Here is a 72,089-nt window from a genome sequence, read left to right on the forward strand (position 1 = left end):
TGAATCCCAATTTGGATTTTAGCTACATCCTATAACAAAGAGTCAATTTTATATTTAAACTAGACCCAATATGTAAGACACATAATTTTTCAGTAAAAATTCTGAATAAAACTAAGCGGTATTTTATATAAAATTATCATATTAACCCAGAATGCAAAACAAATGAATTTCATCAAGCCAATTATACTTAGGACATATATACCCTCAGAGATATATGCTCAAATAGTCAAGGAGCCATAACTCTCTCCCTAAACAAAATTTGGAGATTTCATAGAGTCAATCTGTTTCATCTCATCGAGACGAAGAAAATGGTGTACTTACATCTTTTCACAAAAAGCATAGGTGAAACCCCAAAAATATGTGGGCCTTACAAAAATACCTGGCTACAAAAATATTATGTGGGCCCCATATAAATATCTCATGAAAATATCAAGTGGGCCCCATAAGAACATGGATGCCATTTAGTTACTTTACCCTTGAGTTTGGATCTTGGATCAGGTGGGCTAACTGGATCGAATCTAGACCATATATAGATCCAAGATCCACTTTTTGTTTCTATAAATAAAAGGAGATCCCTTATAGAAAAATCACCCCCCTCACTCCATATTTTCTTTCCCCTTTGTCCTCTCTCTTGGTTCTAGCCTAGACCAATCCCACTTGCAGTAAGCTTTGACCAACCTAGCCTAGTTGAGTCGAGTTGGGTAAAGTCAACTTGACCTACCAAGTTAGCCTTTCTCTTTCTTCCTTTATTTTGGTCTTAGCCTAAGTCAAGCCCACTTGACCTAGACTGATCCTACTTGAGGTGAGCTTGGACCCACCTGACCTAGACCAAACCCAGTTGAGACGAAACCCTTAACCCCTGACTGCTTGACCTATTCTACCATTTTCTTGACTAGGTCCAACCCATCTGACCCAGCCTAGCCCACTTGAGGTAGGTTCAAACCTAGTTGAACCTAAACTAGGTCAAATCCGATTTATGTTCAAACCTCGTCGTTTTACCGCGTTGTCATCGTTTGCAAGAGACACTATTGGTTGTGACCATATCGGACATAAAGGACGTGTTGGCCACAACCTAGGAGTGCCTTAAACGCCGCATTTAGCCATCACCGTCCATTCTTGATAGGTTTGCACACTGATCTCTCTCTTTCAAGTTATTTGGTGAAATAACTATCGTGTACTGTGAGATTTTTCTTCCCGTACACCTTTGTAAAATTATATTCAGTCCTAATCTTGGGTTCACACACTCTAGGGCACCGCAAGCTTGCTTCGGTGTCCACGTGGGTAGCCTTGCGATTATCGCTCGATATTTACGGTGAACTAAGTGGCATAGAGTCTTAGTCCTTGAAATACTCTCTCTAGGGCATCACAAACTTGCTTCGGTGTCCAGGTGCGTATCCTTGCGACTAATCCGCTATTTACTATATATATACTTTGCTTATGTATTTTGTCTTGCCGTCGCAGTGTATAGCACCAAGGCTTCTACTTTCTGCAATATATATGTACTTTGTTATGCATTTCATCTTGTCATCATGTCGAATGATGTCAAGACTCCTGCTTTCCAATATTTACTTACCCTGATGTTTGGTTTCACCCACCAGCCTTGCTTATGCATTTTACATTGCTGATGCACTGTTATGTATACAAGCTTCTACTTATAATAAATATAAATGTGTTGTAATAAGCATACAAATGGTGACTACTCCCTATCGCCAAAGTGATTCCAAATGCCATCTCTCGTTCAAGATGTTGTTTGGCGAAAAAAAACTCTATTGGAAAGGTTTTTCAATTTACACAAAATCGCTTTTACATAAATATCTAAGTCACTAGCATATGGATTAACTAAAGCCTAGGTTTCTAATAAACCATGGAAGATGCAAAGTATACACAATGGTGCACATCTATCCTAGAACGGACACAGTGATATTTCTGTTGAACAGGGGACATGCTGCCAAAATTTTTGACAAGATGCTCACCAATTTTAAAGAGCGTAGAGCTTTTTCCCTCAAATAGAGAAGGTGCTACCAAATTTTTTGACAAGATACCCTACATAGTAGAAAGGAACGTCATGCTTTCTTTGTCAAATAGAGAAAGTACTGTCGAAATTTCTGGCAAATTACTTACTTGGGCTGGTATGAATGGCAAGATAATGCCCGCTTTGTTAGAACCCTACCTGGATGGCTCATTCCACTTTTGCCTTCAAGGGCACCGTACTTGTAAGGGTTGATGTGCAAGAGTAGTCGTTGTGTCTTGTTAGGCCAGTGTTCAATGTGGCTATATATGTCGAGCAGTTGATCGAAAATGATCATTGTCTATGCATGCCCATATGAAACATTGTATTACAATAACACTCGTAAGGGCCGTTGTGCCAGAGTTGGTTGTCCACCCGGAAGAGGTAAAGCGCTCGTGAAGGCTATAGATGCCAAGAGCAAGGTCTTGCATGCATATGAATAAAACATAATGATAGTTCCTGACCACACAAAAATCGGCCAATGCTTCAAAAAAATGAGTGGGGTTTGGGGTACATAGTGCAGAATGCATTGGATTGTCTATGTGGCACTCGACGTCATAATGAGAAAGATTATGTCATCGAACCCCTTCATGACTTGTGCTCAGTGTGGCATGGCGATGATGGTATTACCTTGAGTATGTTATATGATGTTATGGACCAAAGAGTTCAAGTGACCTCCCGTCACTTGGAGGCTAGGAGGTCGGGTTTTTCTTAAGATCTAGGGATTGAAGGATGCATCCAAATCAGCCTGGTGAGGGTTACCCAGCATAAAAACTGCCATTTCACCATGGATAGGGTCATCAGGCCTTTGGGGTATAAAAAATCAGAGCATAATAAACCCCTAGAAAGTTGCATTGTTGTTGAAGTTATGCTTTTTTCGCGTACTAATGGGTGAATGGTTAATATCAAAATAATGCATTAGCTATAGGTATAACGATGAAATAATTAATGAATGTGTGTTAGTATTAATCATGCATTACATGAACGGTATTGATATCGATACATTGCTAGACCGATCAGGTAAAGGACCCAAGTTGTACCCGCACGATAAAGCTAAGCTCGATAAGCTCTTGCTTTGATTCGTGGGATACCAATATGCGAAATTGTGGAGACTTGAGCTACGTTGTTTTCAATTACAGCCTCAAGAGACTCCTCGTGTTTTCAAGTTTTATACTTGTTGGAATTGAAATGTTTTTCTGCCAAACCAGTAATGTTTCTGACCTCGTTTTATGGGGGATACAAGTACTAAAACTATAGTGTGATATGAGAAACAGAGCGTCATCAAGTTCTAGGGTTTCTCCATACTGTGTTGGATATTTTATTTATAAAACCAGTTTTATAGAATATTGTTTTATCAAGCAATTCTGTTTGTAATAAATAACTCATTTTGGTTTGTGTAAATAGAATACTTTGGTGATCAATGAGTGCCTAGCCATATACCTATAACTTGCTTGGCATTTTCTAACATCCATGACTAACTATCATCTATTTCCACTGCTAAAATCTTTTCTAAATTTCATTGCAAAGAAAAAAAATTATGAATTTTTAACTAAGTTTTGTTTTTGAAATTTAGGGTGTTACAGAATTGGTATTAGAGCCTAAGTCTGAGAAATCTGGTTTGAGATCTGTCATGTTCGTAATATCGTCCCAAACAATAGAAATATCCAATTAATACAACAAAACTGAAGACATTCAACTACTTAAACTGCCTCCATTTAGTTAACCCTCGAAGCCATAAATCATATGATGCAAGCACAAGCTAGCATACATTTCAAAGTCGAAACTATGCTTTAGACAGAGGTAGGGGTAGTGGCTTACCAAAATAGGGGCATTTGGATAGGGGTAGTGGCTTACCAAAAATCCCGGCATCGGTGGTGGATACGCAGGGAAACACAATGGCAGAAGTGGCCAACACAGTGACCGGCCGCAATGGGTGGTGGCTACCTTCGGTCGATGCTGAGACAAAGGAGAATGTGGTGACATATCAGAGAGGGGAGAAGAAGAAAGAAGGGGAAGAAGAAAAAGAAGGCGAGGAAGATGGAAAGAGGAGGGGCGTCAGTGATGGCTGGCGTTCAGACGAATGGGAAAGAGAAGAAGGTGAGGAGAGGGGTCGACTGGGGGTGTCAGCGACAATGCTGCTTCAGCGAGGCCACAAACGAGGAAAGGAAAAAGAGAAGGGGTGGCACCGCAGACGAGGTTCACGACAGCGTCACAGGGTGGCGATAGAGATGGAGTGAGGGAAGAAGGAAGGAAGGAGGGAGAGATAGCGTCGGCCAACGGTGGTCGACGATGGCCCGACTCGAGCGAGAATGCAGATGGGGAAGGGAAAGAGGCTCTGACGATGGCTCCGACGGATAAAACATAGTGTTAGGGTTAGTAAGATTTTATTTTTTGATTCAGGGTCTTTTAGTAATATGGGGCGGGGCGGGGCAGGAGAAAGTGTTGGTCCATCCCCGTCTCCATCCCCGCATGGGGATGAATTTTAACCTTCATCCCCATTTCATGCCCTCCATCCCTAGTCCAAACGGGGCGAGGCGGGGCAGGGCCCCGCTTTCCTCCGGTCCACTGCCATCCCTACAATAGAGAGAGTGAGAGGTGGGGTCGGGGGAAAGATATACATCTTGCCGTGGCCTTTGGTCAGGCTCGAGTGGTGCCCACCCTAACCGAGGACACTTCTAATGTGTACTCCGAGTCAGGGTGGGTACTGTCCACCAGACCATATACCCCTTGGGGGACTTTCCCAGGTTAGGATGGGCACGTGCCCACCCTGGCCATAACGTGGCTCTGCCACTGGACCGCGGTAAACTTGATGTCAGCCTAACAAGACTATTTTAGTGTCACAAAAATGAGGATCAATTTGCAAAATCTCATAAGACAGGGATTATTTAGTAAATTCCAGTAAGGCAGGGTCTCTCTTGCAAAAAACCCGTAAAAAAAAACAAGACGTTCGATTCGGATCGTAATTCAATCGAACCCAATCCGTTTTAACCCCATATTAGGCATTTATTAACGGCACAAATTTTAGTCTCTTCTAGGTCCTAGCTCCACTGTTTCAAAGTGGCTTCTATCCCCAGAGAGAGAGAGAGAGAGAGAGAATGGAGGGAATAGGCGTGGGGCCTGCAGCTGGACTTCACTTCTTCAAAGGCTCAGCCATTAGGTCTCTTGGAGTCCTCAATCAGAAGCGGCTTCTTTCTATAGGTTTGGTGGTGACAGATTTCCAGAAGCCGTCCCTCTCGTGTGTACGGGCTCAGCAGGTGAACAGATTGGGTTTCTTATCGGTTTATTATACGATTTTTTTTATGTTGGTGGTAAAATTTGCTTTAGATTGGTTGGAATTTTCCTCGTTTTTTTTATGTTGGTGGCGTCGTTGTTGTGGGGTATTTGCTTAAGATTGCTGTATTTTTCGGGATTTGGCCAAAAAAGCGGGGTTTTCCCTCCTGCATGTGTTCTTTTTTGGTGTTCTGGTTGAACATGGATTGGTTTAGGTGTATGTTTGTAAATTGAATTTATGTGGAGTCTTTTTTGGTGATAATTAGACTTTTTTTAATATTTGGAGCATATTCATGGATGGATTTTGTATTTTTGCAATTTGTTATGGATTTTGCATTGTTTAGTTTGTATTGGGGAAATTTGGTTATCATTTTTTAATATCTTCTGTGGCTTGATATTTATGTGGGTAGTTTTGTTTTTAATAATAACAATGAGATTCGTTGTATACTTGTTTTTTGTATGTTTTCAGAGCTAAATTTTGTTATATGTGAGCTGAAACCTATACTCAATGAAAGGATGATTATCTCATAAAAGAATCCTAGTATATATAAGCATAGATTCAATGGTAAAGAATAAATGTCAAACTGTCACAAATAAATGTTCAAACGATCACAAATAAATGTGTAACTGTTGGCTAACATCCGAAAACAGCTAACTCATTTAAGTGTCTAGCAGTCAACAATCAATTCCTTTAACATCCAATTTGGAAAAGTGTAGAAAGTCAAAGTCAAAGTCAAATCAAGCATCACTATGAGCATAGCCTATCTAGGTGGCTTTGTCAAAGTCAAGTCAAGAGTTTCAGCTAGGTCAATGCATACTTTTGATACATAAATCCAACAATCTTCCACTTGGATCAAAACTATGAAAAGAATAAAGCTACTCATGAAGCTCCTATGCATAAATGAAGCTACTTTTTGGATTTGAACCTTTACTTAGTGTTACTTTGTCATTATAAGTCTAGAACCTTAGTAGCTTAGCTTTGAACTAAAGAACCTAATGGACTTTTTAAACTCTATAACACACACATTCACTTCAGGTGATAATATGTGTCTACCATATATGAAGCTGCACATTAAGAGTCCTCTGCAGTATCCCAAATTCATGAGTGCTTTAGAGTCAAGCCTAAGTCTCATAAAAGGTGACCTCACTTTCACACTTATATAGGGGACGTCAAAGATGATAACCCTATTTGAAATACCTCAATCATAAGGCATACAGATCTCATTAAGAGTTCTATATAAACTCATCCTAAAGATCACAAATTTTGAGCACTTGACATCATGAATGGGATAAATATCTATCATTATATTTATATAAGTGTTCATCCAATTACTCTGGTGACTTGTTCTTCCTGTTGAACCACGACACTTGGTTTGATCCATATCATGTGGTTGGGTTTCAATCATAGGTAATTATTTTTACTAGGCTTTAGGCCCATTCCCTTCGATGTACATATATTATCTCTCAAGGGCCCTTTGAATGAGAGTGCTATTAACAAGAAAAAATTAATTACTTAATTTTTTTCTCAAGAAATATACCCGGGTATTTTTCATCATTAGACAAAAAATTGTCTAGATACTTCCCTTTTTGTTGTATCAATATGTATTTATAGGGGGCACAAATACTAAATCACCATATTGATATCATTTTCTCACAACATTGAGATATATGGTCAAAAATTTCAATCATATATCAATATCTAAATTCTTGTTTGATAGGATATTCTATCAATTGGAATCACTATTAAATATAGTGGTTTCTCCCAATAGTACTTTTCATCAAGGCTTGAAACAAGTTCTTGTCTTGGATATTCATACTAGTCATTCTTTCACAAACATTTTCATCAAGGTTGTAGATAGTTTCTGTAAAGATATGTCCATATCCAGATTAGGTAAATGGTAGTCTTAGTTTCTCATGGTCCACACGTCAAAGTAGACTTTTATGTTGGCCCCACATGATAGGATAAATTCATATGAGAGATTCAATGAGGCTGCACAACAAGGAAACCCTCCTCACAAGGGAGTCTAAACAATATGTTTTTGGAAACCCAGAACATAGAAAGGAAGAGTTCTGTTGGAATTGTATCAAAGCAATTTTATAATCGAAAGGAGTCTAAACAAAATATGAACTCCTTGTGGAATATTTGGATCATGTTAAATTTCTTGCAGACTCTTTTTGCGCAGTTGATGAACCTGTCTCTGATGGAGACCTGGTTCAATACACTTTAAATGGTCTGAATCAAGACTATGAAAGTTTTATTACAACAATTACTACCTCGTCTCTTAATAAGCTCCCTAAGTTTTATGAGATTTTTTATTTTCTGCTAAATTAAAAAAAGAGACTTCAAATGTGAAATCAAGGTTTTAAAACCCGTGACTCGGGACTCGACTCGTTCTTTATTGACTCGTGACTCGGCGGGTCAACTCGGTGACTCGGACCGGGTTTTGTTAACTTTTGATTTTAAAAGAAAAACAATTTATAATTTGTCTCAAACTATGTTTTTCAGTAAACAAGAGATCCTTGGGTTGTGTTAAGGCATGTAATCACTGAAACTGGGAGAGAGATGTGACTCTTTCTTAGGTTGCTTTTGAACTGATAACAATTGGCATCAACTAAATTAGCTTGGTTTTTGCTTATATTACTTCCTGGGTTTGTCATTTTCTAGTTAAACCATTCATAGAGAGCAGTAGCATTGAAAAATGCATAGGCTGATCTCTGCCAGACTATCTCACAGGAATATTCCCAACTTACCAGTTACCCTTGTGTCATGCCCCCTTATACTGTATTCTTAATGAAAAATTGAACAATGGCATGCCATGTATCCTTTTTGTTGTCCATGTGACCATATATAAATGTAGATCCTTGACAAATGAACAAAGGTCATTAAAAGCAACTAACGCTGTAGCAAAAAACTCTAGGATAACCTGCTAAATAGCCTTCAAATTTCTTTTTTAGACAAAGGACTATGGAGTAAGTTGAAGAATAACTATAGTGTAAGTTGAAAAATATGAAATTAAGTGGCATGACAAAAATTCTCGAAAGAGATGCAACATATAAAATCCTGATTGTTCACTCCCAAATAGAGCTAAAACTCTTTTCCCTATGAACACTGGCTCCTAATGTTGTTTCTTATGAATTAGCGTGATTTTTGTATTTTGATGGTTCTGTGCATTGTCAAGCAATCAAGAACTTATGTGAAGCTCTGTTGACATTTCTGTTGAGAATAAGTGGTTTTAAGTCGAGTCTTTTTATATTAGAGGTTATTTGAAATTATTTTTTTTCATAAAGGGCTTAGATGGACATTGTTTTTCTCTGTGCAGCCGTCTCTCCCTCTCTCTTTCTCTCTCTTCTATCTTTCCCTCTCTCTCTCTCTCTTCTATCTTTCCCTCTCTCTCTCTCTCTACCTAGGGTTTGGTGCTTCTTTCAACATGGTATCAGAGCCACATGCGATCTTGGGTGCCTGAGCTCCAATCTCAGTTTCCTTCAAGCAATAAAACCTCTTGGTGGATATCGCTCCTCTGCTGATCAACGATCAACGCCTCTTGGTGAAGATCAGATTTGGCGACATATTTGTAGTCAGACCTAGTCACGACAATGAAGATCTGACTGGAGGTCATGACTCACATCTGAAGCCAGATCTGGAAGGTGGATGAAAGCCCAATGGTCGTGGGTGCCAGAACTCGTCGTGTACTGGGTGAAGATCTGAAAAAAAGGGGGAGGAATCAGATCTTAGATCTGGGTATGTTTGTTAGGAAGGCTTGGGAAAGAAAATCAAGTCTTCGATTTTCTGTCATGGTTAAGTCGCCAGCTGCTACCCATCAAGTGGAGATCGGGTCTGCTGAAGATTGACGTGGAAGTTGACCGTGGCGTGTGGATCGTGGTTTTCTGCCCTGATTTTCGGCTGTGATGCCGTGATCCCCTGCCGTGATTCCTTGCTGTGTTTATCTCTGCCGTGATGCTGTAATTTCCTGCACTGTATTGTTGCCGAGTTCTTTGAAGGCCTATGTTTCTGCGTGCTCAAGTTATCGCTAGTTGTGAATCTGGATGGTGAGTTTATCTCAGATTCTATTTTGTTGGTAGATTTCAGAAGATAAATATTAGCAGCTGTGTTCCCTGCTGTGTCGTGATCTGTTTGGCTGGAAAGTATGTGCTGTGAAAGCAACATGTTAACTTATTGTAGAATTTTTTTTTAAGCAGCAGGCGTGATTCCCTGCAGTGTGGGAAAATATTTTGTTTGTGGGAATTTTTTTTGTCGAGGGATTCTGTGTTGAGTTCTGCTACTGGTTGTTTTAGTGGCTGATGCGTGATGATAACACATGCTATTCCTTGTGTCACTTGAAGCCTGTCCAGATTTTATCTCTGGTGTGGAAAACTGTGTAGTCACGGAAAACTGATGTGTGATAGTCTGAAAACCAGACACAACTTTATCGTGTTGGATGTGTGATCTTGATTTGCAACCAATAGCCATCCGCGGTTGAGGTGGAAGGTGCTGGTCAAGGTTCTTTAAAATTTTTAAGTTTGGATCTGAATAGTAGCAAGTCGTTTTTCTCAGATTTCATTGGTGAAATCAAAACTTGATATAGTCGGGTTCGTAGTTGATTGTGGGTGTGCGCGTGTGGTTGCTCCTTGATTTTGTGAATCTAGCCAATTGTTTATATTATGGCTCAAGTGGTTAAATCAGATGCAGATTCCTCCAATGATTATGTAACACTTGGCAGGGCTTAATATGACGAGCTCCTTGCTTTATGATCATCCACTTCGAAGTCTTCTGTTGCGAAGGTTGTGTGCTCGGCAGGTGATGGCCTATCTGGTCAAGGTGATAGGTGGATCATTGATTCTGGAGCCTCTGGTCACTTGTGCGGAAATTCGAGTAATTTTTTGGGTTTAAAACCTGTGACTGGTCAAAAAGGGCTATGTCTTGCTGATGGTAGTTCTTTCCCAATTGTAGGGCAGGGAAGCATGTCTATTACTCCTACTCTTCAATTGTCGCATGTTCTTCATGCTCCTTCGTTTCCACAGAATTTACTATCTATCAGTCGAATGACAAAAGATTTGAATTGTAGAGTGATTTTTGATCCTATGGGGTGCACCTTTCAGGACTTCTTGACGGGGAGAAAGATTGGTGGCGGCTATGAGGAAGGTGGTCTGTATTACCTACACCAACCAGAAGTTTCAGCCTATTCTGCTGGTACATCATCCTCAAGTCCTTTATTGTGGCATCATCGTTTGGGTCACCTTCCAGTGACAAAACTTCGTCGTGTCATTCCTCATATACCTCCCTCAGTTTCTTTTCAGTGTGAAACATGTCAATTGGGAAAAATTGTCGAAGCTCTTTCCCCACTAGTTAGAGTCCGTCAAGTCAATGATTGTTTGATCTTCTTCATGTCGATGTGTGGGGTCCGAGTAGGATTCCGAATAGGTCTCAATGTCGTTATTATCTAGTTATTGTTGATGACTTCTCAAGGTTATCGTGGGTGTTCCTGTTAAAAGATCGGTCTCAAGGTTCTGTCATTCTTAAATCTTTAATTGCCGAGATAAAAACTCAATTTGATGTATGTGTTAAAATTGTTCGCACTGATAATGCTCTTGAGTTCAAATCCAAAGACTTACTTCAATTCTATTCTGGTAATGGGATTCAACCTCAATTTACATGCCCCCATACCTCCCAGCAAAATGGGGTGGCTGAGAGGAAACATAGACAAATCCTTAATGTTGCTCGGTGCCTTATGATTCAATCCAATATACCTGCTTCATACTGGGGCGATGCGGTTCTGACAGTTGGTTTTCTGATAAATCGCATGTCGTCAAGCTCTGTAGAAGACCAAATCTCTATTCAAATTCTCCATCCAGAGGCTCCTCTTTTCCCTATCCCCCCTAAAGTGTTTGGATGTGTGTGTTTTGTGCATAAGCTGGGTCCAGATCGAGATAAACTTGCTGCGCAGTCTATTAAATGTGTTTTCCTTGGGTATCCTAAGAACCAAAAAAGATATCGTTGCTACGACCCTATATCTCATAAAGAGTATGTTAGTGCGGACGTTACCTTCTTTGAGTCTATTCCTTATTTTTCAAGTACTACTCCCAGACTACAGGAGAGCCTTGGTGATATCCTTCCTCTGCCGATTCCTCCCTTTCCGTTAGAGTCGCTTCCTCCTCAGTCCTTGGTTCCAGTGTCAGGTGTGTCTCGCTTCCGAAACCCTCCCATAGTATACACGCACAGGGTGCCTCCTACCTCCATGCCGCCATCACCTCCTTCTCCTCAGGTAAGTATTTCTGAGCAAACTGTTGCCCCTACATCTGATGTTGATCTTCCCATTGCTCTGCGCAAGGGAAAGAGACAGTGCACTCTTTACCCCATCACATAATTTGTATCAGAAGCTAATCTTGGGGCTTCTATGAAGAATTTTATTTTTGCTCTGTCTGCCTCTTCTGTTCCGCTTCATCACAGTCAAGCTCTAGTCGACTCCAACTGGATGCAGGCTATGCGTGATGAGATGGATGCCCTATGGTCTCGAGGCACTTGGGACTTGGTTGATCCTCCCACAGATGCAGATATTGTAGGCTGCAAATGGGTATATAGCATTAAGTATAACTCAGATGGGTCGATTGAACGGTACAAAGCCCGGTTGGTTGCAAAAGGCTACACTCAGACTTATGGGGTTGACTTTTTTGAAACTTTCTCCCCAGTTGCTCGTCTTGGCACTATTCGTCTCGTTCTTTCTGTTGCTGTGCACCATGGATGACCCTTGTTTCAGTTGGATTTCAAGAATGCCTTTTTGTATGGGGATTTGCATGAAACTGTCTACATGCAACAACCTCCAGGGTTCGAGGTTCAGGGGGAGTGTCAGAAGGTGTGCAAGTTGAAGAAGGCTATTTATGGCCTGAAGCAGAGTCCGCGGGCATGGTTTCACAAATTATTTGAGGTAATGTCGAGCTTTGGATTTATCAGGTCAGCTTCAGATCATTCCATGTTTATCAAGAAAACCAGTACTGGAATTGTTGTTATGGTGGTATATGTCGATGACATCATATTAACAGGGAGCAGTGCCCAAGATATTTCTGGGTATCGAGGTTGCAAGAAACAAAGAGGGTTTAGTGTTGTCTCAAAGAAAGTATGTGTTGGACTTATTAAAAGAGACTGGAATGCTAGGAGCTAAGCCAACTAATATTCCAATGGATCCCAAAACTCACATGTTCGATGAGAAGTCTGACTATGTGGATAGTGCCAGCTTTAGATCCTTGGTGGGTAAGTTGCTATATGTGACTGTTACTAGACCTGCCATTTCATTAGCCATGAGTAAAATCAGTTAGTTCATGGACAAACCTACAAAAGTTCACTGGGATGCAGCTATGATGGTTCTTCGGTATTTAAAGTCATCTCCTGGTAAAGGTCTGTTGTTTAAACGAAATCCATCGTTGGATGTGGTTGCCTACACTAACGCAGATTACGCAGGATCTGTCGAAGATAGGAAGTCAACATTTGGATTTTGTGTGTTTGTGGGAGAAAATCTTGTTACCTGGAGGAGTAAGAAACAAACCGTTGTAGCCAGGTCGAGTGCTGAATCTGAATACCGAGCAATGGCCCAGACTGCAACTGAGATTATGTGGGTAAAATCAGTCTTGACTGAGCTTCAGGAGAAAGTATCCATTCCTATGTTGATGATGTGTGACAATAGGGCTGCAACATATATTGCCAACAACAAAGTGTTTCATGAAAGGACTAAACATATTGAAGTTGACTGTCACTATGTTCGTGACCTGGTTCAAGCTGGGTTTATCTGCACCGATCATGTATCTTCCGAAGATCAAGTAGCAGATGTTTTTACCAAAGCCCTGGCGAGACCTAATTTTTCAAAATGTTGTGACAAGCTGAGCATGATTGATATCTATGCTCCAGCTTGAGGGGGAGTGTTGAGAATAGGTGGTTTTAAGTTAAGTCTTTTTATATTAGAGGTTATTTGAAATTATTTTTTTTCATAAAGGGCTTAGATGTAATTAGTCTTTTTAGCCTCTCTATTTAACATAGAGAGATGCCCTAATGAAAGGGTGAAGTGTTTTTCTCTGTGCAGCCGTCTCTCCCTCTCTCTCTCTCTCTTCTATCTTTTCCTCTATCTCTCTCTCTACCTAGGGTTTGGTGCTTCTTTCAACAGTCTTATTGGTAGAAATTTATGGAAACGTTACGAATCCTCTCTTGAGTGACTTCTAGCTACTGGCTACCACAAGGCCAATTACTAGTTTCCAACATATACTTAGTTCCTTAATTTTATGCTTGCGATAATACATGATGAATATTATAGTTGATTATGCTATGATAGTGATACCTAGTACCTGTTATGAAGTTAACACACACAAACAAGGAAGATCCAAGAGCACACATACCACAAATCCAATGAGCACATCAGTCCACCAAATCAGCCAACACAAGGACCACTAAGGACACACTCACAAGAGACCCTAAGGGTGTGTCTGATTGCTTGTCCAAGATTGGACAGACCCTTAGATGTTCTGTCTGTAACAATCGTACTTCATCCCATGTTTGTTTCAACTCAAATAAAAAATCAAATTTCAAACATCCCAGAACTCGCCCGAGTCAGGCTGAGTCAAGCTGAGTCAAGCCGAGTCAGGCTCGAGTCAAGCCCGAGTCTTGGCAAGCCGAGTTTGCCTTGCCGGGTTGACTCGTTGGAGGGCCGAGCCGAGTCAACGAGTTTTAAAACCATGGTACACACAGCTGGCCAGTTTCAATATGCTCTCGCTTCTGTTCACATGAGAGCAATTTTACGTATTATTAGATATTTAAAGAGTTCTCTCTCACGAGGACTCTTCTTGTCTGCATCGTCATCATTAAATTTAATTGCTTATACTGATGCTGACTGGGGAGGTGATCCTAATAATAGGCACTCAACCACTGGTTTCTGTGTATTTTTAGGTGAATCTCTAATATTATGGAGGTACAAGAAGCAGCAGAAAGTTTCTCTTTCCTCCACTGAAGCTGAATATAGAGCCATGGCGACCACCACAATGGAAGTTGTTTGGCTCAGGCGACTTCTCGCTGATATGGGAGCTGAAGCAACACAGGCCTCACGAATGTGTTGTGACAACAAGAGTGCAATCTACATAGCAAGCAACCGGACTTTCCATGAGCGCACCAAACACATTAAGATGGATTGTCACTATGTCAGAGAGGAGTACTTGCATGAAACCATTGATTTGCCATATGTGACGTTAGAATACCAATTAACAGACTTCTTCACCAATTAGTAGACTTCTTCACCAAGCCTCTCGCGGCTCCCAGGTTTCACTTCCTCTTAGACAAACTTTCACTCATTGTACCGTAAGTTTGAGGGGGAGTGTTAAAATGTAAACAACACATATATAATGATAATATTATTATTATTATATATTTTTGTATTTATACTTTTTAAATTTGTTATAATTTTTCTTTTTGTTTTTGGTATCTAGTTCTATTAGAACTAGATACATCTAGTTTGGTCAAATTCCAGTTGAAACTTGACCAACTTTCTAGCTGTTGGAACTAGTCCAACGGCTAGAATTCTAGGTGTTGGAAGTTCCAACAGCTAGAAAGGGAGAACTCCTTATGAGCTCTCCTTAATACTCTTGTATAAATAGGGGTGCATCCCTTTGTGTAAATACAACAACAACAACTACACCTTCATCCCAAAACAATTGGGGTCGGCGATATGAACCAAAAAAGAAAATCATTTTGGGTCTTCCACATGAATCCTTCTCCTCCAATCATTTCTAACCAATGCCATGTCCTCGGTGAGGTTCAAAGCATTCATATCCTTTCCTATCACCTCCATCCATGTCTTCCTAGGCCTACCCCGACCTCTTTTAACTAATATATTTTCCCATTTCTCCATCCTTCTAACTGGAGCATCATTAGGCCTTCGCCGAATATGTCTAAACCACCGTAAACGATTCTCTCTCATCTTATTTTCAATGGGTGCAACGCCTACCTTCTTACGTATCTCCTCGTTCCGAATCCATAATATGTTGCTTGGATGAAGAGGGATCAATCGCTAGTGGCATACATCACTTCAACTCTCTCACAGGAGGTCCTTATTGCCCTTCCTGATGATTGTTCGGCCAAGGAATTGTGGGATAAGTTAGTTCAAACATATTCTCAAATTTCTGAAGCAAGAATCATGTTTCTTAAGCGAGAGTTTCAAATGCTGAGGAAAGATTCCATGTCTATTATGGAATACCTGAACAAAATGAAAGGCATCACAGACCAGCTGGCTATTGTTGGGTGTCTTGTCAATGAAAAAGATAAGGTGCAACAAACCTTGAGCGGATTGGGGCCAGACTATCATGTTATGACGACAACCTTACTATGCTTACCAGAACTGCCAAAGTTTGAAGATCTTCGCGCGAAATTATTGCAATATGAAATGACTCTGAAAGGATCTTCTGAAGATTCTCATGGACATTCAGGAACCAAAGATGTGCTAGCTATGAGAATGAGTTATGGTCGAGGAAGAGGAAGTTCTTTTCGAGGAAAGGGAGGACAAGGGAGAAATACTTATGGAGGTCATGGTATACTTCCAACACCCAATATACAAGGACAAAGATCCATTCCCACCTGTTTTCTATGCAAGACAAAAGGGCACATTAAAGCAAATTGTTGGTTTAATCCTCAAAACAAAGGATGGAGAAGTAAAGGAGTTGCTGTTGGCAGCCTTGGCAGGATTGAATATGAAGCAAAATGACAAAGGCATTTGGTATGTCGACTCCGAAGCAGCTACTCATGTCACGGGTGATGTAGGTAAGCTCTTGACTCTTACACCTTATGTTGGTAAGAATAACAGTCACAGGAGATGGATCTCATCACTCAATCTCACATATTGGAAATGCCATTATACCCATGTCAAAGTCCTCTCTTAAACTTCCAAGTGTCATTCATGCACCTAATATTCAAAAGAACATTGTTTCTGTCTCAAAACTCGTTGATGATGCTAATGCTTCAGTTGAATTTACTCCTTCTGTTTATGTCAAGGATCTTTGCACGAGGAAGACATTCACTGAAGGAAAACGATGGGGCAACATGTACATCTTTCAAGAAGATCCTTCCTCCATTCATTCCGACTATTCATCCTTGAAGCCTCACCAACGTCAATTTTTTTATCCTGATTTTATATTTACTATTTTTGAATGTAATAAGCCAAGACTTTGGCATAGTCGTCTTGGCCATTGTGGTCGTCATTTTATTGAAAAACTTGTCTTAAATAATCTCGTTCCTAAGTCCAGTCTGAGTTCAAAGATTGTTGATACAAAGTGTTCTAGCTGTCATTTATGTAAGAGTCATATTTTACCATTCGCTTCCATTAATAAAAGAGCTTCAAGGCTATTTGAGGTCATTTGTTCAGATGTCTGGGGTCTTGCCCCAATTACTTCTCTTTCTGGCAGTAAATACTATCTTATTTTCATTGATAGTTACTCGCTTTATACTTGGCTATTTTTTATGAAGCACAAATCAGAAGTCTTTGGATTGTTCCAGAGATTTCATTCTTTTGTTCAAAATCATTTCTCTACCAACATTCTCAATTTCCAATGTGATGGAGGAGGTGAATTCTCCTCGAGTGATTTTGTTAGTTTCCTTTAACATAATGGGATAAAGAGAAGAGTGTCTTGCTCGCATACGCCTCAACAAAATGGGATTGCTGAGAGGAAGCATCAACATATTGTTGAGACTGCAATGAGCATGATGCACGAGAGCAATCTCCCTGTATCATTATGGACTGAGGCTTTTCACTTCATAGTTCATGTGATAAATCGACTGCCCATGAGTATCTTAGAGAATAAGTCACCTTATTTCTCTCTATTTGGCATACAACCTGATTATCATGAATTGCATGTGTTTGGGTTTGTTTGCTATGTTCACATTGACAACTCACTAAGGCACAAGTTCCAAGATAAAGCCTTAAAATGCAGGTTTATAGGATATGCAAAAGACTACAAAGGGTACAGGTGCTATGATCCCCTGAGTAAGCGTGTCAAAATATCAAGGAATGTAGTTTTCGATGAAATGAACTTTGATGATCAGACTAATAATTCAACCCTTCATCTTGATAACTCAAGCCCCAGCGTTGAGGTATACTACCCATGGTTAAATTCAGAACTCTTTTCTAATGGTAAAGTAGATTGTCCAGCAAATTGCAGTCAGAAGGAGACCCATGAGGAATCAACCAATGAAACTCAAACGGAAGAGACTGTTACACATGACTTGGAGCCAACAAGGTATAAGGGTGTTGTGTACACCCGGCGAGAGAAAGAGCCCTCATTCATTCCGTGTACAAGTACACACCCATCTGATCCCGCTTCACAGATGATGGATATCAGAAGATCCTCACGGATTCGACATCCGCTTGACAGGTGGGTAAGTTATAAAAATTTTTCATTGGATTTTCAATTGTTTTTGACATCCATAAGTAAAGAGGATGAGCCCCTCATGTTTTATCAAGCTGCGAGCTCTAGAAGATGGGTAGAAGCAATGAATGAAGAAATGGAGGCCTTACATGAATGTGGAACATGGGAAATTGTACCTAGACCACTAAACAGAAATGTTGTTGGGTCAAAATGGGTGTACAAGATAAAGTATAAACCAGATGGGAGCATCGAAAGGTACAAGGCTAGACTTGTAGCCAAGGGATTCACACAAGAGGAAGGACAAGATTTCGATGAAACTTTTAGTCCTGTAGTTAAAATGGGGACCATTCACATTGTGTTAAGTCTAGCCATTAAACACATGGATGGACATTGAGCCAGCTGGATGTAAAAAATACTTTTCTGCATAGGGATTTAAAAGAGGAGGTCTACATGGAACAACTCACTGGATATGCAGAACGAGACGCCAAAAAATATGTATGCAGGTTAAAGAGGGCACTCTATGGTTTGAAACAAGCTTTTCGTTCCTGGTTCGACAATTTTTCTCTAGAGATACAAAGGCATGACTTCTCTCGGTCCCTTCTAGATCACTCATTATTTATTCACGATGAACAAGGTATCACTACTCTTCTATTGATATATGTAAATGACATCATCATCACAGGGAACTGTAAAAGTCACATTGAGCGGGTGAAGAAGTTATTAAATCAGAGATTTAAGATGAAAGATTTGGGAGAGCTGCGATATTTTCTTGGGGTAGAAGTTGATAAAAGAAGTGATTCACTCACCCTTACTCAACACAAATACACGTTGAACATTCTCAGCAGAGCGGGCATGACAGATTGTAAGCCGTTAACAACTTCAAGTGTCATCCATCAGAAACTGAGTTCAAAGGAAGGGGACATATATGAAGATCCCACTAAGTATCACAACTTAGTTGGCATGTTGCAATACCTGACTTTTACTAGACCTGACATGGTATACACGGTTAATCAGGTATCCCAGTTTATGCATGAACCTTGTATGTCACATATGGAGGCAGTCAAGCGTATACTTCGTTACCTGAAGGGTACAGTTGGTGATGGGCTGGTATACAACAAAAGAGAATTAGATCCAGGCAGGGGCCATGAGATCATCATTTATGCTGATGCTGATTGGGCAGGTGATCCAGATGAACGACGATCAATATCCGGTTATTGCAGCTTCATAGGACCAAACTTGGTATCCTGGAGCAGTAGAAAACAAAAGGCGGTTGCTAAGTCAAGCACTGAGGCAGAATACAGATCGATGGCTGCTGCCACGACTGAGGCTACATGGATAAGACATCTCCTGACAGAAATGGGAGAACCGATTGCTTGGTCACTGCTACTGTGTGACAATCAAAGTGCCATCAACATGTCCTTCAATCCCATCCACCATAGTCGAGCAAAGCATATTGAAATAGATCAACATTTTATTAGGAAAAAGGTTGAAGATAAAGAGATTGAGCTCATGTATGTGCCAACTGAAGAACAAGTTGCTGACATTCTCACTAAAGGGTTGACAAAGGACAAATTTTGGTTTCTGAAGGGCAAGTTCATGGTTCAGGACCATGTACAACTTGAGGGAGGCTGAAAAGAAGTCGTCGTTATGTATATGCAGGACCCGACCCGATTCATATACTGGATCGGGTCTAGACCCAATCAATGTATAATGTATATTAGCATGTTGTAAAGGGGTATTTCAGTACCCTAGTATTATATACTCATCATATAAATAGAATGAAGGGCACAACTACAGATGACTGACGCACTTTGTCTCTCTCTCTCTCTCTCTCCATGACAGGTCTGTAGACAGATCAAGGACTCCCTTCTTTCAGGTTCTTGGTTTTAAAATTATTGTTTTCAAAATTGCATCATGCCTTTTTCTCTCAGAGTGGGAGTAGTCGAGGCCATGGTGGCCGTAATGGTTGAGGAAGAGGGGCTTGGTCGTTTTAATACCTTAAAAATTTTTCAAAATTTTGGTGCTAGAGATAATCAAGGGCATCCCAACGTGATAAAAGCGATAGTCAGGTGGTCTGTCAATTTTGTGGTTGCAAGAATCACACAACTCGTATGTGTTATGATATTTCTATGGCATTTTCAGCTATAGCCCTAAATAGTATGCACGATAGTTCTTGGTACCCAAATACAAGTTCTACCCATCACGACAACTATAGCCCTAAATAGTGTGACAATCAAAATATTCTTAGCAAGTCTGGGTACCATGGAAGAGAGGGAGTCGTCATTGGCAATGGTGCAAACTTGCCAATAACAAGCATAGGTAACATTTCTCTGCCCTCTAATGGAAATCAATTTGATCTTTTGGGTGTTTTACATGTTCTTAGCATTAGGAAAAATTTATTATCTATTGCCAAATTTACTCGAGATAATAATTGCATTTTGGAGTTCAATGTTTACAGTTTTTCTGTTAAAGATTAGAGGAACGAGACTACTCTCCTAAGAGGAGGACTGTACCCATGGTCGTCCCATCATTAAGACGAAAAGAAGAATAATTTAGGAGCTGTTTTGGGTGAAGCTAGTTTTCCAGGTTTTCTCGTAAGTTTTATAAGGATGTTTGGCACTGTCGTTTGGGGCATGTTAATTCAAGAACCTTAAACTTGCTTGAACAAAATAAATTAATTGCATGTGGCAGTGATTTTTTAAATTCATGTGATGATCAATTATGTTCTAGTAGTGTTGTGAACACGATTCACAAGCTTCCTTTTGAAAAAGCAAATTTCTCTGCCTGTTCTCCTTTAGAAGTTGTCCATGCTGACCTATGGGGGCCGACCTCTCCTTCACGAGAATATGTTTATTATTTACTATTGGTTGACAATTATTCCAGGTTCTCTTAGGTCTTTTCTTTGCATAGAAAGTCTGATGCTTTGTCATGCTTTGAAAATTTCCAAACCATAGCTGAGAATCAACTTGAAAGAAAAATAAAAAAATTTCATAGTGATGGTGGTGGAGAATTTGTTAGTGGTGCCTTTTTAGAATTTTTGAATAAGCATGAAATAAAAAGGTGCTTGACTTGTTTGCACACACCTCAGCAAAATGGGATTGTTGAGAGAAAACATCGACATGTTCGAGAGACATGTATTAGTCTTTTGATATATGCTTTCTTAAATCATAAGTTTTGGGTTGATGCTTTTCACACTGCTGTTTACTTGATAAATCGTCTCCATGGTCCAAACTTGAGTGAAAAATCTCCATATGAACGGTTGTTGAATCGTGTCCCTGGTGATCATCTTAAAATTTTTAGATGGGCATGCTACCCTTATTTAAAACCTTATGCAAATTCAAAATTGCTGCCAATATCCAAAGCCTGCATTTTTATAGGACATGACATCAATTATAAAGGCTATGTTTGCTATAACCTTGTGACATGTAAAATCTCTATTTCCAGACATGTTATATTTGATGAGTCAAAATACCCTGTTGTAGACAATTTTTCTTGGATCCAGGAACAAAACACAACCCAATTACCATTAGAAAGTCATATCAGTGTCCTACATGAAATTCTCACAAGTGTCGAACTTCCTATTGCCTTATCACCGAACCCTAGTCATGTTCTATCGCAAGAACTTGAGTTCTAAGATGAAGTCCAAGAAAACTGTGAGTCCTCATCCCAGTTCTCTAAGAGAGTCTCATGTCATTCCCAGTCCTGTCCCTAGCACTGAACTTCTTTTGTGGTCGATATCTCTAACCAAGGTCCTGTTTGTAATGACCTCAACTGACCCTCGTAAAAATATTGGATTTTTTTTAAACAATTGCAGAAATAAACCCAAGGATTTGGGGCCTCACAGATTTAATATACCAACCACAATCTAAACTGGGCATTGAATCAACAAAGAATAAATCAAACATTATTAATAAATAAATAATGTTAAATAAACTGAGACAGTAAAATTGTCTATGACATAAATGAGCCACTCTGTCAGAGAACCCAAAAACCAGTCACACAAGGCTCGTAGTCTCCCGTCAGCCAATCGAAACATCATTGAGCATCTGAGTCTATAAAACAATTTTATGAAAATGGGTAAGAACCAAAGTTCTTTGTACGAATTCTTCTAAAATTCCATACAGTAAAGAAATAACATAAACCAAATTCATGCATAAATTTTAGAGAAATATCACAATAACAATTACCATAACCAACTTATTACTCAAGCATTAACAATATATCATGCAATAACAAATATCATGCGAAACAGAATAAGCATGAACACATGAACTATTGTTGAATAGTAAATATGCAATAATTCAATACATATGCATGAATAACTTATTAAGTTATTTATCAGAGTTGTTTTTACATCCATGTCCCTATTAAATACACACAAATTTAGTTTTCACTTTTCTTTAAACCTGCGGATACTCAAAACTGACACAAATTCCTGAAGTCCAAGTTAGTTTCTCAACTGTATCTTAACACACAATTTGTATTTTATTACTGGATTTTACACTTGTTCCTCGACCGATATCAATAATCTTCACCTTTCATCGGAACATTAGGAATCCTCACCTAATGCCGGGACATCAATAAAAATCCTGAACCATTGACGCCACTTTTTTGGTATACCAAAACTACAGTTGAGTCAACAACACTACCCCCAGACAAAATGACTGAAATCTTCTTAAAACCGTGGCCGAGAGGTGAACCACCACATCAGGTTCAGGGGCACAATCGCACACAGAGTTTTAGTATCTTCATGGTCCCCCATGACCGCTATCCAAGACTTCCACACTATAAAAGAGAGATATTAAGGAAAAAATTAATTACATTGTTTGGTCTCTTTTACCTTTTAAACAAATTTCAAGTTTTTTATACAAGAATCGTTTTGCAAATCCATATGCAAAACTAACTTTGGGCCCTGACCCACACAATTTAACAATGCAATTAATTTTGGAAAACTAATAATTTTCAGAAATAATTTTGTAATGCATAAATAAAATCAACAATAAGTGGAACAACACATGCTCTTGGCTTACACGACCTGTAGTGGTTCACATCTGACCACCAATACATCTCAAAAGTGATTTATGCATTTTTTGCTAAATTTTAGTGAACATGCAACACACACCTTGTTTCAGAATATGTTCACAATACACATTCATTATCATGATCAATTTCATAAACACCCAAACATGCATATGATCATATTTATGCAAACATCAAAATAAACTTCAGATTCATGAGTATGATATACATATTTGCAACATGTCATTCGACTGTATAAGCAAGCATAACCAAATCAAAACATATAATCAGATACATAATCCTGCAGTCAACATGAACGTGGGCTTGAACATGACAAAACTGTTCAAATTTACATAGCATGAGACTTGGCAAAACAGGCTAGCTTTACGTATCTCTAGGACTTAGCAAATCTGAGTAGATTCACACACAAGTGAAATTCTGCAAGTTTGATCGGATTGCATGCACTCTATCCATCGACAAATCTGGTCAGATTGCACGTACACGACACAATTAGCAAATTTGATCGGATTGCTCACACACAACACATTGGCAAATCTGATCAGATTGCGCACACATTTGTTAAATCTGATCAGATTGCTCACTCGCAACACACTAGCGAATCTGATTAGATTGCAAACAGAACACTGCCAATATAATCAAATTGCTCACACCCAACATAACAGCAGTCTGATCAGATTGCACTTGCTCAACATATTGACAGTCTGATAAGATTACACATGCAATACACATCGGCAGTCTGATAAGATTACGCATGCAATACACATCGACAATTTGATCAGATTGCACATGGAATACACATCGGCAATCTGATAAGATTGTACATGCAATTCACATATCCGACAGTCTGATCAGATTGCATATGTACACACATTAGTAGTTTGATCAGATTGCACATGCAATTCGCATATTGTTAGTCTAATTAGATTTAGGGGTGGCAATCGTGTCGGGTTGGCGGGTCAGCATACCTCAACCCGAACCCGACCCGTTTATTAAACGGGTCGGCTGTGGCAAACACGAACCCGACCCGTTTAATAAACGGGTAACCCGACACGACCCGCCAACCCATTTAATAAATGGGTTGGGTCGGGTAAACGGGTTCTCAGGTTGGCGGGTCGACGGGTCGGGTTGGCGGGTTGACCCACCCGCCTAACCTGTTTATTAAACGGGTCAGCCGGGTTGGCGGGTTGGCATACCCCTAACACGAACCTGACTCGTTTAATAAACGGGTTAGGCGGGTCGACCCGTTTATTAAACAGGTTTGTTTTTTCCAAACCCGAACCCGCCTAAGAGGCGGGTTGGCGGGTCGTGTCAGGTTTTGCCACCCCTAATTAGATTGCACATGTACACACATCAGCATTTTGATCAAAATGCACAGGTACACGCATCACATAGTGCAGATCTGATCAGATTGCACACATGCAACCTAGTGGCAGATCTGATCAGATTGCACTCACGTAACATAGTGCAGATCTGATCACAACATCGAAAATAATATATCGGCAAATCTAAAAACAACATAAAAAATAACATATCGGCAGATCTAAAAATAAGAGTATAAAAAATAATATATTGGTAGATCTAAAAAAAACACCATAAAAGATAACATATCAGTAGCTCTAAAACGCACATCGACAGTCTGATAAAAATGCACAGGTACACACATCACATAGTGCAGATCTGATCAGATTGCACACATGCAACCCAGTGGCAGATCTGATCATATTGCACTCACGTAACATAGTGCAGATCTGATCACAACATCGAAAATAATATATCGGCAAATCTAAAAACAACATAAAAAATAACATATTGACAGATCTAAAAATAACAGTATAAAAAATAACATATTGGTAGATCTAAAAAAAACACCATAAAAGATAGCATATCAGTAGATCTAAAACACACATCGATAGTCTGATCAAAATGCACAAGTACACACATCACATAGTGCAGATCTGATCAGATTGCACACATGCAACCCAGTGGTATCATATTGGCAGATTTGTTAAGACTGCTCATAAAAACACATCGGCAGATCTGATCAGACTGCATCAAACACATATCGACAGATCTGTTTAAACTAAACAAACATAATATATTGGCAGATCTGACCAGGTTTGCTTATATGCCGAAATTGACAACTCTGATCATATCAAATATGATCCAATCAAATTTTTTTTTCGAACATGAACAAAAATCATCAAATCAAGAAAAATCGATATTTATGAGAACCAAAAACCATGATATTTCAGAGCTTAATATTCTAGGGAAATCGAGACCTCAAGAAATACTCATATATATATATATATATTAATCAGATTTCCCTTCTCCATCTAAACTTATACATAAAATTTAGTTTACACGTATTTCTTCCAATACAAACTTAGAGAGAAACCCGTACCTTAATCGTAGCATAGAAAAGATTGCAAAATCAATAGATGTGTGGTGAAAACAAATTTTTCTTCTTCCATTTTCCTTTCTTTCTTCTCTTCTCTTTTCTCTCTCTTTTTTTTTAACTAGATCTTATCTAGAAGGGGGTGACGTCCCCTCTAGATGGCATAGCATAAGTAGAGTTCTACATCATGTAGAACTCTACATTATCCTTTTTATTAATTATTTTATTTTATTTATTTATTATTTTAATTATTAATATAATATTCTGGAAATATTCCAGAGGGTGTCGCCCCCCTTTGGAAGTCTCCCTATAGTAGAGTTCTACTCCAGGTAGAACTCTGCCTACCCAATTTAAATTTTAAATTGACTACGGATGGATTTTGGATCCAAATTGAGATCCAAGATCCAGATCCATATGAATCTTACCTAGACCAGATCCTAGTTAATATGGGTCCTTGACTGGGTCCAGATCCATATTAACTTGGATCAAACAGAGCGGATCCAATCTAATCTAATCTAGAAAAAGGTAAAAATAGAGGCGGGTCATTTTTGAAAATGCGATTTTCGGGCCAATTGTAACCCGATTTCAGAAAAACAAGTTACCAACGTGCTTCGAATTTCGCTTGAATTTAACTTGAATTTCACTCGAATTTAAAGGTTAAAAATGATTTTTTTTTCAAATAATAATTGGCTCATCTTGGTCAGTGGGCTCTAGGCCACGCCCAGACCCAACTGACATCACCTATTTTTAAATATATTTTTCATGATTTTATCATTTTAATTAAATATATAATTAAAAATTCATTTTTTTCGAATGTAAAAATCATGGAAAAGAATACGCAATATTACACTGTTAGAACCCACAATATGATAATCAGATCTCAAGATGGGACGTTGAAACCATGGTTGCCAGTTGAGGAAGCGGGAGCGGGAAGCGATACGGGAAGCGGGAGCGGAAAGCGAGGCACTTTCAAAATTTTAGGAAGCGGGGAAGCGTGGGACCACTTAGGAGCGATTCGGGAAGTGTCTCGGAAGCGACATAGGAAGCGTCTCGGAAGCGAGGGGGAAGCGAAAAAAATAAAAATAAAAAATAAAAAAAATTTGAAAAAAACAGGGGAAGCGTGGGGGAAGCGAGGGGGAAGCGTGGGGGAAGCGAGGGGGGAGCGCGCTTCCCATTAAAGGGAAGTGCGTCCCCCATTAAAGAGAAACACGTCCCCCATTAAAGGGAAGCGCGCTTCCCAAAAAAGGGGGACGCGCTTCCCAAAAAAGGGGGACGCGCTTCCCAAAAAAGGGGGACGCTTCCCCCCACGCTTCGGAAGCGCGACGTTCCGCGCTTCCGAAGCGCGCTTCGGGGAAGCGCGCTTCCCCTTTTAGCTAGGCGCTTCCGGTAACTTTGGTTGAAACCAAGAATGTTCACACCCATGAAATATCCCATTCACCGCAGTCTTTTGAGTGAGGTGTTATAAGAACTTGAGTTCCAAGCTGAAGTCCAAGAAAACATGAGTTCTGATCCCAGTTTTCTAAGAGTCTCATGCCATTCTTAGTCCTATCCCTAGTTCTGAACTGTGGTCGATGTCTCTAACCAAGGTCATGTTAGAACCCACCATATGATAGTCAGATCTCAAGATGGGATGTTGAAACCAAGACTGTTCACAACCATGAAATATCCCATTCATCTTGGTCTTTTGAGTGAGGTGTTACAAGAAGAGAATGAACCATATGACTTTAGTCAAGCAATACAATATCTAAAATGGCAGTGCGCTATCAAAGAAGAAATTGGAGCTTTACATAAAAATTACATTTGGACTTTAGTACATCATTTGTCTGCCCATAACCTAGTTGGTTGTAAATAGATCTATAAAATAAAACGCCATGTTGATGGATCTATTGCTAGGTATAAAGTTTGACTAGTGGCCAAGGGGTACAATCAATAAGAGGGTATAAATTATTTTGAAACTTTTAGTCCTTTAATCAAACTTACTTCTGTTAGAACGGTCCTCTCCATTGTTGTGAGTTGTGGGTGTTAGATACATCAATTGAATGTTAACAATGCCTTCCTACATGGTTTTCTAAAAGAAGAGGTTTTTATGATACAACCACTAGGATTTGAGGACAAGCATCACCTTGAGTATGTGTGTAAGCTCAATTGAGCACTATTAAGTTTAAAACAGGCCCCCACGTGCATGGTTTGAACGGTTGAAGGTGTATCTAGAGAAACTGAAATTTATGGAGTTCGACATATGAATAGGATAAAAATATTCATCTTGATATATGTTGACATTATTGTTACAAAGAGTTCCTATCAAGAAGTCAAAAATATTATTAAAACTTTTGTTCAAGAATTCTCAATCAAAGATTTGGGTCAGTTGCACTATTTTTTGGGCATTGAAGTTATCCAAGAGTCATCAAGATTCGTCCTAACTCAAAAGAAGTATATTATGAACCTTCTAATAAAATCGAGTATGGTTGATTGTAAATCAGTTGCCACTCTTGCTGCTGCAAATATTTCTCTTTCGAAATACTCTGGGGAACCTATGGATAATTCTATGCAGTACAAAAGCATAGTGGGTGCCCTGCAATATGCCATATTTACTCGGCCTGATATTGCTTACTCAGTCAACGAGGCATGCCAGTTTATGCATGAGCCCAAGATGGACAATTGGACTCATGTCAAACGTATATTGATATATCTTAAAGGGTCTCTTAACTATGATCTGCACATTAAATAATCTAACAATCTTGGACTTTCATGATTCTCTAATGCTGATTGGGCAGGATGCCCAGATGATCGAAAATCTACTAGTGGATATCTTACTTGGGCCAAATTTGCTTTCTTGGAGTTTATCTAAAGAACACATTGTTGCTCGTTCAAAAACAAAAGCTGCATATAAAGCTATAACAAGGGCAATTTCTAAGGTAATGTGGCTTAAACAACTCTTGAAAGACCTAGGATGTGACTCGCCTGAGGTCCATGTTTGAAGCCCTTTCGTTATGCAAGGTTGAGGGAAAGACTTGGTTGGGAGTATGCAAACGTTAAATATTCGTTTTTGCTTTTCGAAACAACAAATATTATGAGTTTTAAAATTTTGCATGTGAAATTCCCTTTTTCTTTAAAGACTTGGCGCATATGCGCAAATCTGTGTCTTTAAATGCAAGCGTAATGCAAAGTAGGCAAGAGTATGTAAAACTGCGTACCTTACGAAGTCATATATATGTATATATGATACATATATATCAAAGCATAAGCCTGTGCACATTTCAGCGTGGCGACAATGTAAATGACATAAAGTTAGACTCGATGTGCGAAACCACACATCGAGCTAAATAAATTGTGTAAGCAATGCACGATGTACGAAACCATATATCGGCTAAATAAATTGCGTAAACAGTGCATGATGTACGAAATCGTACATCAGCAAAGTAAATTGCGTAAGCAGTAGCCTGTGCACGTAACAGCGTGATGACAAAGTTGTAAAGCCCATTAAAAAAATATGAACCTGGGTCGGATCCGAATCTGACATGGATCCAAACCCGGGTCGTTTTCACCCTCACGTGCCTTTAAATAGGCATGCGGGGGGGGGGGGAGGGTTTCCTCATTCACAGAAACCCTCCCCCGCCTCTTCTCTCTCCCCGACGTTCGAAACCCCACCTCTCCCACATCTCTCTCTCTCTCTCTCCCTCTCACCCTCGCCCGACCCTCTCTGTCCCTCTCTCTCACCTCACCCGACTCCTCTCCTGCGACCCTTTCCTTTTTCGGCAAGTCTCCAGCGAGCTCCCGTCCGGCAGACCCCCTTTCGCAGGTAACACCTTTCTCCCTTTGCATTTTTTTTTTCTTCTTCTTCTTTGTTTTCTTCTCTTTTAACAGTAGGACGACACGGGTTTTGCCCCTACCGCCTGCTACTTCTGGCCGGCAGGGGCAAAGCCCCTGTCGCCTTTGCATTTTCGGTCGGCAGGGGCAAAGTCCCTCCCCCACCTCGCTGTCTCCTTTTTTGCAGTGGAGGGGACAAGCCCCTCCTTGCAACCTGTGATGAAACAATCGGTAGGGGCCTTTGGCCCCTGCCTCATACTTTCTGGCAGGTCGGCAGGGGCTTTGTCCCTGCTGCCTAGCTATTTACCGGTAGGCAGGGGCAAGCCCGTGCCCCCTCCCTATTTCTCCTTTTCGCAATGGAGGGGCCAAGCTCTCTCCCTGCTGTTTTTTAGGGGCCCAGAGTCGGGCTTGGCCTAACCACTGAGCCCACCTCTCGCCCCTGGTCGCTGCAGGCAGGGTCGGGTTCAGCCAGGGTTGCCAACCCTTTTGCCCCACCCCCTGTGTGTTTTCTCTTCGTATTTATATGCATTTACTTACGTTTCATCTTTTGCAGCTCACACGATGGATCCTGCTCGCACCCCGTGGCCCAAGCTCTTCGTTACTTACTCATGAAGGCAAGCACAACCCCGAGACTCAAGGTAGGGGAAAGTTGCGCAATGGACTTTGGATGAACTGAACTAAGTTAAAGCACTTAAAATGCGAATTAAAAAAAAAAAAAAAAATATATATATATATATATATATATATATATATATATATATATATATATATATATATATATATATATATATATATATATATATATATATATATATATATATATAAGTAAGCCTTTTAACTCAAGGATGCAGTTTTGCGATCCTTGTCCTTTTCTGCTTTCTGTCATTTACTTTTGCCGCCATGCTTTAGTGCACATTCTAATTTCCTTTACGCATTTATTTAGCTTGATATGCAGTTTCGCGTATCAAGCATCGCTTTCTGTCATTTACTTTTGCCGCCACGCTTTAGTGCACAGGCTAATTTTCTTTACGCATTTATTTAGCTTGATACGCGATTTCGCGTATCAAGCATCACTTTCTGTCATTTACTTTCACCGCCGCACTTAAGTGCACATGCTATTTGCTTTTCCGTATTTACCTGCTTACGCATTTGTTTAGCCGAGGTACGATTTCGTACCTAGTGTATTGCTTACGCATTCTTGCCCTCAATGCGCATCTTCACACTTTAAGGATTGATTGCACCTTGTTGTCGCACTGCATTGTGCACGAACTTGCATTTCCTTGCTAACTTACAATATGGAGCATATCCTGTTTTGCTCATTTATTTTAAAATGACACGAGTCGCACTAATGCATTTTGGGTTTCAAAAAGGGATTCCTCACGAGAATGCATCTCTAAATGCGTACCTTTGATTTGCAGGTTTTGAAAGTCTTTTTTATTGCAAAATTGCAACCAAGTCCCAAATCGACGCATTTGGGAGAAGTGTTTTTACTACCTATGTTTGTGTATCCGATATGACTCGGATTACCCCGATTTAGGGGCACAAACAAGTGTTTGGGCGGGATTTTATTGAGAAACCCGTATCCTGTTTTTCTAAACTAGTATCAGGTCATGTGCTGCATACAAATACTATGATAAACATATGAGAGATCAATGGCAATCTCATACCGGGTAAATAGCATAATTGTTGCACTTCAGTTCTGAAAGATAAATCATGTCAAAGAGTTTTTGCATTACATTGCATCTTTGCAAATCTTGGTGTTGGGGTTTTCTTTTGAGAAACCTATACTTGCTTCCGTCGTAATGTACTCATAAACATGCGTGTCATGTCTGTACTACGATGATCGGATGAGACAGTCATGTGACCTCGAATTGTGCTAATGGCACAATGCTGTAATAACATAAATAGTGATAAATCGCCTTCACAGGCAAGATGCTTGTGTTAGAACCAGAGCATGACAAATGTAAACTAAAATGATTACCTCGTTTCTTTCACAACACATTAACGTTGTTTTTTTTCTTTTAGAAAATCATACCTCTCTCATCGTAGTCGTACTTTTAGACAGGTACGGTATGTTTGTACTACAATGAGTTGGATGAGAGGTTTATGGTAACCTCACAACATGTAAAGGCACAATGATGAAATGAAAATCATATAAATGGTGATGATTCGCCTTCACAGGCAAGATGCTCGAGTGGGATAAAAGACCAGAGCATGTAGAATGAGTCTTCAGTTAAATAACACCTGATGCACCCATTCGACCCGCTGTTTTCTGTTAAGAGAGAGGATAAGATGGTACAAAAACTTCGATGGACAAGTTGTTAACAACCACCCCTCGGGCAATGACTCAGTGTCCTTAGTCATCAGAGTTAGGGGACGGGACTATAAAAAATTATCCTAGGTGGTAGATCCCATGGACTTTTGCAGAAGTTGGATGCATCCTTTGAACGAGTGACCTTTTGGGGAATTCTCTTTCGATCACCAACCGTCCCCTTAGGAGCAGACTCAACTAGCTATTCGGGGTATTTAAAAACACATGACATAATAGACCCCCAAAGTAGTCTCAGTTGTTTCTATGATTCGTGCCTTGCGTGTACCCGCAGACTAGCTAAGTATCAAAACAAAAATTATCCTGCTCATGCTTCTTGTTTGTTGCGTACTATTGTTAATTCCTGCTTATACTAGTTGAAGCATTTTACTTGTACTGATGAACTGCTTATATAGTCTTTCACTTGCATAAACTGCTAAGCATGATGGAATTAAATGCATGTGCTTAATTCTGCTTTCTACTGTCTGTTGTGCACTTACTAGTTTTTCGTGAAACTGACATTTTTTATGGGTACAGGTGAGGACTAGTTACGAGATAGGCAATGATGCGATTGCAAGACTGTTCGAGATCCCACTGTTTCTGCTAACAGCTCGCGTCCTGAACGTTTTGGTTTTTGGCAAGGGTTTCCTCGAGAAATCCAAAATTTATATAACTTAAAGTTATTTCTAATACAATGGCTTATTAAAATGTTTGCAAGTTATATGTGTTTGAAAATGTGGATTTTTACGCTAACACACCCAAGATTGTCAACTTGCCTTTCGTCTTTCAAAAAAAATAAAAATCGTTTTCGCTAATTTTCTAAACAAAACTCCGATAAGAAAAGAATTTTCCAGTCTTTTGAACTTTTTAGAAAGGTTTATAAGTTTGAAATTTTGGGGCATTACAAAAGTAAATGACATAAAGTCAGACTTGATGTTATATATATATATATATATATATATATATATATATATATATATATAGTTTCAAAAATTGTTCGTGTTGCACATTTTATGAGAAAAAGGTATATTTACGAAACCATTGAAGTTTTATGACCAAAATTATGTATGTGCGCAAAAAGTTTCGAAACTTTCCATACGCAAGAATTCCAATATGTTTCAAATGAAAATACGTATATGTTCAAGTTTACAAACATATTTCGACGAGTGTATTTCAGAATTTTATGAAGAAATGCATGTATGTGGTTCATGCTTTCTAATATGCATATTTTTGAATTATTATGCAATCATATTTGTCTTAAAGCCTGCATATGAATGAAAGACCAAATTTTGATGCATGAGTACTGTTAAAATGTACACTCAAAATCAATATTGTAAGTATAAATATATATACTTATATACATAGAGATACGTATACATATATTATATGTATACATATCTCTATATATAAGTATATATATTTATACATTTTTCTCCCTTTTTTACCCGAAAGGGTATTTTTGTCATTTTACATTTTGCGCATATTCCATTTGGAATATGCTGTAATTTTTCCATTATTTTTGTAATTCTTTTAATTTTTATTTTTTTCTTTTTTGCACTCTCAAAAAGTGCATTGGGGGTCTCCCCAATAGAGTCGTTGGGGAGCCCCCAACGGTCACAATTGTGACCGTTGGGAGCTGTGACCGTTGGGGGCTCCCCAACGACTCCTTTGGGGAGCCCCCTCTTGCCTCCTTCCTTCTTGTATAAATAGGTGTGTTCCCCCTTTGTATTTTTCTAAGCTTGAGAGACTCAAGCATTTGCTTTTTATGAAGTACATGCATTATTGCATGTTTATTATTTATACGCTTTTTGCGTATTTTGTTCAAGTGTTGTGAGAGTGCTTTTGTGCACTTCTTTTTCAAAGTATTTGTGCGTATATGCGTATTGTCTCTTCGTAGACAATTTCACATGGTATCAGAGCTCGATTGGTGATCAAGGATCGTGGGATTCTTCTTTTTTCAAGTGCCTCGAAAACCGTGCCTTCGGATTCTTAGAAGTAGAAGTGGTGGATCTCGCTTCTCAAATATTTTAGAAGGATCTTGTGCAAGCTAGAAGTTGAAGCATTGTGTTGGTACGCCTCCCTCTCCTTTTCTTTTTTCCATAATGAGTGAAAAATAGTCTCACTTCGCGCTTGGCTTCAAGTTGAATGGGTCCAACTACCATATTTGGGCCGGGAACATGGAGGCTCACATAAAAGGTAAAGGATTATGGGGTTATGTGCAAGGTTCAATTCCGGAACCGGAACCCAAAATAACCATGATGGACGGAAATGAAATCAAGATTCTTGAGGGAGAAGAAAGGATCAAAGCTCTTGAAGAATACTCCAAGAAGCACGACGAATGGGAAATGAAGAACTTTAAGATTCTTTCTTGGTTCTTCGCATCCGTCGAAAGAAAGATTAATGCCAACATTATCAAGTTCAAGAAAGCATCGGAAGCTTGGCATTATCTCGAAAAAATGTATACATCAAGAGATCTTTCCCATAAGTATTACCTTCAAAAGAAGGCTCTCTCCCTTACTCAAGGTGAAATGTCCATTAGAGAATATTATGCCGACCTCTCCTCCATTTGGGATGAGCTTTCTATGCTTGAACCAAAATGGAGTGGAGAGGCAATTGAACTCCGCCACAAGCAACTTGAAGAAGATCGGTTCTTCAACTTTTTGAATGGGTTAAGACCGGAATTTGAGCAAATAAGGTCATCTCTTCTATCCTCATTTACCCCTCCATCTCTTGAAGATGTTCTCACCAAATTAAGTGGTGAGGAAACTCGTATGAGTTTATGTAAACAAGGACCAAATGTTCTTGTGGTTCCTTGTAATCATGAAGAAAACAATGAGGTTAATGCCGTATCAAGACCCGAAAATAATGTAAAGACCTATCGTCCTCCTCATTTTAAATTCCAAAATCAAGGAGGAGATGGTGGACAAAGAGGAAAGAGGGACTATAGCAAGACTATTTGTCACTTTTGTAAGAAACCGGGGCATATCAAGCCCGTATGTCCCAAATGGAAGAAACTTCTAGCTATGGCCACCACCGGTGTACCACAAAAGGAAGAGGCCTCATCAAGTGGGTCACTCTCCTTGAATCAAATTGTGGAGGCTCTTCAACCTCTTCTCAAGGGAGCTACATCCGGCGCCGCCGTGTCTACCTCTTCCATTCCAGGTAAAGTCTCTTGGCTTTTGGACTCAGGTGCATCTTTTCATATGTCCCCAAACATGTTTTCACTTTCCGATTTTTCAAAACATGCTTCTCCATCTTTTGTTTCCACTGCGGATGGAACCGCTCTTGAAATTAAAGGAATAGGTAATTTTGAAACTCAAGATTTTTTCATTCAAAAAATTAGATTTATACCTAAACTTAACTTAAACCTTCTCTCTGTTTCTCAACTCTCGGACCATGGCTGCGATATTAAATTTTCATATGACAAATGTTTAATACAGGATCGCCGGTCCGGGAAATTGATTGGGGAAGGCTTTAGAAAAGGAGACTTATACTATATGAAATCTCTCCAAGTTCCAAAATCTTTTTGTAATGTTGCCCGGATTAAAGATATAAACATATGGCACAAAAGACTTGGTCATCCTAATGTCACCAAGTTATCTTATCTACATTTTGCAAAGGATCTATGTAAAAGTTCTTTTTCCTGTAATGATTGTATTCTCGGAAAAATGCAAAGTTTACCTTTTGAGCAAAGAACTATGTTCTCATCTAAAACCTTCGAAATTGTTCATTCCGATGTTTGGGGACCCGCACCTGTTGTCTCAAAAGGAGGCTTCTCTTACTATGTTATCTTTGTGGATGATTTCTCTAGGTATTCATGGATATATTTCCTAAAATACAAACATGAAGTTTTTTCATGTTTTAAAACCTTCCACTCAATGATTAAGAATCAATTCAATAGTAATATAAAGTTTTTTAGAAGTGATTCTGGAGGAGAATATCTATCCAACCAATTTAAAACATATCTTGAGGATCACAGAATTATTCACCAAAGGTCTTGTCCTAAAACCCCTCAACAGAATGGTTTGGCCGAAAGAAAACATAGGCACATCATTGAGACCACTAGGACCCTGCTTATTTCTCAAAACATTCCTAAAAACTTTTGGGCTGAAGCAACCCTCGCTGCTGTTTATCTGATAAATCGCTTACCCTCTAGGATATTAGGAAAAATATCCCCTTTTGAGATCTTATATAAACTTGAACCTGATTATAATAGGTTACGTGTTTTTGGGTGTAAATGTTTTATACTTACGGATAAAAACGACAAGCTCTCTCCCAAAGCTATCCCCTGCGCCTTTCTTGGGTATTCCGAAACTCAAAAAGGGTTTCGTTGCTATGATCTTCGAGATGATAAGTTATATGTTTCTAGAAATGTAACGTTTTTAGAAAATGAGAGTGGATTTGAAAAAAATGTTTCTCAACAAGAAAATTTTGATTACTCATTCCTTTTTGATTTATTGGCTAGTAACGATGATGTATCTAGTGATGATGATGTATCATCAAACCACGATGAGGATGGTAATGTTGAAGAACATAACCCTCTCAATGATCAAGAAAACAGGATTTCAAGTGATCCGATAACCTACTCCCGTAGAAACCAAGACACCTTTAGAAGTGCCATTGACCAATATAGTGAGCTTGTTCCTACTCTCGATCACCGAAGATCTGAGAGAAATAGGAGACCGCCAACTCGGTTTGTCTCTTTTGATTCTTTTTCACCCCGGTATAGGGCTTGTCTTAGTGCCATTCATTCTTATTTTGAGCCAAGGAATTTTGAAGAAGCTAAAAAATGTATAGAATGACAAGAAGCCATGCAAAATGAACTTAGTGCTCTAAAAAGGGCTGAAACTTGGGATTTCCAAACTCTACCAATGGGAAAGAAAACTATAGGTTGTCGATGGGTTTTTAAAGTTAAAACTAAAAGCGACGGATCCCTCGAAAGGTATAAAGCTCGCTTAGTTGCTAAAGGGTATGAGCAAGAGTATGGAATTGATTATGAAGAAACTTTTGCTCCTGTAGCCCGAATGGTTACAGTTAGATGTCTCATTACTATTGCATCTATTAAAAATTGGAACATTTTTCAAATGGATGTGAAAAATGCTTTTTTAAATGGTGATCTTAACGAAGAAGTATATATGGATGCCCCACCAGGCATGAAGATTCCTGAAAATAAAGTTCTTCGTCTTCGAAAGGCTCTTTATGGATTGAAACAGGCTCCCAAAGCCTGGTATGATGGATTTACCAGTGTAATGTTGGAAAATGGTTTCTTCTCATGCTATACTGACACTGCTCTATTTACTAAGAAATCTAAAGCAGGGATTGTCATATTATTGCTCTATGTTGATGATATGTTAATTACAGGTGATGATGTTCAAGGAGTCAAGGGTATTAAGTCCGTCTTGACTTCAAAATTTGAGATGTCAGACTTGGGTTTTCTGACATATTTTTTTGGAATTGAGGTTGCTTATTCGCAACGTGGTTATTTTTTATCTCAGTCTAAACTTGCTTGTGAGATTATTGACAGATCCGGGATTTCTGATGACAAAGTATGCGAAACTCCTGAAGTTGTGGGAGCAAAAATGAAAATTGACGATGGTGTTCCTTTAACCGATCCTACCCCTTACAGGCAGCTGGTAGGTTCGTTAATGTATCTTAGTATTACTAGACCTGACTTATCACATGCTATACACATCGCCAGTCAGTTTCAGCACGCTCCCACAACCGTTCATATGAGTGCTGTTCTTCGCATCGTCAGATACTTGAAGGGCACAATAAATAAAGGAGTATTTCTATCTTCTTCTTCTGATTTAAAATTACTTGCTTATACTGACTCAGATTGGGGAGGTGACCCTAGTAACCGTCACTCCACCACTGGTTTTTGTGTTTTCCTAGGTGAATCTTTGATTTCATGGCGGTGTAAAAAGCAACAGAAAGTCTCTTTGTCATCCACTGAAGCCGAATACAGAGCCATGGCATCCACTACCATGGAAATTGTATGGATTCGACAACTTTTGGAAGATATGGGAGTACCTATCCGAGAACCAACAAAGCTGTGCTGTGACAATAAAAGTGCAATCTATATTGCCAAAAATCACACCTTTCACGAGCGAACAAAGCATATAGAGATGGACTGCCATTATGTCAGAGAAGAATACTTGAAGAAGGTCATTGATCTACCATACGTGACGTCTGAGTATCAACTTGCGGACTTCTTCACAAAAGCTCTTTGTTCGCCTAGATTTCATTTCCTTCTGGACAAACTTGCGGTTATCACACCGTAAGTTTGAGGGGGGGTGTTAAAATGTACACTCAAAATCAATATTGTAAGTATAAATATATATACTTATATACATAGAGATACGTATACATATATTATATGTATACGTATCTCTATATATAAGTATATATATTTATACATTTTCTCCCTTTTTTACCCAAAAGGGTATTTTTGTCATTTTACATTTTGCGCATATTCCATTTGGAATATGCTGTAATTTTTCCATTATTTTTGTAATTCTTTTAATTTTTCTTTTTTTCTTTTTTGCACTCTTAAAAAGTGCATTGGGGGTCTCCCCAATAGAGTCGTTGGGGAGCCCCCAACGGTCACAATTGTGACCGTTGGGAGCTCCCCAACGACTCCTTTGGGGAGCCCCCTCTTGCCTCCTTCCTTCTTGTATAAATAGGGGTGTTCCCCCTTTGTATTTTTCCAAGCTTGAGAGACTCAAGCATTTGCTTTTTATGAAGTACATGCATTATTGCATGTTTATTATTTATACGCTTTTGGTGTATTTTGTTCAAGTGTTGTGAGAGTGCTTTTGTGCACTTCTTTTTCAAAGTATTTGTGCGTATATGCGTATTGTCTCTTCGTAGACAATTTCACAAGTACAACAAAGATTTACGATACATGTTAGCATGCTCATGACATGATGTTTGATGAAATGAATATTGAATGATGCATGATTTGCATAATGTTTATGATAAAGAACGTGTAATGCAATTATTGTTTTACGAAGGCTCGAGCCTAAATGGGTGGCTCTCGGCCTTATGCACGGTCAATTGGATCGATATGTGTTAAGTACCCCAGATGAGTGGCTGAGAACCTTATGATGGGTTAATTGAAACCATACATGCTTGAAAATATGTAAATTATGCATGTACGTTAAGAGAATTAAATTAAATGATAAAAAATGTATATGTTAATTCTCTTGTAGCTTTTAATGAGAGGGTAAGTGGTACATTAGGCTCTGTGGGATATTGTTAAGCACGAAGGGTTGCTTCCCTAGCCACGGAGATAAGGGATAGCTGCCACTAGTGTCGTGGGGTGGTAGTGAGATTGTTTCAGCTAAAATAAATTCTGATATATTAGGTTGTGGATGGTGGGAGCTCTCTCTCGACACTGTCGTTCGACACCTAGAACCAGAAAAGATGAGCAAGGCTATGGTAATAAGTTACCAATTGATTGAATGTACCCCCTGGATCATGCCTCTAATTCGAATATTGTTTGTGTTGTACCTACAAAGTATTGTGAAAGATAAAAAAAAAATGTATTGTGCATGTAGTGAAGCATGTCATGCATCATCTAAGAAAGCAAAACATAATTGAAAGAAATATGAGTTATCTATGCTTATTGTGAACGTTCTCTTGCACATGTAAGTCATGCATGAATTGAATGATCACGCATGAGTATGATTATTGCATATGATATTAAATTGTACATTTAAGTTATTGATTGTACTGTTAATTGTTATTTATGTGAAAAAAATGTCATTTCATGTACGCTTGTTCCTATGCAAGTATGTTCTGTTATTGTATTCTTACCGGGGGCTTGTAGATGTTGACTGACCCCCTACAAATTATAGGTATTTAATTGTTGTAGTAGCGTAGTAGGAAGTTGTAGCGGCGTCGAGAGCCAATCATCTTCCTTTCCCAAGAACTGGAGTTTTGAGTACTTGTACTAATTTTGTAAAAACCTTATGGTTCATTTTGGAATGAAAATACTTTGATTTTGATCTGAATCATTTATAAGTGTTATCCTGTCTTATTGTTATCGATAGATTCTGTAACCTGCCCAAGGTTTTTAACCAGAATAAAAAAGGTTGTCTTTTCGCTGCCATAAAAAAATGTTTTACGCATTTTTTCAGGTTATAAATCTTGAGGAATTACATCTAAAGATTGCACCGTGCAGGATCTCCAGTCAGGGAAGCTGATTGGGCAAGGCCACAAGAAAGGTGATCTTTATTTTATGGATTTTTTGTCCCTTCCACCCAAGTCATACTTAAATTATGTAAAAGACAAAAGTATTGATACTTGGCATAAGAGACTTGGGCATCTTAGTTTTTCGAATATGTATCTCTTTCCTTTTTTGGAAAATATTTGTAATGAAAAAAATATGTTTTGTAAAGATTGCATTTGTGAAAAAATAAAAGCTATTCTTTTTTCCCAAAGATCTTTCATTTTTACTCGTCCTTTTGAATTAATGCATTCAGTCGTATGGAGCCCTTTACCGGTCATATCGAAAGGGGAATACTCCTATTATGTTATTTTTGTTGATGATTTTACTAGATACACATGGTTTTACTTTCTAAATCTTAAATCTGATGTGTTCTCTTTTTTAAGGAATTCTATATGATGATTCAAAATCAATTTCTTAGTAATATATCTATTCTTAGGTCCGATTCAAGAGGAGAATATATGTCAAATGACTTTCAAAATTACTTGAAACAAAATGACATTTGTCATCAAAGGTTTTCTCCTAGAACACCTCAACAAAATGGGTTAGCGGAAATAAAACATAGACATATAGTAGAAACTACTAGGACTCTTCTCATTTTTAGGGATATTCCAAAAAGTTTTTGGGCCAAAGCCGTTTTAACTTTAATTTACTTAATAAATAGAATACCTTAATTCTCTTTACAAAATATATCTTCATTTATGAAACTTTTAAAAATGACTCCCGATTTTAAAAGACTAAGAATCTTTGGTTGTAAGTGCTATATGCTTATTTATAAAAATGATAAACTACCTCTAAAAGCTATTGAGTGTGTTTTCTTGGGATATGGAAAAAATAATAAAGGGTATAGATGTTTTGATTCAAAGAACAACAAACTTTATGTTTTTAAAGATGTCACTTTCCTAGAAAATGCAAATGGATTTGATAAAGGAACTAAAGAAGAAGTTGAGTACATTTTTATTTGATCTCTTACTAAGACATGGTGACTTTAATTCTATTGATGCTTTGGATTCTTGTTTAAAGGATGATTCTAGTAATGAACATCCGGTTGTTGATGATTTATGTCATCAAAATGAAAGTTCAATTGATGATGCATCCAATAATATACATGTTTATACTCGACATGGACAAGATGATCATCCATGTGCCCTTGGCAAGTTCTCTCAAAACATACCCTTAGAGGAATCTCAACTTAGGAGATCTAATCAAATTTCTAATGCTCTCATTAGATTTATATCCGATGATTCTTTTTCTCCCAATTTTATAGCATATTTAATAACTATTCACTCTTATCATGAACCATCTCATTATAAAGATGCCAAACAATTTCCTCATTGGAATGAAACAATGAAAATAAAGCTTAATGCCCTTAGAAAAGCCAACACTTGGGAAATAGTTGATCTTCCTCTAAACAAGAAACCTATAGGATCTAGATGGGTGTTTAAAGTCAAAACAAAAAATGATGGGTCTCTAGAAAGGTATAAAGCAAGATTAGTTGCAAAAGGATATGCTCAAGAATATGAAATAGATTATGAGAAAACCTTTGCTCATGTTGCTAGGATGACTAGTGTTAGAACCTTAATTGCCATTGCCTCTATCCAACAATGGCCAATTTATCAATTAGACGTGAAGAATGTCTTTTTAAATAGAGAACTGTGTGAGAAAGTTTACATGGATCCCCCTCCAAGGGTTAATAGTAATTATAAAATTTTGAAGCTCAAAAAGACCTTGTATGGTCTTAAACAAGCCCCTAAGGCTTGATATGATAAATTTAGTAATGTTTTAATTGGTTTGAGATTCATCTCTTGTTATACTGACACTGCTCTTTTTATCAAGAAAATATGTACTAAGATTATGATACTTCTTCTATATGTGGATGATATTATCATTATAAGAAATGACAAAGAAGGGGTTATTGAAATTAAATGTTTTAAAGAAAAATTTTGATATGTCTTACTTGGGGTTTTTAAAATATTTTTTAGGAATTGAGGTTGCCTACTCACCCCGCGGATATATTCTCTCTCATATGAAATTGACTACTAACATATGTGCTAGGCGATGAGTTTTTTGATGAAAAAAAGGTGGAGACCCCATAAGTCATAAATGTCAAATTAAGACTTGAAGATGGTGTATTCCTCGAAGATCCTACTCCATATCGTCAATTGATTGGATTTCTCACCTACCTTTCTATCACCCAACTTGATATCACTCATGTGGTCCATGCAACAAGTCATTTTCAGCATCACCTACCACATTGCACATAGGTGCAGTTATGAGGAATGCTCGATACATTAAAAACACAATCTCAAAAGGGCTTTTCTTATCCTTCTCTTTATCAACCCAAATGATAGAATCTCAACTATTGGTTTTTGTGTTTTCTTAGACGATTCCTTAATTTCTTGGAAGCGTTGTCTTCAACTGAGGCAGAATATCGAGTAATGACTACAACTACAATGGAGCTGGTATGGCTAAGGACTCTTCTCCAAGACATGGGGGTTTCCATCTCCACACCTTCGAAGATGTGTTGTGACAACAAAAATGTAATTTACATTACAAGTAACCACATCTTTCATGAAAGAACAAAGCACATTGAAATGGACTGTCACTATATACATGATGAACATTTAAAAGGAACTATTGAGTTGTCGTACGTCACATCGGAGTACCATCTTGAAAATTTTTTCACCAAAGCTCTCCCTATACCTCGGTTTATTTTTTGCCTTGACAAACTTTTGGTGATCTCGCTGTAATTTTGAGGGAGGGTGTTAAAATATATGTTAAATGTATATATATATATATACATCTATATATATATGTTATTGTATACATATATATATATATATATATATATTAAAAAATATATGTATTACTTTTATAATTTGTCATAACCCACAAGAGTATTTTTGTCTTTTTATCATATGTAATTAGAATAGTCCACTAGTGACTATTTTGTATTTTTCTTTCTTATATTATCTTTTTTCTTTTATTCTATCGACCAAAGGCTTTTTGGTCTCTACATAGAGTCGTTGGGTAGCTCCCAATGGCTCTATGGGACCCTTGGTCTCCTTTAGTGTATCAATAGAGGGTGTTAGCCCCTCTTTTCTTTAACACTTTTTAGCATTTGATAAATCCATTATAATTTATTTTATGTGTTCTTGATTGTGTTCTTATGCTTGACACTTTGTGGTTCTTTGTTTCTTAATCATTAGTGGATTCATTATTGTGTGGTTGAGATCTCTCTATAGCCTCTTGTGTTATCTCTTGTGAGCTTGTATTTCATTACACACAACCTGCTGAGCGATGTTCTGTCCTTTTGGTTGAATGTGTTAAGAGCTATGTCACACGGACTCGGCTCCAAGGTCGCCGCACTCGCGTCGACACGCACCGACACGGGTGCGGACACGGGTGCGGCTCGGACTCGGTCAACCCGACCCTGGGTGTGGTCAACGCACCCAGGGTCATTTTGGTCCATTTTTTGGAAAAAAATTTTTTTTTTTGAATTTTTTTTTTGAAATTTTCTGGGCTACAGCTGTAAGGAAAAAAACCCATCACAACTAAAAAACCTGTACACTTTCAAGTTTTAAGTACAGAATGGGCACAACTCAAGTTTTTGTGGTTTTTTCCTGTATGAAGAAAGTGAATTATTACAGTGTATGAAGAAAGTGCCCAAAAGTGAATTATTCCTGTATGAAGAAAGTGTACAGAATGCCTTCACAACTCATCACCTGTCCCCTAATGGGCACAACTTTGACCGAGTCTTATATATATATATATATATATATATATATATATATATATATATATATATATATATATATATATATATATATATATATTTAATATATATATAGCCGAGTCCCCGTGTCCAAAATTTTTGAAATTGCGCCGCACCCGTGTCGCACCCGCACCCGCACCCGCACCCATGTGACATAGGTTAAGAGGCAAGGCTGTGATTTATGTGCCCAAACCCTAACTCCACATGTCTCTACCTCCCTCCAAGTTAAATTGAGTATACATTTTGCTGTAGGACAAAAATGGTGCTTTAAATTTGTTGAAAAATTAGCTTAAACATATACTCAATCACAAGGAATTTGCTTGGAGGCATTCATATAAGTGCTATCTTTAAAGCAACAATTGCCCCTCTAAGATCGATTATTCGGTGTAATAAAGTTGACTGCAACATTGCTTTCAGGATACAACTAAGCCACACCTTTTAAACATGACCCCAACTTGTACTTTGGAATCCGCCTACCACAACACATCACCTTTGAATAGCTTTAGATAGGAAAAGTGAGGGCTGAGACACGAGAATGAAAGGATGATTATCTCACAAAAGAATCTAGTACATATAAGCTTACGTTCAATGGTAAAGAATAAGAGTCAAACGGTCACAAATAAATGTTCAATTATCACAAATAAATGTGTAACACTTATATCCAATGGGCAATGGCTAGTGGCTAACATCCAAAAACAGCTAACTCAATTAAGTATTCAACAGTCATATAACAACTATCTCATTTAAATGTCTAACGGTCAATAATCAATTCTTCTAACATCCAATTTGGAAAAGTGTAGAAAGTCAAAGTCAAAGTCGAATCAAGCATGACCATGAGCTTAGCCTAGCTAGGTGGCTTGTTCAAAGTTAAGTCAAGAGTTTCAGCTAGGTGAATGCATAATTTTGAGACATAAATCCAACATTTCTTACCAGATTTTAAGCTATCATTAGTTGTAATATCTGGATATGAATCTCGTATTGTTCATGATGATGCACCATCTATTGCTGGTTCTCAGTTGTGTCATTCTTCCAGTATTCTTTGGGTTGTTAATTGATGAATGAACTTCATATATTTACATATGCATCCTAGTGTTTTTTCTATACTTTGCATTAATATTAGTCCTTGTTTTCATTTTTGGCATTGAATGCTGTGGTTGCATTTAATTAGCCCCACACTATTTACCCATGAACACAGTTGAATCTCCGATTCCTCTTTGAGCTTTGAATTGACATGCATTTGCTTTTCTGCATTGTTTATCTTGAACCTGGTGATTGGTCCTTGATTTGTATGTTTGATGAGTTTTAGATAAGCTAGACCAGGTTCTTGCTGGTTTGGGCTTCTAGCATTTGTAATTTTTTTTTTGCTTGATATTTTGTAGCCTGAGTCTAAGGATGGGCATGAAACTCTTACTCCAGCTGGAGGCTCCGAGTTAAACCCTGCAGATTTAAAAGAGTTGCAAGGGAGTCTTCAGCAAGGTGATCTGTATGCTGACCGGGAAATTAAAATTAGAAGACGTCCACTAACTGGTCCTCCATTACATTATGTGGGTCCTTTTGAATTCCGCTTGCAGAATGAGGGTAATACTCCTAGGAACATTTTGGAGGAGATCATCTGGAACAAGGACATAGAAGTCTCCCGGGCATGTCTTTCAGGCTGTTTATGCAATGAAGTTCAATTGGTTTGTTTGTCTGTATGGTAATTATTATATTCTCTTTCCAGTTAAAGGAGCGTAGGCCTTTGTTCACTTTAAAAAAGGCTCTTGAGAATGCACCACCTCCTAGAGATTTCATTGGAGCCCTCAAGGCATCCCATCTGCGTACAGGGTTGCCAGCTTTAATAGCTGAAGTGAAGAAGGCATCTCCTAGCCGTGGAGTGCTGCGAGAGGATTTTGACCCGGTAAATTTTGTGATAGTTGTTTTTTGACTGTTTGAATCTCTTGCACTTCATATATTTCATGCAACTTAGACAAGATAATATTGAAATGTGCTCCCTTTTCCATTGCAGATGCCATTTGTCAAAGAATTTGAATCATATTTTATGGCATCCTTTGAAATTGTTCCTGTTATGAGACTCCAGTATTTTCTTATTAGGATAAAACAATGATTAACTAATAGAGATGGTTTAAATTCAGTGGGCTAATTTGATTTTGAATGTTCAACTTCAGGTGGCTTATTCCTAAAGAAATCTTGATGACTGTAACTAATAAGATTTTTTCGTATCTTACGATATGATACAATCCCCAATTGTTTTGGGATGAAGGCGTAGTTGTTGTTGTTGTTGTTACGATATGATACAATACGGTACGATACACCCATATCACCAGCCCTTCTGATACAATAATTACAATATTGATTAAAAGAACTAAGGAAAAATTAAAAAAGATAAGGAAGAACAGGTTTCAACTGTACTTTTCCTATGAAAGTAGAAAAAACCGATAAAAAAGCTTTTAAATAAAAGAAGCAAAAATATTAGAAAAATATATTCTTAAAACAAATAACATAAAGAATTTTTTTTACAATATTGTGATATTTATGTTTACAATGATATTTTCAAAGTACCACGATATTTTGGAGTTTTTATCAGCTACTTTCAAAAGCCTGATAATAGCGTGATATTTTCAAAATGTTGGCAATATTTACTATTTGATTTAGGATCATATTACTTTCTTGGCTTTGATATTTGTGATAATAAAAAAGGAGTTATTATAGGATGTTGATATGCTTTGGATAGCCCCCATGAGTGAACTCAGTTTAGCTAAAGGTTAAGGTTGGCACCTGATCCAATGAGAGCCTATACCCAGCCTTGTAAATAACACAGCAGAGTTTGGCCTGAGGTTCAAATTTTCTTTAATAGGTTTGGCCTGCTCCCAAACAGGTTGACTGACTTTAAGTTGAAGGCCTCAACATGATTCAACCAAGCCTAGGCATATGCTGAGCACCTAGTATATTGTGTAATGAAGTATGCAGAAAACAAATACAAAGTGCGTAATCACTAATACAAGTCCAATAAAGGACAATACTAAAGCACATGCACTACACAATAAGTGCAAATACAAGACTTCAAAGAGTCAAAGAAGAACACAAGATAAAAAATGTAGTCTTTATTGATCACCAAAATGCTTAAGAGAAGCATTTAATTCAAGAGAGGGGTTAAGCCCATATTTATACACATTAGAGGGCAATGGGCTCTATCGGAGAGCTCCCAATCGAGTCGTTGGGAGCTCCCAACGGTCATAGATATGACCATTGGGTAGCTCCCAACGACTCTATGGTCTTTTGACCATAGAGCCCATGCTCAATTCAACAAAAACAAAAATAATAAAAATAATAAAAAATAGAAAAATTGTTCCTAATAGTACTTATTACAAGCAATTAAAAACCAACATGCCTTTGAGGGGAAATACAAATTACAGGACTATATATATATATATATATATATATATATATATATATATATATATATATATATATATATATATATATAAAAACCTATTTTAACACCTTCCTCAAACTTACGGTGTGATCACCGAAAGTTTGTTGAGAAGAAACAAGAAACGAGGTGCAACAAGGGCTTTGGTAAACAAATATGTAAGTTGATATTATGATGTGACATACGACAACTCAATAGTTTCTCTCAAGAATTCATCACAAATATAGTGATAGTCCATCTCAATGTGTTTGGTGCGCTCATAGATGGTGTGGTTGCTGGCAACGTAAATTGCACTTTTATTATCACAACACATCTTTGAAGGTTTGGAGATGACAACCCCCATATCTTTAAGAAGATTCCTTAACCATACTAGCTCCATACTTATCGTAGCCTATATTCCGTTTCAGTTGCTGATAGCGATATCTTTTGTTGTTTTTTGTATCTCCAAGCAATCAATAAATCTCCTAAAAACACACAAAAACTAGTGGTTGAGATTCTATCATTGGGATTTTCTCTTCAATCTACATTAGTATAGGCAAGTAAATCTAAAGATGAAGATGAGTATAAGAAAAACCCTTTAGTTATGGTGTTCTTTATATATATTTGACGATTCTTAATACAACGGTCATGTGTACAGTGGTTGGAGCATGTTGGAACTTACTAGCAGAATGAACAACATGAGCTATATCTAGTCTGGTGATAAATAAGTAAGTTAGTGACTCAATTAGTTGTTTATAAGGTGGGATCTTTAAGAAGAGTTGGTTGAACTTTTGCAATGATATTTTAAAGCATTATTTTCAATAAAATCATTTGAAAAATCGTCAACCAAAAATATAAAAACCGACTTTTCACTTTCGTGGCGAGTTCGGGTTGAATCCTCAGGGAACGGGATGCATTCATAATTATTTCTAAAAATTGCAATTTATTAATATCATCAATGTTTACAACTAAGTCAAATATTACAATTCTAATTAAGTTACAAGCTAAAATAAAAATTAATTCCTAAGCAGGTTGCTAAGTCTTCTCCAGATCGCTAGGGGTATTTTTGTCTTTTCACCATACGTGGATTCACACTTTCATTTTGTATACACCTGTTGACTTGAAGTTAACTTACCAACCTAAACAAAAGAAATAAAAAAATCAGTAGAAATTCAATCATTAATTCTAAAAATTATACTAACACTAATTCTAAACTAATTATTAAACTAAATTACAATTAAAAACAAAAATAACTAAACATGCAATTTCTAATTGAACTAACTAATTAAATAAGATCTAACTAAACTATGTACTGTAAGTACATTAACTAACATGCAGAAACACAAGAAAATCTATCGAAAATCAACTATTTAACAAAATGACTGTTTTGCTCTCGATGTAGTGCAAAATGGATTTCTGACAGGTTTTTGAAAGCAGTGAGTTTGAAGAGGAAAACGAAGTCCAAATTCATTGATTTTTTTTTGTTCTCTTCTTGACAGATTCAAGAATCTGTTAGACTTTACGGATTTGAAAAACTCATCCGGAAGCTCCGGATATAAGCGTTTCAAGTTCGTAAAAATTCTGGAAATCATTTGTCCCGAAATTTAAAAACGTGAAAAACCTGATTTTGCAAAACGCTTAAAAACCAAGCCAAATCAACTCAAAATGAGCTGATTTTTGGTTTGCAGTCGGTTAACACCTAGATGAATAGAATAGAACAAAAATTTCGAAAAAACTCAGAAAAACTGCACATAAAATGACGAGTGCAAGTTGGTGCAAAAATCTGGTTTTTAATTCAGTGCACTATTCATATCAAAGCATCCAATTTATGCACTATTAGCTTGAAACATTTGCAAAACAGTTATTAGCAGACCTAAGACTAACTAAATATCAGTACATAAAAGTAATTAAACTAAGGAAATGAAGTCTAAAATGACTACCTACGTTACTTGCCACCCCTAGGTTTGACTTTGACTCATAGGCTCACGCCCCTCTTAGATGGACCCTTACTTTGACTGATTACACTTTACAAAAATAAATCTTAATTCAAACTAACAATTAAGAAACAACTGAAACTTAAGGAAGTAACTAACTTACTAAATTGACTCTCTACACGATTTTTGATAATTTAATACAAAGGTCAAACTATTCCTAAAATAGTTAATGAAAAAAAATGAAAACATTATGCTAAGCTATGCTATTACATAAAAGAAGGCAAAGATACAAATTGACGAATTTGGAATCTAATGAGTGAGCTCCATTCAACTCTTGCCTTAAGTAAAATTCTTCTCATTCAAAGTCAAAATAGCCAGCCTAGAGGGAGGTCCACACGGTTTTATTGACTTGCTAAAAAAAAAATTGATCTTTCTCAATTCGTTTAAGAAGGTTTTAAACAAGTCTTTGAAAATGGAGTCTCATTGCCTAATTTGGAGAGCAATTCGATTTCTCTTGAATCTCCTTCCTTAATTGCTTAAGAAAAGGAGATTCAAAAGCTGGGCCAATGAAGAGGACATCTAGACTTTCTAAAATGCTTTTGGAAAAGAGTAAATCTGACTCAATTGCCAAACTCGTCTAACACAAAAAATTCCAACAATGCCCTTCTTACTTGAATTTCGAATTCTAAGAATTACATGATACATCTTGCTCTATCATCCTACTCTATATAACATCCAACATAGCTAATATCTAACATAAAAGCATGGACAAAATCAGAAGAAAAGAAGAATTCGTTAGTGGATCAAAATTAGAAATAATAAAACCCAATTTAGCTAGTTATTGACTCTCCTAAGTATAATGCACCTAGACAATTCTAAACAAATTTCCTAACACTAACCTAAGCTCTGAATGACAGCAATGGCTGTCGGACCTTAGGTAAGAGATGACAGCCCAAGACACACTAACTCGCTTTTACCCAAAACACCAAAGGATTTAATTTTTGTACTAACACAATAAAACAAATAAAAATCTAATTAAAACTAAGCTAATCCCATGGCTAGACTAGGATTCTAATATGTGTTAGACATTAAACTAAACTACTGTAACCTATTACAAAACTCAGACTTAAAAATTAAAATCGGTAGGAATCGGCAAGACACACATCTAGCCGATTTGTGCAAATGGACACAACTAACGACTCAAACCTAAATCGAACCTAAAACCAAACTAGACTCAATCCAAAATTACATGAAACAACTCCTTCTAACTACTGTTTCTACAAAAAAATTTCAGAACAAGAAAATGTGCAAACATCAAAACCGGCTATATTAGATCTAGCCGATTTGGATATTTGGTTAAAACGAAATCATGGAATGGATTGATGCCTAATCTAAGACCAAATTCGACCTTCAAACTGCAGAAAATACAAAAATACAGACAATGGTTTTGCTGTCAAAAATCAGAAAATGAGAGAGGGTTTGAGGAATGAGAAGATTAGACTCATGGTGGACTCAATTTTAACTAAAAGAAAGGGGTGAAAGAAGACCTACCTCAAGGGAGATCCGACGAAGGAGGGGTGAGGTAGAGCGGTCAGTTGGAGTTGAAGAATACGTCCACACGTTTCTTGATGGTCTGGTGCATCCCCTTTTGCTGCTGCACTCATTGGAGAACCGAATGGAAGAAAGAGAGGAGAAGAAGAGGAAGAAGACCGTACGGGGAAAGAGACGGCCAGCCACCGGTGGTGTAGACGACGCACCACCGAGGCTAAGCTCCACCATTGATATGCAACACCTACAAGAAAAATACATCAGCCAATCTAAAGAATACACAAAACAAAAAGTAAGGGACAAGGGAAGAAACACGCCATTGGCGTGTGAAGTAGAGAGGGAAGAGGGAAGAGAAGAGAGGAGAGGGGGAAGGGCGATTTTCCAAGTCCAAAAAACGCCCAGTACTAAAAAATTAAACTATTTATTACTAGTAGTTAGTCCTAATTCTAAAAACTACCTAATTTTAAAGTTAGCTTTCAACTAAATGCCAAACTACATGTTAATTACAACTAGGTACCAAAACAAGTTAGAAAGAGGGGGTTTTCGGAAAATATTTATGAAAACTCTTTGGATCATGTGGGTTTGGGTAAAAATAAGGTTTGGATCCAGTCCAAGATCCGAATTTGAGCTCCTGGATTGGATCTGGATTCGCTCTGCATCGAAAACCGATCTAAAACCCTGAAAATACGATATTTTCCTCAATTTAACTCTGATTTGAGCAAAATTCAAACCGAGACCTCTTTGCATCTAAATACATCCATTCATGGGTTCTAAACCATTAAAAGCATGTGAAAATGCATGAGTATTAAATAAGAATGATGTGCATTTCATGCATCATCAAGAGTCTTATGTTCAAGTCATTCAAGTCATAGCTTAGCATTGACTACATCAAGAGTCTATACTTATCATTTTAGAGTCTGGTTAACGTCATGCAAGGCCTTTCTAAGCCTAAGAGTCTTTCCCTTTTCAATATTAAATCTCGATGGAGGATCCATATATACCTCTTCATTTAATTATCCATTGAGAAATGCATTTTTGACATCTAGTTGATATATAGGCCATTTTTTAATAGAAGCAACCACTATGAGGGTGCTAATGCTAGTCATTTTAGCTACAGGTGCAAAAGTTTCTTAATAATCAATTTTATATTCTTGGGAGTAACCTTTGGCTACTAACCTAGCTTTATATTTCTCTAGGGTTTCATCACTCTTGGTTTTGACTTTAAATACCCATCTACATTCAATAGTTTTTTTTTCCTAATGATGATGTAATTATTTCCCAAGTCTTGACTTTCTTAAGGGAATCTAATTCTACATTCATTGCTTTAATCCAATATAAAGTTTTTTTAGCTTCATTGTAATGTGATAGTTTATGATAGGAATGTAGTGCTATCAAGTAAGCTCTATAGTTTGGTGACACGGAGTCATAAGACACAAACCTATTGGGTGAAATAGAAGCACGACTAGATCTTCTAAGAGAAGATTCTTCTATAGGGTAATTATGATCAATCTCTTTATCACCAACTAAGGGTTCTTCTTCGAGAGAGGAGTATTTGTCTAATGCATTTTGAGGATTTATTTTCTGATGTTGGGTATAAACATGTATATTTTTAGTAGGCCTTTCATTGATTTTATCACTAACTTTAGTAGAACCATCACTAAGTTCTACACTTTTATCATTAGGATGACCATTACTAACAATAACTTCATCATTCAAGGACTTATCACAACTAAAATAATCTTTTCTAGGAGAGAGATAAAATAAAAAGTACTTCATCTTTTCTATTATCTTTATAAAGACCATTTTTATTTTCTAGGTCACATCTTTAGAAACATAAAGTTTGTTATTTTTAAAATCAAAGCATCTATAGCCTTTTTGGCTTTCCCCATAACCAATGAATATTCAATGGCTTTTGGAGATAACTTATCTCTTTTGTGTAAAAGAACAAAACATTTACAACCGAAAACTCGCAAACACCTAAAACTAGGTGTCCTTTCAAATAGTTTTTCATATGAAAAAATATTTTGTAAAGATGATAAGAGCATTCTATTTATCAAATAGGTTGATGTTAGAATGACCTCGGCCTAAAAACTCTTTGGAATATCTTTAGAAATAAGTAGGGTCTTAGTGGTTTCCATAATGTTCCTATGTTTTCTTTCGGCTAGCACCTCGCGAGTGCTGCCAGACATGGCCGTACCCAGCCAGCCCACTCGTGAGGCTCGGGATGGGTCTGCCCTTAGGCCAACAATTTTTTTTTTCAGAATATATATATATATATATATATATATATATATATATATATTCCTCAAGCTTATATACCTCCAACTACTTTTACATGGGGTAATCATGGAAGTCAATTTACCATGGAATATACATTCATATCATGATCAAAATCAAGTATGCATTGGTTCATGACATGCTTATGCAAACTTCTATGAAAATATATATGCTTACACATATTTTCTTTTCATAACAACCATGCATGCATCCAACAACATGTATGTATATTGGGCAAAAATGTAGGAATCAGATCTACTATAAAACAAGTGCATAAATGCCCTCTTTAGCATGTAATCAAATTCTATTTTAGCAAAAGATACCATGCACAGAAATTTTATTTGAGAAAAAATTAAAAGAATCACAAATACATTCATGGAAATCGACATCCACCAAAAGAAACATCTAATTAAGCATGTCTACTACCAATAAAAATTATGTTTTAGCATATACAGAATTTTTATTGCATGAAAGAGTGAAAATAATTAAGAACACAACCATGGAGGAAGATCTACGCATCATCCTCCATGTGTTTTTACAAAAACATAGATTTAAACACTCTTTCTATGGATTTTCATCAAATTATTGCATGAAAATCCAATCTATATCAATTTCTCACTTGATTCAAGAGAGAAAACCTATACCTTGAATAAAAAAAGTAAAGAAAAATAGGAGTGAATGTTGAAAAACGTGGGTGGAGGGCTGGAGCGACTCTCCTCCTTCCTCTCTTTTCTTTCCTTCTCTCTTTCTTCCTTTTTCTTTCCTTTTTTTTTTTTTTAACTTTATATAGACAAGAGGGAGGGTGACCCCTCCCCCCCCCCTTCTCCAGCCCTCTTTAGATAGGCTGGAGAGGGAGAGTTTCCTCATAAGAGGACTCTCTCTCACCTTCCTTTCCAAGAATTTCCAAAACTCTAATTTTTTGACTTTTTCAAAGTTTTCAAATTTTTTCTTAAGTCCCTTCTTAAAACCTCTCAAGCCTTTTTAGGCATGAGTAAGGACTCTATTAAGATGTCCTTCTTAACCCTAAAATACAAATTTCAGAATTAACAAAAATTAATTAATTATTAAATATTAATTAACTAATAATTATCTAAAAGCTTCCAAAAATAGCCAAATTAACTTAGGAGACTTTTTAACCATATTTAACTCCAAATTAAAGCTTTTAGATGAATTTAAAGCTCAAAAATCGTTAAGCATGAATTTAGATCTGGATTCGGATCCAAGATCCAAATTCATCTCTAAAAATCCAAATGGATTTTAGACTGGACCAAATTCAGATTAATATGGGTCTTGGATAGAGTCCAGATCCATATTAATTCATATTAAACCCATTGGATCCAGTCTGATCCAAATCTAGATCCAAACCGACAAACTGCTATTTTTTTTAGAAAAATGCAATTTTCGGGCCAACCGAAACTCGAATTCTACAAAGTAACATACCGTTGCGCTTGGCATTTTGAGACGCATTCAATGACATATTACACGAATATCAAATTCTGAATTTCGCCCAAAAATAACCCGAATATCGCTCGGATTTCGCTTGAATTTAAAGGTTGAAAATAAAACTCATTCTCATGTTTCGATTGACTCGTCTCGACCTAGCTGATGAGACCTGTGCCAAGCCCAGATTCAAAAGCATTGGTTTAAGATCGAGGTTCAAACGATTTTTCTTCTATACTTGCCAAATTTTCGAAAAACCTGAAAATGGCTAAGTATGAAAATACGTGATATTACAGTGTATGTGTTTAATTTGATTATGAACATATATTTTGCAGGTTCAAATAGCCAAATCGTATGAAGCAGGTGGTGCAGCATGCCTTAGTGTCCTGACTGATGAGAAGTATTTTCAGGTAAAATATTTCCAATACTGTTGGTAAGAAGCTGAATAATTTTTTTGGTGTTATTATTCGATAGTCCGTAACAATTAGAAAATTTTGCTCTTTTTGAAGGGAAGCTTTGATAACCTTGAGGACATACGCAATGCGGGTATAAAGGTCTGTCTTAGCATCTTACATGAGTGTTTCTCCTAGCCAATTGTAAAGTTCCATTTCTCTAAGCATATTCAGACTTTTCTGCAAGACCAGTATATCTCTAAGCTGCTAACATGAACAAGAACTGCCAGTGCCCCCTCCTTTGCAAAGAATTTATCATCGACGCTTGGCAAATTTATAATGCACGAATAAAAGGTGCAGATGCTATTCTTTTGATTGCATCTGTTTTGCCTGATCCGGATATCAAATATATGACTAAGATCTGCAAGTTACTTGGCATGGCAACACTAGTTGAGGTTTGTACTTCATTTCTTGCTTTTCTTGAATTTGTGATTTTCTTTCCTAATCATGCATTTTGTTTTAAACATTCAATAACAGTTTAAATATTGATTTGGCAGCCGAGTCAGCTGATTCTGAAACTAAGTTGACTCCTGGTTTGTCAGGTCAAAGAAAACATTTTTTTTTTGCTTCCTCTTGTTTCAGAGTTGAATGCTATTCACCATTGCTGTGGGTTGGATAGCTTTTATCTGGCAATGACCTGCTTTAATGTGTTAGAAAGTCAGCTTTCCTGCACTACTATGTTTTATAGACTTAAATATGGATGTAACTTTATGTGTGAATGACTCGAGAAATCAATTGCTTTTCACTCAGGTTTTGGTTTCCTAGGCATGCCTTTGTGCCTGTTTGGATTTATTGCTCATCAAATTGTCATTTGTTGCTGTTCAAGTTAGAATTGGCGTTTCACTGTTTCAGGCTATGGTTTGACTATGAATGTATTTGTTCTTTGTTAGCACAATCTCATCTGTTGAGGAGGATGACTGACCTATGGTTTTATCTTTCTTTAGGTGCACAATGAAAAGGAGATGGATCGTGTTCTGGGAATAGATGGGATTCATCTCATTGGAATCAATAACCGTAATCTTGGTATGCACTTCCATGCCTGCCTGAAATTAAAACTTTTTGTATTTCATGAAGTCTTCACTCCTTTTTTTCTTTTTTGGACATATCAGAAAGAATAACAAGCCCATGTAAGGCTGAAGCAGGATCCAGCTGATCATATGAGTTAAACTAAAATAAGAAGAAAAAATAACTGCCTATGATAAACTTAAAACAAACTGATAAGAAAGGGAAGTGGATGAGATGTTTTTGTCACCATGGTGACGATATAACCATCTCTTGGTATGGAGAAGAGTAGATTCTTGTATAATTAGCTAAACATTTGTATTCTTTGTACTATTGATAGGCTTTTCAGAAACTAACCATATATTTTATGAATAAGAGGACTCCCTTAATTATATATAGTCTCAAAGTCTGATGTATCTAGTGTACTGAAGGAGTGATTTTCAAAGTGCTAGTGACAATCTTCAGCAGTACAACTCAAGGAATTGCAAGGAGAAATCCAGCAAAGGCTGAACTTTGAATGGAGTTTTCAATTAACTTCCTTGAAGTAGTTGTCAGTCCTATCAAATGTAAGCTTGAAACATCTATTCATCCAAGGTGGATAAGTTTTTAAGTGTCTTACCATTTGTCCACAATCTGGGGCCCAAACTTCACACCTAGTAAAAGACTTCGTTGATCCTTCCCAGATAAGTCTTATGTTTTTTGGTTATTTCTTTTCGTGTTTGCTGCTGTGATACCTCTTTCCATAACACACTGGCTTCTCTTGCCATGCCCTCCATCTTACAGCAAGACAAAGTCCAATCTTGTTCTTTGTGGGAAAGAGTTCCACAATAACACTTTGCTTTTTATCCATAGTCAATTATGAATGTCTTGTTCACTGTGGAGTGGTTCTGGTTGGAATTGTTTCATCTCTATAGACTACAACATCTTTGTTCAGTTTCCTTATGGTTATGGATACTTCCCCACTTTTAGCTCCTGTGCACACCAGCTTTATCCAGAGTGAGAATTCTATTCCAATATGTTGTCATTGTTTGTAGCTTGAATAACTTTTGATTGTTTAGATGGCATACTATGACGTACTTGTTGTCGGTTCAGCTGTTGAGGCCATACAATTTGTTGTCACCATAAACTCAGTCTACTTGCTGACTTTATAAAGTTGCAGTTTGAGAAGGAACTCTAGCCAATGGTATCATCTAATTAACATTTGTGATGTTGCAATTACTTTGTGACCTGGACCAGCTATCCCTTTTTGAAGCAGAGAGTTTAAGGTTTCTTCTTGGAATTAGTTGCCTGCTAAAATACTTCTGCAATCTAAGTATCCCAACCAAATCACCTCTAGCATCTTGGCTCTTTCAGCTGTTGTCTCTGGAAATTTGGTACTTTTGCCAGCTTAAAATTTTCATGTTGTGCTTTTTACCTGCAGTAACATTTGAGGTTGACATCAGTAACACAAAAATGCTTTTGGAGGGAGAACGTGGTGAAATCATTCATCAGAGGGATATAATCGTGAGTCATGCTATAATATTTTTGCTGTCACTGTTTCAATATAAGAAACATGTTATATATATATGAGTAATGCATTCCTTAGGCCCCTTTTTCGTTAGACGTTGTTAGGCCCCTTCAAAAATCATAGTTTTAAGTATTTTTTTTCACGTCTAACACCGTAGATGTGATCTATAGGTTTTTTTTAGTGAGAACTGGCTTTTGGATCGCCAGAATCTGACGTGTGTACATGTTTTTCCGGTGATCCAAAATCAATGGCTATGAAGGTACCAGTTTTTCCCGGCTCAGGAAAATATGCTTTTTCATCAAAAAACGTGATCCAAGAGTCTATTCTCACTAAATCGAGCATGCTAAACACATCTAACGGTTCAGATCTATCATAAAACACTTAAAACCTTTGGGGGCAGAACTAGAAATGGGGCATAATATGTTCAGTTTCTCTCTCTCTCTCTCTCTCTATATATATATATATATATATATATATATATGAGAAATGTAAACCTACCAGATAGAAAACGTACAACCCTACCCACTAAGAATTTTTTTCGGTGTTTTTTCAAAATTCTTACCTTAAAGATGTGTTCATCATGATTGATTTACTGGAAATTGACACTTGGATCATACATTTTGGTGGATAGAAAAAATGGTATTTGAAGCCTCAAAAATTTATGAAAATTGTAGACCGTTGATTTTTGAACCTTATAAAATCCTATCCATGCATCGGTATCAAATGATCCAAGTGTCAATTTCTAGTAAATCAATCATGCTGAACACATCTGTAAGGTCAGAATTTCGAAAAAACACAGAAAATTGACGATCCCAAGCAATTGGGTACCATCTGTTAGAGATGCAGTCGGGTATATATATATATATATATATATATATATATATATATATATATATATATATATATATATATATATATATATATATATATATAATCACTTATGTGCAACTCCAGCAGGAAAAATAATGCCAAGAAATGGGGTGAACTTGCTGACATGTTCTCTTACCTTGCAGGTTGTTGGGGAGTCTGGGCTGTTTACACCTGATGACATTGCATTTGTGCAGAATGCTGGAGTCAAAGCGGTAGGTACTTCTGTATTTGTTTCTCCTGCCATTTCTTTATTTGATTTTTGAAAGCAGTGGCTGTGCCTCAAGGGGGAGAGAAGTTGGTATTAACTGCTTACGGAGCCTTTCTCTACCTGTCATCAACTTCAGGTTACTGACTCAAGTAAACAAAGATTACTTCATTCCATTTGCCAAGCCCATAGATACTGTCCATTTAAGGTTTTCAGGACCTTATCAACCTGGCTGTGCTCCAAAAGTCCATGGGAGTTCCTATTGGACATGTCTTTGGTCTTAATCAAGCAGGCCACACATCTTCAAACAATGCATTTTCACCTGCCCTTCTCTTCAACTCCTGTTTTGAAGTTATCAAGTAACATGAATTATATTTGGAAAGATTATGTTATTGGTCTGTTTAGACAATTTTAGATATGAGGCATAAAGTGTGTACCAATATGTTGGACAGAGTTTCGCTTGCGCATTTGCTTATGCACTCTCCAGCATGCACATGCACACACGCAAAACATATCCACCCATACCCATGTACGCTCACCAAACTGGGAAAGAAAATGACATACAACCTTTGTATGCAGCCACATGACCTAATATGCTTGTGAAGATAAATAAATGTATGATCACAAAATGTCTGAAGATAGATGTGCTTTGCATTTGCAGGTTTTGGTTGGGGAATCAATCGTGAAGCAGGCTGATCCAACTAAGGGAATTGCAGGCCTTTTTGGGAAAGATATTTCTCTCTGATTTAGTTATTGCTTAGCATATATCCGTTGTGAAGTCCCAAGTTGCATTTGCGGTTGCGTTGTGTTGTGTTGAATAAAGCAATGCCATCAATAAAATTTTGGGTTAATATTTGGTGCTGTTGAAGGCTTGGAACTATCGAGTACAAATCACTTTCTTTTTATATTTTTTGGATCTTTTTGGTAAATCAGACCTTATGGATGTGATCTACAAGGCCTTTTTAGTAGAAAATGTGTTTTGTGTCATGTCAATGTGACATGCAAGCAGGGTTTTTAAGGGCTTAAAAAATTAACAGCCCAAGATGCATTAAAATGTCATGACTCAAAAATTAATATTTTTAGATCGAAATCACACGATCTGAGGTTTAATTCTTAGCTAACAAACTATGTTGAACACATTTATGTAGTCAGATTGAGTCAATAAAACTTGAATGCCTTTAATAGCACCAAATATTAAACATAAGATTTTGCTGGTTTATGCATATTTAAAACCAGAATGTGCAGTTTTGTAGTCATGGTCAGAGTTGGGTTGCTGCCCTCTTTGGTCTAGCTCGGTCATCCATTATTCTTTTGTTGAATAAAATGGGTTTGATTCACTCGAAATTGGCTTGGGGGCATGCGTTGGATGCACTATATTTAAGACAAAAGTTGCTTAGGAATTTTTCCTTGGGTGCAACTGAGGTTCTCCTTCCTTGAGTTTGGTCCATGGCCCTGTATTGGATGGGAATTATGGCTCAATGGAATCACACTTTGACTGTTCTGTCAAACTTCCAAAATGACTAAAAATAAATGTAAGCATTTAGGAGGTTTACGACCATCTCAAACGGCCGCCAGAACCTAGACTGCCCACCTAGCGGCCTAGGCCCATCAACTAGGCCAAACCCCTTTGGGGTAGTTCAGCTGAGTGCCTGAAAGCTTGGTTTGGTTTATATGCAGGAGCATTGAGTTAACTATATAACAATGTGATCTCAAATTGGTTCAGTATGTGTTGGGACAAGAACTAGGCTGAAACAAATCTTTACCAAAAGATGCATATAAAATCCCTGGCGAGCGAGGAGGGTTGCTTAAAGGTTTTAACCGATCAGCTGTGGGGGCATATGGCAGGGCGTCATTCTCTCCCGAGTCCCACCAGCTAAAAACTGGGTTCTTGTTAAATATTAAAAGAATATACATGTAAAACTTGTTTGGCCTTGGCCAGAATCTGGATTGGAAAATACCCAAAACTGCCTGAATTGGGATCCTCAATATGCTTTGGATCCTACCAGGCTACCCTGGACTTGAAGTATTGTAGTTCATGAGTTTGGTCATGCTTCCAGTGTACCTGAGAAGCTGTCACAATGGCGTGTCCCTGGTGACACGAGCGGGCATGGTTGGACATGTGGACACGGACGCTAGTACGTGCAGATAATCAATTTTTTATTATTTAAAATTTTTATTTCAATAAAAAATACATTTCTAACATTAAAATACCAAATAATGGTTTTTTATTGATTAAAAAACTAAAAAAATTGTGTCCTTGTGTCCTGTTTTCCCCATAATTTTTCAAACTTGCAAATCAAACTCACTGTCATGTGTGGCTTTGTGACATAACTGGTAACCTAGTTTTCCAATTTTAATATCTTATTTAGCAAGCCCCAACGGGGTGGAGCCCTGTTTGCTAGACAGGCAATCAAGGTTAGATTATCATGGGCGTCGCCCCTTTGCACAAGCCAATGCTTACGCTGCCGGCACGATGACCGTATGTATGGCAGGCTGAGCCAGTGCGACCAGGTTTTCATGCTGGGCGCGGTTTCTTTGTGTTATAAATCCAAAAAATATCTTCTCTAGCACTGGGAACTTCGGTGTATATGAACCAAGATTTTGGCGACATTTGGATAAGGTCCAACACTACCGTGTAGCCCATTTCCCCCAAAGGGTTATTCACAAAAACATACACCAAATTATTTTATAATTCAGATTCCTACCCAAATGAAATTCAAATGCTTGCCTCATTTTTTTTTATGGCTAAACTTAGGTGTACCTTCGTGTTAGTTACTAAGTTAGCCTTTTTTTTATTTTCACTCACATATTTTACCCGTCAGAAAAAGTCACTTTTGTGAGAGACCCAAATTTAATTTATAATTCAAATGCCTACCCAAAATATTTGGAAATTGAAATGCATACCTCATTTTGTTTTTGGTTAACCGTAAGTATACCTGTGAGTTAGTTCCGAAGTTGGCCCTTTTTCTTTCACAAGTTCATATTTCACCCTTCAGAAAAAGGTCAATTTTATGAGAGAGAAATGGGTAAAAGGGAAGCATCTTTAATGAGGGTAAAATTGGTATAGTTTTTTACTTTATTAACTATTACCATGGTTAAAGAAAAATAGCCACCATTGGAATGAACTTGAATGATCAAAGATAAAACTATGTAGGATTGAATTATAAGTTTTTTAAGTATGAATTATAATTATAGAAAAAACTAGGTATGTATTCCTAAATCATCATTTTCTCAAAAGATAATGATAATGAGCTCAATGGATTGTTCTCAGTGACCATCATCCTAATCTCTCTCTCTCTCTCGACAGTGATACTTTTGGCACCATTCTTTGTTTTGGCATAAACTAGAGAAATATGTCAATGGACAATTCACTACTCAAAATATGTCAAACATGACCATTTGATTTTTCTTTTTGATCAATTTTACTTTTTCGTCCCCTAAAAAACTAGACGCCTTAGTCAAGCCACTTGTCTAAGTTATCATCAGGAAAAATCAGGCGCCACGTATCACCTGGAAAAACCAGGCACCACATAAGTTGTCAGCTGAAAAATCAGGAGAGTTTGAATTTTCAAGCAACAAAAAGGCAAAAGTGTTAACAATAAATTGGTCATATTTGTTGCATTTTCTAGCTTGTGGTTAGTAATGGTATTTCAAATAAAAGTAAAGGCGATCCCTTTTTTTTTTTTTGTAATTTTGGCTAAGTCAAGGTAAAACGTGGTCATGATCAATGTTGTCAGTATCGTTCAGTTGTATCGGTATAGGCCGGAAAGTAATTAAAAATTATTGTGTCAATCATAACGTGACATGTGTTAAAACTATTAAAATAATATTATAAATTATTTTTTGGCATTTTTTATATTTATTAAAAATAACTAATTCAAGCTTAGATTTTTTGCCCAAACGATGCATATCGGTAGTATAGGCCAATACGTACCAATATTGATAACATTGGTTATGATGTCTCATTGAAGACCACAAAACATGCTGGTATGTAATGTTATTACATGTTTAATATTATACTTCTTTTGTTTAAGTACTCGTTCAGTTTAATGCTATATTGCAGGTTCATTTTTTATGAGGATGGATTGGTTATGATATTTATATAGAATGCTCGGTTACTGTTGTACAAGACATTCCTAAACAATCAAACTGATAATTACTTTTGTACACATTTTTGTTCAATACTTGGGATTAGGTGAATCATTAAATTTTACACAGGTACGTGGATTATCATGTTTTGTTTTATTTTTTGATATTTGTCTCACGTTTACTGAGCCACCTTTTTTCAAGATCATGTAACTGCAGCTAGGCATCAAATGATAAAGTTATATAAAGTTAATTTTATGATTGTTTGGTTGGAGTCCCATAAATAATTTAAACAAGAGTTTTTCGAAGAATTTTCTTCAGAAAAGTGGAGTAAAAATAACAATGTACAGAAAATTAAAACATGGTAGGAATGAACAAACCCATTTCTTTATTGAAATGAGTTTTTTTTTTTTTCCATTCTTTCTTTTTTCTTGCAACACGACAATCGAATATGGGCTTTGGATTTTAAGAACAAAGCATCACATCATACTAGCAATAAGAGATTTTAATTCTAGTGCTTGAAAATAATATTCCAAAGCCTTTTTATGTTTTCTTGCTTGTGTGTAAGGTCTATATATTATAGAGTATATAACTTGGATCGTAGAGATCAATTTCTAATAGCATAGCTTCATAATAATTATGTAAAGCTTCCACATAATTTCCTTCAGATTGAGCTGACATCTATTACAATATTATTTTTTCAGTGTTAGTTGATCCAATATCCAATGGAAACTTGATCATGTTACTATTAGCCGATCCATATCAGCAGCACAAATGTCTGAGGATAATCCTGATCAATCCTAGCAAATGGTGAATAACGCAGGATGTCTCCAGCCTGCTTTTCAAATCAAATATGATCCTCATCAGGATCAGCCAGATCACGATAAGAAAGAAATAAGTCAAAACAGAAAGGATGTTTCTCTATCGTAATGCCAATCCAAAGGATGGCTACAAAATCTGTAATGGCCAAACGGCCTTTGAACTCAAGAGAGCATAATAGAAGCAACCCCGTGAATACAGGCATTGATTAGCAGAACCACGTAAAAAATCTTGTGTCATGTTTCTCACTCTTTTCTTCTTCTTTATTCTTTTTTCCAACGAGTCTTACACTCGTTTATGGTATCAAAGCTACGAGTCAAATCTTAGTTCTTACACTCATCATTCATGGCTTCCACGACACCAATAACACCCTCTTCCAAATTTCCTTATCCTGCAACATTAAATGTTGCAAACTTCATGTCCTTTGACTCATACCAACTATCTCCTCTGGCGGACTCAACTCCTTGGCTTGTAGAAAGTCAGGACCTTTAAGGATTTATAAGCATTGAAGTTACCATTTAAGAGCGATTTATCATCGACTTAAATGGAATTAGTACCAAAAATCCAGATTACACTGCTTGGAGAAAATCAGATCAACTAATGAGAGGCTGGATTACGAGCATGCTATCCGAAAATGTGCTTGCACTATAAGAAAAATGTTAATTAGCGACGAAAATTTATGACAAAAATAATCCGTCGCAAATTTGCGACGAATTAGCTAGAGAAAACTAATCGTCCATAAAATCGAAATTAGTTGCAGAATTAGCAACGGAAAAATTTTGTCGCAAAATCCGGCGCTAATTAGAGACAACATTCAGTCTCAAACTCCGTCGCAACTTCGCGATGGATGAACGACAATTTTTTTTCATCGTTAATCCGTCGCTAATTTACGATGGTGTTTGAGACATAATGTTTCTGTCGCTAATTTTCGATGTTATATGGTCCATCTAGGGCATGAAATTCTCCCTCTCCCTCTCTCTGATTACCCTTCTCCTCCCTCTTCCCTCACTCCTCCTCTGTCGAAGACCCAGCGAGGCCGCCGTCCTCCTCAGGTATGCTGGGGATCAACCGCCTTCTCCCCTCTGCTCTCCTTTCCCTTCCCTTCTTTTTCTCCCCCTTCCTTCCTTTCTCCTGTGTTTCCCCTTTCGTCTGAATGTCGGCCATCGTCGATGCCCCTCTGACGAAGATGTCGATTCTCTTCTTCTCCTATCATAGCACCAGACGGCGGACTAACCGACTGCCCACGACCAACATACTTGGGATTCACACCCAACTACAAGTTACAAGGTTCACAAAATAGTAGCTAGTGCGATTCACACCCAACTTCTCCAAATGAGTCGCACGAGTTGGTCTCCATGCCCAGCTACACCAAACAACACACGACTAGCTGGTTTTCATACCTAGCTACTCCAACACGGTGCAATGGAGGGCACATCTACTCACCCATCTCCAAGATGCCGGCTGTGGGGCATCCTAAACATTCTCTATTCTTGGACGTGTTCAAGTGGTGCTCCCATACTAGAAATCACGATTTCCATAAGGGTCACAAATTCATAAGTTCCTGATTTTTTGTTGTTTTCTTTTTTAAGCCTCAAGCTTCTTTCAAACTTCCAATTTTTGCAAAAAAAAAAAAAAAAATCAGAGGTAGACACAATTGTTTTCATGTTTTTTCTTGAGCTTTTGTATGGGAGATGAGATACGACGTTCTCATTGGTCACAACGGAAGCCAAACGGGGGCGAGGCAGGGTGGGGTCCGTTTCCCCCGGTCCACTACCATCCCTACTTGTTTTGCCAAAACCTCCTTTGCATGTCCTCGTGAAATTGTCTACAAGTTTGACTCAAGTTCCTACTGATTGAGTTTAGGTAAAATTGATCTAGAGTCTAGACTGACTTGGCTCATCTCTTCAAATAACACCGGGTTTGAAATCAACAACACAAGCACATTATAGAAATGCTAGAATTATATTGTATTGCTTATATATTCATGCATTGCAGGTGCGTATCTGAGCATATGCGCGATGCTTAATGCTAAGCATCGCATGCGGCTAAAAAGGCCAAGCAAAAAGAATGCAATAAAAAAATAAAAAATGCAAATGCAAAAGAATGCAAATCGGGTAAATACTCGTAGTGAGTAAGTGATGCAAGCGCATCACATGTTATTTACTTTCTTGGATGCAACACTTTCCTGCTCACACACTCACTTAGTTGTGGATATCTAGGACTATTTTGCTGAACTTTGGAGATCATGTTGAACATGATTTGAATGTATGAGAATAAAAGTGTTCTTATTTTGTAGTTCGAATTCCATGCTAGTCATGGTAGTAGTTAGCATGGTATTTAAGTGTATTTGCTACAGGTACAAGTTTGACATTATTGTGATATGAATGATTGAATGTATTGCACTGTTTGACATGACTATCCATGCTTGCTTGAAGTTATTTTTGATTTAATTATGCATTCTATGTGAAATTGTATCATGAAAACATACTTAAAATGAATATATCATGTGTGATATATATATATATATATATATATATATATATATATATATCAAATCATTACATCTACCATTAATGCATGATAAATTAAATATTTTCTTCATTATAGCATTATTATGATTCTCTTTAAACTGGTTAAGATAATATCAATAACATCATAGGACAAAATGACTGCAAACCGTTAATGGATGTACTATAGGATAGTTGATAGTGAGGTGTCGCTTGAATATATAGATGGTGTTGACAGTTTTATTGAATTTGCAATGACAAGTGTCGGTACAGTGAATCCCACTGATCGAATCAGGTGCCCCTGCACGATGTGTAAGAACAATCAATTTATAGAACCTCATAACGTTAGACATCACCTATACATGAAGGGTTTTGTTAGTGGTTATCAGAATTGGACGCTTCATGGTGAAGAATTTTAGAACAATTTTGATGCACGGGTGGATGTGGTGCACGATAATCCATATATAGATTTGTTATTTGATGCCGCAGGACCAGAACTAGGTTCTGCTATGGGTCTTAGTGATGTACCAACTGGGGTAGAGAACGAAACAACAAACGATACAACTAGTAGATTTTATGACTTACTTAGAGGTGTTGATGAGCCATTGTGGAATGGTTGCGAGAGTTACACTATCTTGTCTGCAGTTCTTCAACTACTGAATTTAAAGTCAGAGTATAATTTGAGCCAATCATGTTTTGATCGTCTGTGCTCCATTGTGAAGAGTATGTTGCTCAAAGATGAAAATTTGCCATAAAATTTCTATCGTATGAAGGTTATGGTTAACGCTCTAGGTATGAGGTATCAAAAGATAGATGCTTATCCAAATCACTGTATTGTATTTCAAAGATCAAGAAAATAGCAGATGATGTCCGTCATGTGGGCATCCTTGGTTCAAGCCAAAGACAAAGGGAAATGCTAGCATAAGGTCAAAAGAAGTGTCATACAAGTCACTCTGTTACTTCCCTCTCACCCCTACATTGCAATGACTATATATGTCTTCGAGGACAGCTAACCACATGAGATGGCATGCAAATAAAGTTTGACATGATAAAGACAAGATCACACATCTTGTTGACGCAAAAGCTTAGAAGCAGTTTGATCATACTCATCAGACCTTCATAATGAAAGTGAGAAATGTTAAGCTCGGTTTATGTACAGATGAATTTAATCCATTTGGGGGTATATCAACCCCATACTCATGTTGGCCGGTATTTGTCACCCTATACAACCTTCCTCCAAGCTTGTGTATGAAGTGTCAAAATCTTTTCTTGTCTCTATTGATCCCTTGTCTAACATCTCCAGGCCAAAATCATGATGTATATTTAAGGTCATTGATTGATGAACTGAAAATACTATAGGATGACAATGTTCTCATATACGATGCCCACAAAAAATAAAACTTCAATATGAAGACTGTTGTTCTATAGACAATTAGTGACTTCCCTGCATATGACATATTATCTGGTTGGAGCACATATGAGAGGTTGGCATGTCTGTACTGCATGGAGGATACAAAATCTTTTAGATTGATGCATGGATGAAAGTCTTATTGGTTTGATTGTCATCGTCGATTTCTACCCAATGACCATCCATTCTGACGACAAAAGAATGTGTTCTGAGCAGACACAACTGAAATAGAAGGTCCACCTACACAGTTATCTGACAGAGATTTTAAAACGATTACGATACTTTCCATATGAACTGACTGATGCCCTTAGTGTGATGCCCTTCCTTAGATTTGGGAAGGATCACAATTGGACAAAGAAATCTATAATTTGAGAACTACTATATAGGCTGACTTTATTGATACGACATAATTTGGATGTGATGCACATGAAGAAAAATGTATTTGATAATGTGTTCAATATGGTAATGAATGCCAAAGGAAAAATGAAGGATAATTCGAAGGCCCGTATAGATTTAAGTAACATATAAAAGACCATAATTGGAACTCTAAGAGTACAATGGCAAAAGTACTGAAACCAAAGACAATGTACGTGCTTGGACCAGATCAAGTAAAGCAGGTATGTTAGTGGTTGAGACAATTAAGATTTTCAGATGGATACATCTCTAATATTGCTCGGACTGTGAAGATAGATGAGGGACAATTATATGGGTTGAAGAGCCATGATTGTCATGTCATTATGCAACGGTTGATTCTCTTAGCATTCCATGATATGTTAGACAAACCTATATGAGGGCTATTATTCGAGTTGAGTCAATTTTTTAGAACATTGTGTGCATCAGAAGTTGTAGTAACTGAGGTAAAGAATCTCAAGGATTCTAGCGTCACTACTATTTGTCAGCTAGAGACGATATTTTCATCAGCATTTTTTGATGTTATGGAACATGTGAACATACACTTGCCATATGAACTTAGGGTTGGTGGTCCTATGCAATATCGATGGATGTACTCATTTGAAAGGTATATTTTTATTTATATTTTTCTCTCTAATGCTATTGGAAATTTATTGTATTACGAGATATATATTGTTGACAAATGCATGTTTGATCTAAAAAAAAAGGTTCAAAATAAAACAAGAGCGGAGGGTTCAATTTGCGAGGCGTACACTTTAGAAGAAATTTTAAATTTCTCATCTATGTACTTTTAACCTCATATTCTAACACATTACACTTGCCCACCTCCTAATGATGATAGAGAACAAGTTATTGTGGCTAACAAACTATGGATATTTAAAACCACTTGGGCATGCTTTTGGCAGTTGTCGATCAAAACTCTTGAAAGATCGAGAGCAAGACGCAACATAAATCTATATCCTTTTTAATTTATCAGAGATCAACCCCTATATCGAGTAAGCATACATAATATGTTACACTAAGTTCTCTATGTACATATATGGTTCGATAATATAATTATTTGTTAAGTGTAGTCGAATTGATCTGGAGTTGCTAAGAGAACTTTCATATCTCACTGATTCAGAAGTACAAAAAAAATGTGAAAATAAGTTTGGGGCATGGTTCAAAGAGTTGGTAAGGATGATGACATGCATTCTTTCTATGTAAACAACAATATATTACTTAATTGGTCATGATTACAGTAATTGTTTATGCTTGTAGGTCCGCCATGGTGATGTTAATGACCAAGGAATATGCGATTTACAAAATGGTCTGACCAAAGTTGTGCAATATTACAACAGGTACATCATAAATGGTTATCGATTTTATACAAAAGACTATGGTGTAAACAAGTTAATGATGAATAGTGGCGTGTGTGTCAAGGGTAACAGTTACGGTGAAAATGAACTTGACTACTACGGTGTTATTGAAGAAATAATGGAGTTGACTTACTTAGGCATAAATAACACAGTAACTTTATTCAAGTGTCATTGGTTTGATCCCACAACAACAAGAGTCGACAAAGCCTCAGGCATTGTGAAGGTGAATCATAAATCGAGGTTTAGAACATATGAACCATTCATATTAGCATCACAAGCTCAACAAGTTTACTATACTTCATATCTGAATATAAGAAAGTCAGATAGAAATGAATGATGGGTGGTTTGTAAGGTAAAGTCTAAACTATACCCCGAGTATGATCAGTTACAGGAAGACAAGATTGTTAAAGAGGGTGATTACTATCAATCAGATGATATGTATGACTTCTCTTATGGTCACAGTGTCACACATGGTCTGCATATCACATCTCTATTGTTCGATGACACACGTATGAAAGAATGTGATTCAAATGATATACCAAGTGGATGGCTGCCCAATGAAGAAGATGACGAAGAGGACGAAGAAGAGGAGGAGGAGGAAGAAGAAGAATATGAAAGTCAAACAAGTGAAGAGGAAGCATACACAAGCTAGTGAAATATATCTTGTAATACATACCGCATCACTTTCTCATATATGTCATCTATTTTAACATCATATCTTGCATATCATGTTATATTCCATGCGGCTTAAAATGCCATGCAAAAAAGAAACAAGAAAAATGCAAATGCAAAAGCATGCAAATCGGGTAAATACTCGTGGTGAGTAAGTGATGCAAGCACATCATATGCTATTTACTTTTTTGGATGCAACACTTTTCTGCTCACACACTCACTTAGTTGTAGATATCTATGATTGTTTTGCTGAAGTTTGGAGATCATGCTGAGTATGATTTGAATGTATGAAAATAAAAGTGCTCTTATTTTTGTAGTTCAGATTTCATGCTAGTCATGGTAGTAGTTAGCGGGATATTGGAGTGTGTTTGCTACAGGTACATATTTGACATTGTTGTGATATAAATGATTGAATATATTGCAATGTTTGACATGACTATCCATGCTTGCATGAAGTTATTTTTTATTTGATTATGCATTCCATGTATAATTGTATCATGAAAACATGCTTAAATTAATTGTATCGTGTTTGTGAATATGATTTCATCTTCTAAATATCCTTGTGATATATGTAAATATTATGTGATGGTGTTACACACGAAAATATTGTAATACATACCATATCACTTTCTCATATGCACCATCTATTTTAACATTATATCTTGCATATCATGTTACATTTTATGCATACTTAGCATGTACATGCACAGTTCATGCATAGTTATAAAATTGATTCATGTAGAACCTTAAATCTTTACATTTCATGCATATGTCATGTTTATGCTAAGATCAAAAGTTATGTAACTGATCTAAATAACATTTTTATTTGCTAAAATATGGTTCATGGAGGTCACAGTGGTCGAGCATCGAGTGCTCGAGGACCAAGTGGAGGCTGTGGGACAATATTAGGTAGATGTCTTTGTGTTATATTTAAATATAGGCATTCATTATGTTATTGCTTATATGTTGATATAAAAATTGTTACTTGTTAATTGTTTTTATAGGATCCCAGCTCAGTGATAGTCAGTCTCAACCTTCGTCTTCACGTAATACTTTGATAGGTATATCATTTAAATAATTACATGATTAGTTTAAATGTGCATTGTGTGAATTTCTAACTCATTGTTCTATAGATGTTTCGCCGGATGTTGGGTCTTGTCAGTCTGACACACAACAACTCATTAAAATAGTGCATATCGATAGTCGACCGTAAGTATTTCACTGTCACTTATCCAAAACATATCTTATAAATAGTGTATATCGATAGTTGATTGCTAATGTAATATCACATATTTTCACACTTAGTCGTTTTGAGATTTTTCAAAAAATTGGCCATAAGAGAAAAATCGTTTGGACCTCGTTATTAGACTGATGTTTTTGCGTCTTAGCTTGGCCTAGGTCACATCAGCTAGGTCTAAACGAGCTATTTAAAATATAAGAAAGAATTTTATTTTCGACCTTTTAATTTAAGCAAAATTCAGGTTATTTTTGGGCAAAAACTAGAATTTGATATTTGTGTAATATGATGCTGGATATATCTCGAAATATTAAGCGTAACAGTATGTTGGCCCAAAAATCATATTTTTTTAAAAAAGTAGCAATTTGTTTGTTTGGATCTGGATTTGGATTGGACTGGATCCAATAGTTTTGATCCGAATTAATAGGGATTTGGACCCTATCTAAGACCCACATTAATATGGATTTGGTCCAGTCCAAAATCTATTCGGATTTTTGGAGATGGATTTGGATCTTGGATTCAGATCCAAATCCAAATTCATGCCTAATGATTTTATAGCTTTAAATACATTTAAAAGCTTTAAATTTGAGTTAAATATGGTTGAGAAGCCTCCTAAGTTATTTTGGCTATTTTTGGAAACTTTTAGATAATTATTAATTATTTAATAATTAATTAATTAATTTTGAATTTTATTTTTATGGCTGATTGAGACTTCTTAATAGAGTCTTTGCTCATGCCTAAAAAGGAGTGAAAAGTTTTAAGAAGGGACTTTGGAAAAATTAGGAAACTTAGAAAAAAAGTCAAAACAAGAGAGTTGATTTTTTTTTAGAAAGATTGGGAGAGAGTCCTAAGGATGAAACTCTCTTTCTCTAGCCCATTTAGAGAAGGTTGGATAAGGGAGAGGGCATAACCCTCCCTTTCTTTATAAATATCCTCAAAAAGAAGAAAAAAAAGAAGGAAAGAGAAAGGAAGAAAGAGAGAAGGAAAGAAAAGAGGAAGGAGGAAGGAGAGCTTCTCCAGCCCTCCACCTACGTTTTTCAACATTCACCCTTATTTTTCTTTACTTTTTTTTTCAAGGTATGGGTTTTTTTCTCTTGAATCAAGTGAGAATTTGATTATAGATTAGATTCCATGCAATATTTTGATGGAAATCCATGAAGAACATGTAAATATGGATGTTTACACTAAAATACATGGAGGAGGATTCATGAATCCTCTTTTATGAATGTATTTTGTGATTCTTTTAATCTTCTTCTCTCAAATAAATTTTTGTACATGATGTCTTTTTTGCTAAAACATAATTTGATTTCATGTGAAAGATGTCATCTATGCACTTATTTCATAGAAGATTTGATTCATACGTTTGTGCCCAATATATATACAAATGATGTTGGATGCATATATGGTGGTTATGAAAGGAAAATCTGTGTAAGCATGTATATTTTCATAAGAAGTTTGCACAAGCATGTCACGTACCAATGCATACGTGATTTTGATCATGATATGAATGTATATCCCATGGTGAATTAATCTTTCATGAAAATCAGCATATAAATCTACCAAGCATGTGTTTTGGCTTACAAATCTGTGCAACTTCAAAGGTATACATATTCTTGAATGTTGGTATTCATATGCAAGTTTATATTGGTTGTGAATCTGCATGCATAATCATGGTTGTCGTAAAACCATGCCTACATGAGAAGTCTCTGCATATGCATATATGTGAAACC

The 72,089-nt window shown here is 37.2% G+C and overlaps 1 protein-coding gene across 1 annotated transcript; it reads left to right on the plus strand.

Annotated features, from left to right (window-relative positions):
* Positions 1–5,047: 5,047 nt before the first annotated feature.
* On the plus strand, positions 5,048–58,834 carry LOC149837555 (indole-3-glycerol phosphate synthase, chloroplastic-like). The gene is made up of 10 exons (XM_090006118.1): positions 5,048–5,262; positions 44,597–44,857; positions 44,938–45,114; positions 54,161–54,235; positions 54,335–54,379; positions 54,508–54,672; positions 55,222–55,300; positions 56,700–56,782; positions 57,800–57,868; positions 58,523–58,834. Exons 1-10 carry the CDS (start codon positions 5,104–5,106, stop codon positions 58,604–58,606), a joined length of 1,197 nt encoding a protein of 398 aa, XP_089862244.1. The 5' UTR covers positions 5,048–5,103; the 3' UTR covers positions 58,607–58,834.
* The last annotated feature ends 13,255 nt before the right edge of the window (positions 58,835–72,089 follow it).

This window comes from Nuphar pumila, chromosome 5 (assembly GCF_984573655.1).
Source record: "Nuphar pumila chromosome 5, dmNupPumi1.hap1.1, whole genome shotgun sequence".
NCBI lineage: Eukaryota > Viridiplantae > Streptophyta > Magnoliopsida > Nymphaeales > Nymphaeaceae > Nuphar > Nuphar pumila.

What these genes read in the sequence shown, in the direction of transcription:
- LOC149837555 (XM_090006118.1), top strand. Translation starts at nt 5,104, where the DNA reads ATGGAGGGAATAGGCGTGGGGCCTGCAGCTGGACTTCACTTCTTCAAA. An exon ending in TTCATCAGAGGGATATAATC is followed by an intron (nt 56,783 to 57,799) that starts GTGAGTCATGCT and finishes CTTACCTTGCAG; the next exon opens with GTTGTTGGGGAGTCTGGGCT. An exon ending in AGAATGCTGGAGTCAAAGCG is followed by an intron (nt 57,869 to 58,522) that starts GTAGGTACTTCT and finishes TTGCATTTGCAG; the next exon opens with GTTTTGGTTGGGGAATCAAT.